The 61,597-nt window shown below is 38.2% G+C and overlaps 1 long non-coding RNA gene across 1 annotated transcript; it reads left to right on the plus strand.

Moving 5' to 3' along the window:
• The first annotated feature begins 18,466 nt into the window (after positions 1-18,466).
• LOC135329217 (uncharacterized) lies at positions 18,467-38,222 on the plus strand. Its single transcript, XR_010390586.1, has 4 exons — positions 18,467-18,566; positions 22,761-22,866; positions 32,046-32,205; positions 38,121-38,222. It is a non-coding gene; the product is annotated as an uncharacterized LOC135329217 (long non-coding RNA).
• The last annotated feature ends 23,375 nt before the right edge of the window (positions 38,223-61,597 follow it).

The raw sequence follows: 61,597 nt of genomic DNA on the forward strand, positions 1-61,597 counted from the left end.
GGTACTTAATAAAAGAGGCAACAGTTCAAAGGTAGGATTTCCCTCAACTTAGTTACAACCTCTGGTGTCAGTGCAAATTTGGAAGGCACAGAGTTGAAAGTCAGGTCTGCGTGATGGGTGTCAGTCATGCCAGAGGCAGCGCTTCAGAGCAATGCTGTGCCAGGTAGGTAGTGGAGAAAACTTTCCTTTAAAGTCTGTCTTGTGTTCTGAGCCTTGAGTATTGTCCCCTCTGTGCCTGTGCTGCCTGCTGCTAGTCTGCAATTGTTGAATGTCTCTGTGTATGAAGTCACATAGTAACAAATTTGTTCAGGAATTAGTCTGCTGGCTTGAAACCAGAACATCTTAATTTCTGAGAATTTTACTCGTGCGTGAAAAGAGCTGCTCAAATACTAATGGCTTTGCACCACTTTATTTCCTCCTTTTTTGATGGGGAGGAGAAGGAAGGGAAAGAGAGAGAAGAGGAAGGAAGCAGATCATACGGTATAAGCTACTTTCTCATCCTAACAGCTGATTTAGAAAACACATGAGATGTTTTACAATGCTGTAAGGCATCAGGACCTACTCTTCAAAGTAGGCACAGTTATTATTTCAGATTAAGCTTTCTCTTGACTTAAGTTGCTATTCTCTCACAGTATACATTCCTCCATTGGTGGTATGGTTTGCAACTTTACTTTTTCCTTTAAAAAAAGTCTTTGTTTTTAGAGTAGTAATTTTCTTTTTTAAATCAGAAAAGCATTTTCTTCCAATCATGTAAGCTAAATAGCCCTTTCCATGTAATACAGCAGCAGGACGAGAAGAATTACTGCTTAGGTCTTGGTTGCTTAAAGTGCCTTGGTGTCTGGTAACAGTAGTATGTGGTTATTCTGCAAGAGAAAAGTGTGTCCAACATGTTAATATTGGAAGATGTCTTTCTCCATCATCTTAGGGTAGCAGAATGGATGGAGAGATGGAGTCAGTGAGGTTACCTGAGAGAGACAGTTTTATGCTGTTATAGGCCCTGGTTGGACTCAGCACAATAATTACAGAGCAATTATTTTTTGCCTGAGTAGTTGGATCTGGCTTAGTTGCTCCCTGGGGACCTGATGCATATAAAGAGCTTGGAGAAAACTGATTGTGCTTTGTAAGGAGGAAATCTCTGGGTATTTTAGCTCTTGAATTCTAGGAAGTCTCTCGGCTTACAGATGTGATTTTCGCCCTACCTGGAGACTTCTAACTACTTGGGCACAGCAGTAACCAACGGCATTTCTGTAAGAGATGTTATCCCTTGCCAAGTTTTAAGTGCCAAAAGCACAAGGACATTACAGCTTTTTAAAGGAGGGTTCACCAGCACGACGTAGGCACAATGCATGAAAATTTTAGGCATAAAGAATTAGGTACAGGCAACTAAAACACAATTTTTGTCTTCTGGAATACCGGGTAATCTTAATTGTATGTGGGCTGGTGCACAACAGAACAATAAACTGCTGGCACAGATGAATTTAGAGACTGGTCTTCCCTGAATCGCTTTTGTATACTCTGATTCACCAGAGAACATGAGCTGTTTGAAATGTTTGGTCATTATTTAAAACACACCACATAAAGCATGGCAGGCATCCAAGGTCTTGGTACAGTAAAACAGTGTTTTGCCTTAAAGTTTTATGCTCTTTCAGAGCTCTCTTTACTGTGCTGCCATGAATTAGAGTGGAGATTTTTATAGCGTCACTTGCAATGAGAGAAGTCTCTTAATTCTTGTACTTCAGTCATGTGCATTAATCAGCCTGAGAGCACTTTGGCCATTTGAGGTGTAAATATTTTTGTTCTCTTAGGCTGCTTTGTCCATCCCATCATTACCCAGGCACATGAGCGCATGTCGCTTTCTGTCCAAACCATATTCCCTTCGCGTTTCTCATGTTTGCCAGATGCCAGCTTTCCAATTGGGAGGAAAAAAGTAGTGTGGGTGGCAGCCTATTTTTGCATATACTCAGGCAGGACCAAAGGAGGGCAGAGACGGGACTCTTCTTTTAAAATGTTCTTGAAATATAAAATTTAACTGTGTTTTATGCAGTAATGAAAGATGTCTTAGCATCAGAACCAGTGAGTTATTATGTATCAAGGGTATGACTGACGTATGCCTCTATACAGAATATAGAGGTTATTTTCTGATAAGTTCATCATAGTTTATATGGTCGCTGGGGAGGCGGATGCAGCCGCTCACTGATCCTCCAGAAGAGCCTTTCATTAGTACCCGCAGAGTCGCTGGCAGCCTTTGGAGCAGGTAACCACTGAGTCGTTGGACTGTTATGGCATCTATTTGGTGAGGTTTATTCATCTTTCTCCATCTCCTCACCCACCTTTGTGTGTGTGTGTGCATATGTGTGTACACACAACACATGCTTGATCTTTTCCATAGCCTGATTTTATCTTGGCCTTGTTCTGCAAAGAGGACTTTTCTCATTGTACTATTCAGCCTTGAGAAAAGGGTAAGGTTTGATTTTTCTCTAAATGTCACTGACGGAAAGGGAATAGGAACATTTCATGAATTATCAATATTAGAAGCTCAAATGACAGAGGCAGGAGAATGAGATTGTCTTTAGTTGAGCAAGAAGGTAAGATAAATGCTGTATATTTTTCATCATTAGGTAGACATCATTTACCTGTAATTCTTCCATGTAGACGTGGAAGATTGAATAGAGATATGTGTGTTTTAAAAACAAATATGCAGGTGTTCTTGAAATGTTGTTTGAGCAAATAAATGGAGCTGTTCTTGGCAAGTTGGTCCCATTCTTATTTACTTCCTGTCTGAAAGGAACAAAAACACATTATGGAGCTATAGCACCATTCAAATGCCGGGAAGCAGAAGCTTATATAAAAAAAAATGGCTCTACTGCAGAGAAGAAGAACATTTTGCAGCCATTAAGACATCAGAACTACTCCCTACATGAAATATTTTATGACCAGAACCCTGTGGAAGCACTTTAGGAATGTCGTCAAAATACCACAGCCTATTTTTATGTTTGCCAAATTTAACTTTCTTTAAAAATAATTCTAAAAAATGAATGGGAAGGGCTCCTGACTGTAGACATTCTTCTTGAAAGGTTCTTTTTATGCACATGCCCAACCAAAATTATGTGTGATATCATAAAGCACAGCTATTCAAAAATAAGGCCAGGCTTCAAACCTATTCATCACTTCTTAGCTGAGAAGTCCCGCTGCATACAATACTGCATGTAGCTCTAATGTCTAACAGGTCTTGTACCTGGCATAAAAGTCTACAGCAAATAAGTTATTTTCTATTACTAGAAAAAAATAGACAAATATAGAGACAAACATTCTTTGAAGAATTTCATATGGTAATTTAAACTGACTGCTTTTGTTCCTGCAGGTCATTGACATAAGTGCTAATTTCACTGACTTCAGCTAGAGCAATTTTCCTGTGCAGTTTGTGTCCTTTGCCTATAAGTACCTAGAAGTTTATATCAAGTTTGCAAAAGATTTATACCTAAAGTGCTAATATATTTACTTCCTGCAAAACTGATGGCACTATTTCATATTGAGGACAAGGGGTTGAAGGGATATGCTGGAGCCGGTTAAAGCTCGGAGGGAGAGGAGGGGAGTAGGGTAGTTCTTTTCACTGGAAGAGCCATTGAACAAGTAGGCTGCAGATGAAATGAGTGGGAGACAGGTTGAGAGCAGGGGTCCTTTCCCACACAACGCGGAGTTAAGGTGCAGATGCTCAAAGTTTACTGGAGCAGATTGGCAAAGTTCATGGAGAGAAGTCCACTGAGGGTAGTCAACCCCCATCCTTGAACTGCTGGTGTTTGGGGGGCTGCCTGGGCACGGTTTTGTTGTATTATGCCTTGTGGCTGTACTCTTGCCCAAGCAACTACTTCTGACCATTGCTGGCGACGGGATCCTGATGCCACATGACCGCTCCTGTGGTCTGTTCTGCAATTCCAAAGTCTGGGCAGTGTTTGCAAGGAAACAGGAGCTGGTGCGCTGTTCTTTCTCTTAGGTTTGGGAAAGTGTGGAACACTTCCGAATTAGCAATCCAGTCAGTTCTCTCTTTGTATCTGCAATGCATCCAAAGATGAAAGCCCTGACTGCTCTTTATCCATGCAAACGTGATGGAGCGAGCTGGAATGAGAACAATCTGCTCCCGAGGTTTCCACATGTGCCAGTTTGTGGCCAACATTGTTGTCCTTCAGGTCTTAGGCCAAAAAAAATAATAGCGCAGCCTCTACGTAGCGCAGTATGGAGGCTTTGTCTACTGAAAATCCTTTCACTCGGGCCACCTTTTGCTTCATTAAACTTCCATAAATCCTTGTGGATGGCAAAGTCCTCTTTCACCAACACTTGCAAGACTGGATGCTTAGTGGAAAAGTATTTTTATTGAAAACCTTCTATACAATTTGAGTGAAGATTTAATAAAAATTCTGAAGATCTGGGTGGATTTCCTAAAAATATTAAATAAAAACTTGCTTTTCTTGGATGTGGGGATGAAGTTTAAGATGGATCTAAAATGGAAGATAGGTTGGAATATATAGCAGTGTTTGGAGTTAAACTTGAAAATCATTTTATAGTTTAAAGAGCTGGGAAAAGGAAAATATTCTTAAATTTGTGTTGCTTTTAATGATAGCTTAATATATAAACTATGTCCTATTATGATGTCCTATTAATATTTTATTGGCAAAAATTCATTTTATATAAATACATTTTTCAAAGCTTTTTTTTTTTCTGGGCTGTTTTAGTCTCTTCTCAGACAAAAGGAAAAAGGTTTTCTCTAAGATTTTTAAATCAACTTTGATTTAGATAAAGATGTTTGGTTTTCAGTTTTGGGGGAAAATATCTCATAATGATTTTATTTATGAAGCTTTATTTCCATTGTTTAAGTAAAAAATGTTTTCAAGATGTGCCAAAAAATCTGTTTTATTTGAACTTTTTTCTAATTAAAAAAAGACTGAGAACAGTTCTAAGTTTGTCTGGACTCTTTCCATCTGCTGATGGAAACCCTTCTGTTGCTTTTCCTGACCAAACTACATCTTCAGGACCAATAATGCAGTTGCTGAACAGAGGATTATTATCTCAAAAGATGCAGAAACTTCTCGTGGCTGTTACGGTTTAGGCTTCAAGACTGCCTTCTCAGTGTGCGTGGGAGACTGAAGCTTTTCTTCTCTTAACACCTTGGAAGTCAAGCTAGAGCTGTTTGTTTCTGATACATTTCTTTCTGATACATTTCTTTCTCTTGTCAACCCGTAAGAGCAATTGTAGGGTAGCACCAAGGCTTGGCGGACATCCCCGCAGAGGCACTGAGACCTGAGGAAGCAAGGCCCTTGGAAGAGAGCAGGTCGGTAATTTACTTTGCGTGTTTTTTTTAATTGCACTGATTTGGGTTGTTTTACTAAACTGAATTTTTTTACTTGGGGAATGAAGTAAGGAAGACCACGTAGTTTTTGAGTGATGTAAATCACTACTAGAACTGTAGAAATGAATGTGTTAACACATAAGGTGTGAAAACTTAGTGCTTTGAGGTAAGTAGGTAAAATACATAATTTGGGAGTGAACATATAAAGAAATTCTGTTTGACAAAGTATAGCCAACACGTAAAAGACTGAGGATGAAAGAGGTCTGCAGTGAGAAAAGCTTATGTTCTGGGCTGGAAATGCCTGTACATAATTATTTGATTTCATTAGAGAACAGAGCACAATATGTGCAAAGTAACACAGCAGCTCTTTACTCACACAAAAGGGACTGATCTCATAAGGGTGAAAAGTGTTTCCTGTCTTCATTTTCGCAAAGAAACTTTAGGGAAGGGTACCCATGTGCTTTTTTTTCGTGTCCTTTCTCATAGCAGTAAGTTGGGTAAATATGAGCAAACCTGTGGCAGGTCAGCAAACTGATGCTGTCTATTGCAGAAATTTAGCAAAACGGTAAAGATTGGAAATACCATAAAATTTGAAGGTGGCAGAAATGAAGGTATTTTACTAACTTAAGCATCTGTCCATTACACTTTTGTACCTGCTAGTCTCCTGTGATACAAATTGTCCAGTTTTCCTTGGGGAGAGGAGTGGAGAGGGGAAGGGGGAGAATCCTGTAAGTTGTTTTTAACTCTTTCTAAATCTAATAGTTTGGAAAAAGTGCTAAGACCCTGGTTTATCCATCCTTCTCCAGCTCAGTAATTAGCAAATGAATCATAAGATTGTGATGGACTCTACCTAGGGATACTGGCATAGAGATTTCTCTTGTTCCTGAACGTGTATTTTTATATATTAAATTTGCCTCTCATTTGGGCATTTTTTTCCCTTTCAGTCCAAGAAAGAAATCTTATATAGCACGATGATCAGAGCAGAGAATATAACAGTATATGCTGGAGCAATGTGGATTCCATATTTTAATACAGGCTAAGAAAGAGCACAAACTATTACTAGGAACTCTGTAATTGGAAAATGATAGCTTAATAGAAATGACAAAAAAAGGCTTCCTGAAAGCAAGGCATGTTTAGCTAGTGATTTCACTTGGGCTAAGGCTTCCTCTTAAGATTTAGTACATGCAGCCCAAAGTGGGAAGAAAAGATAAGATAGCTCTTATTTGTACATAATACTACTGTATAGTTACTTATATTTATAAAATATAGGTTGGATTTTTTCTTTCCCACGTGTAAAAGTGCAGTTTCTGCTGTTTCTCTTCTGAAGTGTTCATCTCTGAACTGATGATTTTGTGTGTAGTATGCTATCTTGGAGTGCTACTTGTTTACTTTAAAGACAAAAACAAAGGAAGCTTTCTTGTGCTTGAATGTCTTCCACAGAATATTTGCGCATGAAAACTTTTCATAGCAAGCTTTACTGGACTTTTATCTTGTCATTTTTAAATCTCTGAGAAGAGATAAAGAGTGTTTATTGCTGATCATAAGAGTGTTTTCGTTTTGCTAATGAAGCTTGCAGATTCAAAAAAAACTACTGAAGAAGATTAGTTTGGGTTTCAGTTTTGCTTCTTCACAAGGGAAGAAACAACTTTTTTTTTTTCCTTTGACAATGGTGCCAACTGATCAAGTAAAAATTTCTGCACACATAAGAAATTAGTCCCATACCAGTGGAAAAAGTGTAAGGCAATGGAACAGAGGAAGCCAGTGACCAACCCTGCATAACATGTTCTACCATTAATGAACCAAAAATAACATTAAGTATGATGCCTTTTTTCAATCCACTTGGCAGGTTATAATGAACAGTGTTTCTGCTGTCATTTGCCACTTCATCAGTGATTCAGCTGACAAACAACAATTATTCGTAAGACAACTAATAGGAACTCTTAGAGCATTTTCCTTTTTAGCTGACTTATATTTACTTCTTGTTATGCTTTCTTGCCATCTGCATTTAAATGAATTTAGTACATTACTTTTTGACTTCACTGTGTTACTGTGTGCATTGCATGGTGGAATGTTTCATGGTGCAAATGGAATATTAAGATATGGCATTTTTCCATAATTTGTGCCAATTTCTTTCTTGAATCTAGTATTTTCTGAAATGCCTGGTAAAGCAATTACAGAAATGCCTGCAGTCCTTCCTTTACCACTCTATTAAACCATTCACTTTTTTCCAAATTCCTGGAGATTGGTTGTAGATAAAGAACTTCTTTTTGCATTCCCACCTGGCTTTAGTACAACACGTTGGTAGCCCTCTGTGTATAGTGAGCCTTGATAAAGAGAATATTCATCCTTTTCAGCTAGCTTCCCAGCCTCTTAAGTTTTGAATTATGAATGTTTTTCTTTGTAGTAAAGCGTTATAGAAATGGAGAAAACACTCCGAAGACGCAGCCAATACCATTGGCAATATAAATAGTACTTAAATATGAAGCATAGTTTGTGTGGTATGCTTCTCCAGACTCTAGTTCCTCTCATTGTTTCCATCTCTCCTTCAATTCAGAAATAAATGTATTCAAACCAAAAGCCAAATAAAACTTCCCTTTACCTTTTTAAAATGTAAATAGGTTCAGGACTCTAGAAAGACTTGCACAGACACTGAACTGCCTGGTTTGCACAATGTCAGGTTTGTATTTATCTGTTGGCCAGGAAATTATATGAAGAAGCATCATAACTGAACTAAGCTACTGCCCTCTTTGAATTGAAGTACACTGTGCTTTGGTAAAGTCCAAACACATGAAGCTCAAAGAAAGCCGTTTGCAGTATTTAATGGTGCTTATTACTCATTTTCTCTATAAGTTGGGGCAGAAGGCTATTAAAAATCTCATAAATTCACTAAACTTGAAGCAAGAACAATAATAGTAAGAAGAAATGTTTATAATTTGGTAATAAATCTTAGGTATTCCCATGATAACCTTATGGCTGCTAAGCTTCTTGCTATTTATTCTGCTAGCCTGGGTATATATATTGAATAAATATATCACAACAACATAATATTTTAATTCATTTGATAGCTATGTCTTGCAAGTAGCTTTAAAAGCTCTGTTAAATAAATAAAAAAAAGGTAATGGTAATTTTAATTTTCATGCAATGAAAGTAGCACTGTGTATAGACAGTAAAATAATGAGATCTATTTTTGGACCATGCCTGCAAATTGCACATCTGCACATCTGATTTTTGTTTCTTCTCAAAAATTACCTTTCTCAATTTAATTCCATGGCATGTCTGTTCTATAAACTCCCTTCTGTAATGTGCTGGGGAAGCCAAAGTATTTAACCTGGTTAATAAAAGCATGAGCAGACAGACAGTGAAAGAAAAAATGCTTTGCCTAATGTATATACGTTTTCCCTGAAAAGTAGGTGAAGATAAAATAGTGCCATCATACTCTGTCTGCCATCCTGTGGTCAAAATAGAACTTTACAGATGCTTATTAGGGAGGAAATGGTCTTAGTATTAAAAATTAGGGCAGAGATAATAGCTGCAAAAATACTTAAGCATAACAATTAAGATACAGTTTTAGAATTCAAGTCTAGATTTTCTTAGTATGTGCACTTTCTGGATAACGTGTTTATACATGCACATGGAAAATGCATGCCTACCCACATTTTACATAGTAGCTGCAAAGTATGACTCAAGAGGATAAAATAGCATCTGCTAATACAGTAGTACTTATATAGCCTTTCATCTAAATGCGTCAAAATATTTTGTAAGTAGACAGGAAAACTGAAGCTCAGAAATACTGATTTGTTCATACTGTTTGGCAATGAATCTGGGAAGAGACTGCAGGAGTCTGGGTTTGCAGTCTTGGCCTGGACCTGCAGAGGAATGAATCAGTAGCCAGGAGAGCGTCAGTGATTCACCCGTTGTCCTCCCCAGCAGCCTGCAGAAAGTGGCCTTCGGCGAGTCTGGGGGCGGCGGGACGGGAGGCGAGAGCATGGGGAGGGACATACCTCAAATACCAGACAGAGCTCTCAGCCAGCTTGACTTGCAAAGCAAAAAAGTAAGAGAAATTTTCCCAAAAAGCTGATGCCTAGTGTGGGATCTCTCCCCAGTCCTATTCTGCTCCTTTCTAAAAATGTCTTCTGGTATGAAACCAAAATCTCCTGGACTAGCAGCCAAGAGCAACTCTAGTCGGTCCAATGCCACTGGAGGACTTCTTCCCTTCTCTCGTCTTGCCCACAGGGAGTGTTTCGCCCCCCTAAGTGATGCAAAATTGCTTGTACACATGGGATTTATGCTCTTGTTTGGTGTTCTGATGAAATGTGTGCAGTTCAGACTTTTATACTGTTGTTTGAATATTAACATATAGGACTATGCTAATACATGATGAAGGAAATAACTTGACTGGTTTCCTAGTTGTTAGTTGCCTTTTCAGTGTGGTGGATGTGGTAGGCTTGAAGTGTCTGGGAGATGGGGCCCCTTTTCCAAGCCTTTTTGCTAATTATTTATACATGAGGGATTAACTGTCATTTTCTGGAACTGAGAGTAAAATTTATTACAGTTTCTTTGAAATCACTTACTGTTCCAAAAGTTGAAACCCCGATGGTTTTGTTTTGATATCTCCAGGTCTTGTCAAACCAAAGCCAAATATTTTGACTACTGACATATATAGTTCCTTGTCAGAGCTAAGTAAAAGCAGAGTATAGAACTTTAAAAATATTTATACCAAAAACCATTTCTTTAATAAAATTTTAATATAAATGTTTTTGATAGACAGTATCATTTTTTATCAGCTCTAATATGATGGATTTGCCTACTTATTTTACTCAAGTAAGAAAAAGTTAAATGGAGACACGTGTGCTTTAGTGAGTGGCTTAGCTAAGTGTGTGATCTGTAGGCTACAGAGAGAAAGTGAAAATGGAAAAATGATTTGCATTTGATTCTTAAAACTGTAAAATGCCTGGGCCATTATGTTTTATAAATATTCATTGTTAACAATAGCAGGACCCTGGAGTAAATCTTGAGCCATTGACTGTGATAGGGCCAAGATTTCACACTCTAGCTCACAAATTTTCTGTTGGCTAAGTTCATTTGCTCCAATGTAATGTTGTTAAAGGAAGTCATTATCAGGAGAAGAGAAAATTTCTTAGTGGCTAAAGCCAGATTGATTTCTTTTTTTGGGCTGGAATTTCAGTTTACTGGTGAGATGGATCAGAGAACATAACTGTAGAATTGTTTTCTTATTAGAGTTAACTTTCTCATCAGTATGAACTGAGGACTTAAGGTTTTGAACCACACATGCTGCAGGATTTCCTTTTTAGATCTAGTGAGTAGGAATAGCACTCTTAAAATATTAACTAGAAAATAAAGAAATTCCTAATCACCCTATCTAGGTAAGTCTTTATTTTGCTTGGTTGCTAATTAGGGTTTTGCTCCTTCTAAAGACTTAATGCACTAGAAACCAAAGGGCTATAAAGGATTAAGAACCTCCTTTCCTGTAAGAATGCAATATGTAGCAAGTATCTGTTAATAACCCAGGGACTTATGTGGCTGCTTATACTGAGTCAAGTTAAAACACACATTGAAATATGGGAAAGAATAGCTTTCTTTAAAAAGAAAGCAGCTTACCAGAAATATGAAGGTATATCTGGCTGCATTTGTGTCACATATCAGCACTCTTACACAAATATCACTGTTGTTATCTTCACCAAATGAAACACTGGACTCCCTGTTTATCCTACAGTACTCTTCTGTCATGGCCAGGCTTTCAGCATGGTAAATCATGCTGTGTTTATCTTAAGAGATCATTCTTGGCCAGGAGGACTGATAATGGACAGTTTTGAAAGTATGGAGCAGTTTTGGAGAGAACAGGATTTCATCATGTTGGTGGAAAGTTTAGAAATCCAAAGCAGACTCCGTGTACACACGCCCCTGGTGGAAAGTCACCAGGGATACAGGTTTGTTTTCATGGCTTGGCTTTCCCTGACAACCATCTCTGCTAAAAGAGCAAAGCAACAGGTCAGGATGTGAGGGACTGCTACCCCACTGCAAGAGGAGCGGCTTCCTATATCACTTGTTCAGCTCCATTGGTCTCAGATGGGAAGCAACAATGAAAATGTCGTGTTTTTAGTCATTGCCAACATTTATAGCATCATGCAGAAAAGATGTTCCCTAGCCCTGAGTGAGTGAAAACTCTAAATCAAGAGCTGCACACCTGCTAATAAAGCAGCTGCTTACTCATCAGATCTAGCCTCGCAAATTCTTCACATCTTTGCTCAGTTTTCATTTCCTTAGATGTATAGAAACCATATATCCATCGAGGAAGGTGTTATTAAGGACAAATAAATGTCTACACATAGTATATTTTATTTGAATTGTCATTTGGATGAAGACGCTTTCAGAAATGGCTTTTAACTGGAAAAATGAGCTAGAGCTGAAGTAATTCACGGGAAAAAGCCTGTGAGACTCGGTTCAAGCAGGGCTGGAAAGAGGCAGCAATTTGTCCCCTACTCCATTATATAATTTGACAGTAGGTTAGAAGTGCTGTCAGCAGTAGAACTAGCTCTTCTAAAATCCGTTCATACGGACAAGAGATTTCACTGTATCCTAACTTTTGTGAGGTATGTTGGCTTCCGTGTGCTATATTTGCAGCCCTTGAGGAAGCCCTTGAGGAAGAACCTCAGCTCAAAGGCATGTACCAAACCTTATCCCTGAGGACAGAGACCACACGCACTCTGTCTGCAATGACAGAGGTGGAGGGAGGGCCCGCAGTGAGCCAGTGGGCTCCTGACCCAGGACAGGGGGGAGTGAGCTTAGTGGGGAAACAGGAACGATGCCATGGGCACTCCTGACAATGTGTGGCTGCTCTTATAAGACAAAACAAATCTGCACTTTGCTGTCCATCACTTTCTGCCTGGTGGAACAGCACAAATATTTGTGGTGCATCTCTGTCCACTTCTTGATGGCTGGAGTCTGCCTTTAAGGGATGCTTGTATAAGAATCTGATGTGGTATAAGCAGCAGTGTTTCTGTTGAAGGTAAAGAAGCTGCATGGGAGTGGACTTTTTTTTTTAAACAGAGTTTTACAAACAAGCACTAGAGAAATTACCTTTTCAGGAAGTGCAAGGACTTGCTTTAAAAATTTGCCTCCTCTTCAGCATTTTTTTCCTCTGTCAGACAGTCTCTGGAATTCATTTAAATACCATTCTTCAGCAGCCACTGTATGCTACGTGTTGATGTAAAAGTTTCCAGTGGCTTTCATTAATTTGGCTCCTTGCATTATCTTGATGCTTAATCAACAGATTCATTGTGGCAGTCGAGATCTCAGAAATTAGACTTTGTTTGCCAGTGCATGGTAATTTGTGCTTTCAATATATACTTGGTGACTGTTAAGGAAAAATGATGGCTCTTACAAGCTTTATTGGACAGAAGTATATAAATGTTGATTATGCTATTTATTGGGAAGCTCTTAACTGACTGCTTGCCAAGCAGCTGCCTTCTCCCTAGCTACTGCATAGCTGCTTTTCTAGCAGTTTCTTCTTCTTTCTTCATTCACTAGCCACGTATGTACTTTCTCTTTTCTCCTAGTGCTTTATTCTACACAGATGCTCTGTTGATGATCTTTGAATGTAGAAAGGGAAAAGCCCCTGTAATTAATATTGTATTTCCTCTTTGGCAGTTAAGCACTTGGCCACGTCTCTGTGTTCTCTTCCTACCGATATAGTTACCAGATGTTTTCTTGATGCTTCTTTCTTGTTTGCATTTGGATTGTCACTTGAACATTAGTGCTCTGTTTTCTAGAGGAAAGCCTTTGACTTGGTAGACTCGGACCCAAGCCGCAATTGTCTGACCTCAGCTTCCTCAGTTTGAGGTTATGTTTGGATCTGAGATTTTGGTTTGGCCTATCATACTGGTAGGGGCCAGCCACAAAGTTCGTTTTTTAATTCAGAGATGACTTTTTACCGATTTCAAGATTACACAACTTATTGCTTCACTTTGACTACATGTAGAGACAAACTCAATTCCTAAAGATTTAACTCTTGTTTGCAACAATGCTATGGATTTATTCCATCTGTGGTGAAAATAAGACCTAAAGATCTGAACTTGACATGGGTTTGCTCCAGAGTGCCGTGAATATGATCTTAAGAAAGAGGATAGTCTCTGCTCATAAGCTGGAAGTGAGAATATTTCTTACTGAGGTTGGTAACGACCCCGGCTTAGACCTGAGATGTGCTGCTCCGATAAGAGGAAGTGAAGCACAGTTTCTGCCTACTACCTCAAGTGCTTGGTCTTAGTGGAGTCTGAGAGTCAGTCTTGCCAATAGTAGCAAGCATGTTCTGGAAGAGAAGTGCATCCAGCGCTATGAATAATTCACTAGCGGTTTTGATGCAGGAAGAGTTAATTAGCAGCTTCAGTAACAAAAAATGCTTTAGGTACCCTCTGTTTCTCACAGCTCTCGCTACTCGCTGTGCATCACATGCAAGACAAGTACAGTCTTTTCTTACCAGGTGTTCTCATCTCTGCTTCTGGCTACTGCTTCAGGCCTGAAGAGATCAATTACTGTCTTCCCAGTCCTGAAGTGTTGTCTTTGTTTCCCAAGTCACCATTTTTACCTCCTGCTGGTGGGAAATCTGGCCCTTTATCCTATGCTTGGGTAGTGAAAGGTAAAAAAGGAAGACTAACTGCAGTTAGGCCTTTCAAGCAAATAACTAGATAATAAATATGAGGCTTTTGCTAACCTAATTATGCATGCTATCCCGAAACCAATTCATCCATGGTTCACAATTCACATCTATTCCAAATTCACTCCTGGTACAGAAGCGGGGACCTACAGCCCCAATTGCACGAATGCCCAATATGTTAAATATTATAGCAGGGCTTTTCCAGGCAGTTTCATTACAGCATAGGCAAGAGGGCTTCATGGAATTAGAAGCAAAAACATTTTTATACTGTGGGTCCTCAAGACTGTGGATCCTATTTTAGGGCACCCTATACTATCAGGAGGCGAAGGACAAAACAAATTCACTCTGCCATTCAGACTTGCTGAAAAAGAAGAAAGAGTAGTTTGGTGTTGCAGCAGACTTCAGGTATCACCTCCCTTCCCTCAGCCAGAAGAAAATCAGCATAAATACCGTATTATAAACTATGGTTAATTTGACAAGATACCAATGTTTATTCCTATGGCTGGTCTGGATCAGCCATAGGAATCCAGAAGTGACTAAATCTGGGAAACTGGTCTAAATCTAGCAGTCATGTGCAATGACATGATTCACGGGTACTCATCGTCTGCAGTTACTCTGCCACAGACAGAAAGGAACGGGCCACTTTTCTGATTTCTCTTAAAATGGAGAACACTTGAAGGAACACAAAAGCCTCACCTTTTTTCAGCCCACAGGAGGGCAACGTTGAGCTGCAGCTGAAACTAACAGGCTTTGCCAAAACAGGTATACAGTTTATTAATTTAAGAATGAATTGAAACGAATTGGTTAATTTAGAGATACTATAGACTGTAGATATTTGGTGGTGTGCTGGCCTGCATTCACATTGACTTCATGTTAGGTTGTATTTGTGGTTAATCTGTAATTGTCCTAAATTGCATTTGTCATCTGTGGCCAATGAAAATACGTGTTGTGAACAATAAGGCAAACTTGTGTGTTAGGTGGTTCTGTTTTTCTTTGTAGTTCTCTTTCCAGACTGTATTTTGTAATTAACTATTGTGTTGAGAAAATGGATTACTAGATTTCTGGTTTGAAACTGTGGAATTGTCTAAAACTGCATGAATAATGAGGACTATGTTAGAAGGATTGTAGGCTGAGTACATGAATTGCACAACACTAATTTGAAATTCAGTTATTTAGGAAGCGTGGGCTATAATGGGTTTAATACAGGTGGTTTTCAGTAGTTGAAGTAGTATATCAAATGTAGCTGCACAAAGGATTCCCATTCTGCAATAATTTGTAGACTCCATGGATTCTAATCACAGCCTGGAGCTAGATCCTGAGGGAGGCTGAGAAGCCTGATTCAGGAGGTGGTGAAAAATGAGGTGGCTAAGCCAGATCCTAGGAGGCTGGAAAGGCAGCTCAGTGGGAGTGAGGCACTCCAATACCTTCTGAGATCTTGGCTATATGATGTTTTCAAGGTTTCTGTCAACTACTAAAATAAAGCATTTCTCTCTGTGCAGAGAGCAAAATACGCCGAGGCAGGGAGCGGGTAAATGCCCAGCAGCAGCAGTGGTGGCACGTGTGTACCCCACGGCAGCAAAGGTGTGTTGTGAGCAGGCTGGGAGCTGGAGTGTGGAAGATCAGCGCAAAGCGCATGAGCACTGGACACACCTCGCAGCTCTGGGCCAAGCGAACGGGCTGTGGGCAGCGAGCACCAGTTACGCGCCGGTAGGCAAACGGCACGGGGCTCCTCCAGATGCACAGGGCACAGCCGTGGCCTCCCAGATGGGGTGAAGTGGGGAGGACTGAGGTGCTCTTTGTTCTTGTTTTGTGTTGTGAGTGTAGAGAGCTCTCTGTCACTATTGCAACAGACACATCGTGTAGGTGGAACAGGGACAAGCAAAGAATCAGTGGCTAAATACTTAGCAAGGAGAAGCTGAACAGGCTGTTTGCAGAGGAGGTGCAGTTGGCAAGGGCTTAGTTTGCAATATGGTCTCTGCTTCTGGTGGATAGTAATGAGCCTCAGGTGATGGCCAAGCTGACCCAGAGAGCAACGTAAGTCCTGATATTGGTACCAGTCTTCAGCACCCCGGACTGGGAAAGGGAAAGAAGGAGAGCTACAGTAGGCTATGACAGGGAAACCAGCACAAACTGCTCTTCTCCCCTCACCTCTGCTGTATCCCTTCAGCAAAGCCGTTCGTGCCAGGGGAATCACTTTGGTGCCAGAGGTTTCAGGCTACCTGTGTGCTACGTGAGAGGAGGAGAGACTGGTTGTGGTTCTGGTGCACCATGCGCTAGTAACGGGGTATTATTGACCAAAATGATCCAGAGAGAGGCTTGGGGCGGGGGAGGGTTGTTTTGGGGTTTGTTTTATTTAGATGCGATGTCTTTTATCGGACTTAACTCATTCTCAGTCAGTTTGAGAGAGCTTTCTGGTTTTATGTCCATGCTCCACGGACTTCAACGGTATGGTTAAGAGATCTTGATTCAGGCGCTTTGTGGCCTCGTGGAGACCACATGTTGCCAAATCAAACAAAATTTATAATTTGGAAGCTTTCTTCCCCCAGCCATATAAGCTAAAAGCATTTTTGAAAGTGAAAACTTAGTCTGTAACAAGGCACGGATTCTGTGCCAAATTCCATGGTTCCTTAAGCAGGGAATATCTGTAGTCCCTTCTTCATGTTCAAAGCAGGAATAAGTGAGCTTTTTTTCCCAAAGGCTTCCAAACTCTATTGGCATATACTAGGAAAGCTTTGACAGGACACACTAGATGATGGATTGATACATAAAGGATATCTTCTAGTATTTTATTAGAAAAGTAATTGTTTGGGTGTGTATCACTACTAGTTTTGCCAGAGGCAGGTACACAGTTTCATATAGCTGGTAAAATTAACTCTCTGTGGATTGACATTTTTGGGAAACTAGCAATCTGCAAAGACCCCCCCATTTCATTCTTTATCCACAAATGCCCTTTTTTGGGGTCCTTGGGAGTCAGACTCATATTTGAAAACAATTTCAAAGCATTACACTTCTATGAAAAAAACAATTCATCTGGAAATGGTCTGACTCCCAGACCTACTCAGTTGGGCTGTTGCATCCAGTCCTTAACAGTTTTGTTCTTTGTGTGTGATGTGCTGTCCTGGCCCTGCCAGAAAAAAAGTACAGCTTTTTTTCAGGTGTGCTTACTCTATTTGTTATCAACTGTATAAGTACAGACACTGAGACGTTAATCAGAATGGTTTATTAAAGGTGAAGAATAAAAATACTTTTAAGTGCTTTTATGGAAAGTTGAAATATGCTAATAAATTAACTCTTTAAAAAAATACAACCCTAGTTAGCTGAGAAAGTGAGTTAAAAGTAATTTTAGACTCTACATGTGATTTTGACTTTCCTTGATGGCTTATATGGAACAGTGTACATGGTTTATTCCCCCCCACACTAATATTTTTCCTTCTCATTGCAAGATGATCCATGTGTCTTTATTGGTGAAAGAAAGATGTATCAAATACAAAAAGGATATATAGCAGGTAAGGTTGATGTGAACGCGTGTAATTACACAGGTGTGATTGCATTGAGGATGGGGCAGAAGGAGAGTTAGGGCTTGTGCACAACACTGCACCATATCTTACCCTCATGATCCCTGCACCACAAGAAGCTACGTGCAGGCAGCCAGCTGTATCTGGGATGGAGGAGCTGGAGGGAAGTGCTAAAATGATGGATGAAGTGATGCCAGTCCTGCTAAAATCCCCCCTTTCTCTCCTTCCTTGCAACAACTAGGAGGCCTAGGTTATCCTACCAAGGGTAGATAAGAAGTATATCAGATGAGAACAATCTGCAGTGACTTGCCTCAAATTGAGGTTCCAGGTGTTCGCTCAATTTTCTTCTCCATCTAGGAAATGCCCTTCTTGTGCTACCTCTGATCCCTGATCTCCAGCCCCTCTCCTCCTTTCCCGGAGTACTCTACTAAACCCTTCTGACAACGAGCAGTTTCACAAGCTGTTCCAGGAGGCAGCAGCTCCTCCTGACCTCCAGCACCACTGTCTCACTTGTGTCAGTGCCAGGTCAGTAGTGCACAAACAGGGAAGAGAAACTTCTTGAAGTCATCACTGCTGCTGTAAGAAATGTTTATGAAACTGGAGTTTTAAATGCTCACTGTTTGGCTGTTGGTTTAAAGTAAATGGGATGATACAGTAGGAAAATATGATATTTAAAAAACCATAGCCAGCCAATCCAAAACTCCTACTTTTCTTATCCCCTGCCTCCCTAGAGCATGAAGAGTTTGGACTAGATCCAGCTATAGCCCAGATTCCTACAAGAAAGTGTGAAATGAAAAAACCTGGAGGTAAATGTGCAGCTGGGGGGGAAATGGGATAGAACTTTATTACAGGGATTAGTGTTGTTTCGGATAAATACGTAAGACCTCTGTGTTTTTATTCCATAGTCTTGCAAAAATCAAATCTTCAGATATCTCTCAACAGAGAACAACGATGACAAGCTCTTGGACAAAGTTGTACGTATCGAAGTTACCAGTTAGGACAGTATCCAGTCTTAGTAGTTCTCAGCTAGCAACCACTTGTGAGTATTTTTTGGCTTGGTTTGATTTTCGGTTGAAAAGTGCTGATGCATTTCAACGTGAAGTGGTTTTTGTATGCTTGTATGTGTGCTTGTGCATATGTATTTACTGATTTCATTAGTTCCTTGGCTTCCAGGCCCTTGGTATGTATGCCAGGATGATGCTATGATTCACTGTTACAGCCTTCAGGAGTAACTAAGAACATGGCTGAAATGCATGCAGCCATAGAGATGTCTTGTTCAGGCTGTGCAGAGTCTCTGTCTAGGTCAATGAAGGAGTTCAGGATTAGAAAAGTTAACTGATGTTTCCAGGTTCTGTTACTGAGGAACAAGAAACGTTGTTCAAGAACACAAACACATACAAAAAAGAAATTGTCCTCTGTAGAAATGAAGTACTGAGCACTCACAGCACCTTCCATGCCTAATCTCCTAGCAACCCAACTTCCTGGCCCTTGAGCATTAATAAAACACACAAACAATTTGATATTCATTTCTCAGCAGAGACTTTCCACTGTGGAGGAGGAGTTAAGGACTCTACAAAGTGTTCTGGGACCAGTACTGAGTGACTGTGCAAAAATCTCAGGTATATCTTAAAGGCTGGGAAATTGAAACGACCTTGGTGAAGCTGTGCTGTAGGAGATCTGGGAGCACAGATGAGTCAGCAGGAGGCTGCACATGGGGGCTGTAAAGAGCCTTGTGCCAGCAATAAGGGTAACGAGCAGAGTTTATGCATCTGGAAAGCACAGGCTCCAGTACTGAAACTAAGGGAAATCACCATTAGTTTCTGATGGCACAGAGATTAGCATTGCTCAGCTGTGTCCCATAAATCTCTCCATGACCTAGCTGTGATTCACAGACCAGTGAACCAGCTCCTTATATGGATACGTCTACATGGTATATTGCAGAAACAAGTTCGCTGCGTTGGTGCTCTGAGCTAGCTGATAGCTACACCACCGTATTAGCGTGGCACTGCTTCGGAGCTAATAAGCCCTGCAGAGAAACAAGTATATCAGTGTGGGCTCTGTGCCATGCTCACACTGTCAGATGGCTTTTCGATCAGAATTGGCTTGTGTCCTGCCACTCCGGAGCACAGGCAGAGTGAACACAAGTTGCATCTGAATGTCATACGTAGGTAAAGGACAATTTGTTTATCCACTTGATAAGGAAGATCTTAAGCTGGTACAAATACATTAATTCTCCTGAAGTGACTGATTATGCAGCTCCAAAGAACCTCTTGTGGGGATTTGACATTTGGGTTGTCACAATGCATTGAAGACAAGGAATTTTAAAATCTTTAATGGCATTAAGGAATTAAAATCCAAAGCTCTGGATGATCTGTACAAAGAGAGCACTGTACCGCTTAAACATCTTCAGAGAGTTCAGAGTTTTTATTCCCTTCTGCAATTGTAGAAACTTTTCCAAGCAGAAGAAGTAGTATCCATTTTAGGTAGTTTAAATAATATCTCAGAAGAGGAGAGGAGTATGCACAGAATAGGCACATGATTGATTGAGGGGGTGCAGAATAACTATTATGCTGATGTTCAATATTACAGGCTAGCAGAAACCAGAGATGGATGTTTTCATTAGATTTTCTGTCTTCAAAAGATGCTAAATTAAGGGTGGTCCTAGGTAGCAAGGTGCCTCTCAGAAAAAGGAAGGAAACAGCCCTGAAATTGATGTATTAGTCATTTTTCTTTGTCCTCTGAAGTATGAAAATGTATCACGCTAGACTATGGAACTCTGATTATGGTGTAATTTCTCATGGAAAAACTGTGCTTTCCTTCTTCACCATCTTTGCTAATAATTGATACCTATTCCAGGATCTAAATGCTTAGCATTTGTGTAGTGACAGAAAATAAAACCTTAAGTAGAGATGCACAGGTAATAGAATAACCATTTATTATGCTATTTTCTACTTGTATTTTGAGCAGAAATGTCATTTTTGGAGAAATCACTTATCAAAACATTTTAGAATCAACAAAATCTGAAAGCATCACAGTCAAGGAGCCAAATATATTTGGAAACAGTGACTGCAAAAACCACATGCTGCCCCCTTTTGAGGGGGCAACAGTGTAAATGGTCCTATATATTTGCTTTATCATGTTAGTTCAAAGTATTAGCATCGTTGAGGGGGGGAAACAAAGGTTTTCAAGAATAAATATAACGAAAAGAAAGTAAACAAACTACTTTGTTCAAAGCTTCAGATGATCGAAGTTTTGAGGATTTGTCAGTCTAATTGCAAGAATCATTCTCTCCTTAGAAAATAGATTTCTCTACCTTCTCCACTGCAAAATTTTAGTTAGAAACCATTAGAAGTGTTGGTGGAAATCAGCAATACTTTAAAGCTGTCTCAAGGAGCAGAGACTCAAGCCAGGGTTCCCATCTCCTTTGGTGACCTGGCAATCACTAGGAGCAGTGACCAGAGATCAGGACTTGACCGCAGGATCAGATATTTAGTGCCAAACTCCATTATTGAACAAGGGATCCGCAAGACTTTAAGCTGTAGTTTCCCTTTCAGCTAAACACAGCTAACACCACTAATCTACAAAGCCAGTACATTTAAACCTGATAATAGAGAAATTCTGACTACTTGAACTGGACTGGACCCCCTGTCCTTCAGAACTTTGTAAACAGAAATATCTGACTTCACAAGGTTGTGCTAGGCTCTTTTTTTTTTTTTTTTTTTTTTTTTTTTTTCTATTTGAAAAGCTGCTCTTTCACATAGTACAACAAAATAAGGATTTCTTGTGCATTTCTTCCTAAGAGAAATTCTGCCAGATGTCAGCAGTGATGGAAACTGAGCTCAGCATGCGAAGCAATACCAGCACTGGCACTGTGTGTTGGTGATGATGCTCAGCTGTGTTTTGAAAGGGCCGCCTCCAGCAGCAAAAAGACTAGTTCAGTAACACTGCTAATATAATATTTTCCAGGGTTTGCTGTGAGTGTTGATTTTGTCATACTTTCAAGACTTATTCCATCAAGCCATAGAAGGCAAGCATAAATGTCACAACGTGCTGTTAGTTTGCATTCGGCTGTCCTAGGGAATGGCTTTTTCTTTTCTTCCCCCCCCCCCCCCCCCCATTAATGCATAATGGTTAAAGCAAAGCATTCTGACTATCAGAACAATGGAACTGTTTTTAGAAAATGCTTTTAAAGACCCTAGAAAAGGTCAAGAAAAGTGGTAATTTTTCTGGGTAAATTATTGGCAGTTTTGCATGCATGTTGGGAGAATTTATTTTAAAAGTCTAATAACATGTACTAGGATGTAGGAAAAAATTAATAGTACTATCTAGTAAAAAGTACTGCATGCTAATTGCAGTAACTGTGCTAGGAACCTGAATCTTCCTGAAAGGAAAAGTTATTTTAATGTACATACAAGAAAGACCTGCTAATCCTGGTTCTTCATTAAAGTGAACAAGGGAGGGACAAACATTTCCTGAAATTTAAGAATTAACAATTTTGTCCCACGCGTTTCACTGGTCTTCATACATTCATTGATGAGTTTTCTCTGTCCTTGCTCTCTCCTCCATAGATTTATATGGCATATAGTTAGCAAGGAATATGTTTTGGGTAGTCTCACTATCTCACTATAATAAAATCATGTGAACACTACCTTTTTTTTTTTTTTTTTTTTTTTTTTCTCTCCAAGAAGTGATTTATCCACCTACCTCCTCAGCCCCTTTTTAATAACTAAAAATTAACTGCACAAACCTGACTCATTAAAAATAATTGCATAGTTGATTTCACTCCATTATTTCTTTTACAATGGAATGCTAGGCTTTCTCACGTGTATATCATTTACATAATTAAGATACTGAATGAGCTTTTGTGGAGATGTAAAGGTATTTTTTGCACTGGGCATCTTAATTAAGGTCAATCCTTGCTCCCTCATTAAAAGAAATGTTGGCTAGTTGGTACTGCCTGCTGTTAAACAGTCTTTGGCTTTCCCTTTATAGATACTGTCTTGCAAGTTAAGAGTTTGACTCGTGATCGTTGACCATCAATGAACTTCCCTATAACTGCTTAGGCAGTCTTGGTTTGGTATGATGAGCTCTTAGGGGGAGCTCTGTAAATCATGGACTAGTCACTAATAGGGCCTGCAGTGTAGCAAGCAGAAAGCTTTCATCCTTGTCCCCACTTTCTAATGGAACTGCGATATCACTGCTCGCTGTGACTTCATGTTCATCCATCTTTCAGATTCAGACCATGTCAGTATACATATGAAGCAACAGTGAAAATAAAAGCAGAACCCAGGAGCGAGAAGCACTCATACCAGGATATAGTTGGAGAATTGCCACTTCAGGTAAAATGAGTCAAAATCCAGTTTGTTGCAGCCTTAATTCACTATAAAACCTAACACAGTGTCAGGCCTTGTTTGGAAGGAGATGCAATAATATTGATTGGAAAATAAAGTAAATGAAGTGGAAAACCAAACACCAGTTACAAAACCAAAACACTGGCATATTTCTTCTTCCAATTCTTGTTTCAAGCCTTGTGCCAGTACAGGTCACGAGTATTTAGCCTGTGTCTGCACACACAGTTTTAGCATTAGAGGCTGATAAGACTCAGGGGAGTTCTCCTTCTGCCTCCCAACGCCCCTGCCCCAAAAAACCCTGAAAATATTATTTTGGTTCAGCTGAATGCTCCAGTTAACAAACCTGAAATGTCGATCCAGGTTTAAAATGTTATGAACACAACATTTTATTAAATTGCAGATGGAAACTATGTTAACAGAAACATTTTGTTTTGAAAACACAAAGTCAGATGTTTTGACATTTTTGAACAAACAAAAATTATCTTTTGGAATATTTTGTGCATTTGTAGGTACATATCTGATTTTGTGGGCCTGTTTTGTGATTTCCTGTGTAGATCTATATGTACATATATGTATCTGTGCATTGCTAATTCCATATAAATGAAATGGAAGCCTCTCCCATAGAAGAAATAAGATTCCCTGGACATGGAATAAATATAGTAATGCTTATCTTAACACAAAAGGCAGAAGGGTAAAGGGTCTTAACCTTCAAAATTTTTATACCTGTATTACTATTGCCTGTTCTACTTTTTGGTGAAGATAAATAGCTTCAGGCCCTGGACAGAGTATTTAGACACCTTCCTTGAGAGTACACTTGCCAGATGACATTCAGCAACCCTGAGTCTGCTTGAAAAAAACTTTAGTAGTATTCAGTAATTAGAATAATATCCATGTTTAAGACATCAAATTTAAAATGTTTAACTGAATCATATATTTATTCCATGTGCTCTGGAGGTCTTCTGACATTTTTCAAGTCTTGATTACTTAAAAGTCCGAGTATAACAGTACATTAATATTCAGAAGGAATGTTTGAATCTTCATGCGTTATTTGATCAGGCTAAGTATGCATCCCACTTTGATTAAGACTTCGCTGATCCTGGAGTAAAATCATTAAACATTCATAAATGACCATTGCTTTTTCTCCTGCTCAAGAATGTACTGACACATTTTATGCAATTATTTGTCACAAGTATCTTCCTGAACTTTTAACCCCCCTTACTTTCTCTTATGCCTGCTTACATTAAATCCAAAAATCTTCATTTCAAAGCATTTTTAGAAGCTAATATACAATTCATTTGAGTTCAGAGGAGGTAAAATTACAAAACAGTGCACTGTCGTGATAGGCTTCTTTCTTAATTATCTACATGGGTGGTTTCCTTTGAGGAATAACTCCTCTGAATTCTTTAATTCCCAGGTTAAAATGCCTTTGAGTCTAGGCTCATCCTTTAGAAAGATATTTCTAAAAGCGATAGCAGGATAATGTTGGCCCCCAAGTTATAGTCTGATATGTGCTTCTCCTGCTCGCTCATCTCAGCTTAATGGCTTGAGGGCAGACATGGGTTTTAATCTATCAGTGATTTGGGTTTTTTTTTTTAGTTTTTTTTGTTTGCTTGTTTGTTTGTTTGTTTGTTTTCCTTTCACCCTCCCAGCATGGGAGGCAAGAGCCCAGAAGAAACGCCTCTAAGCCACTCTGGGCAAAGGCTGCCGCATTCCAATGCTGAAAAGCTTGCAAAGCAGTTTCAGTTGGTAGGTATGCAAAGCTAGGGGAGTAACCAGCCTTTTTACATTATTTGTTTCAAGTTTAATATTTCCATTTTGTAAATACATACAAAAATTCTTTTAAAAAGACAATCTTTTTATTAAAACAACACCATTCAACGTGTTTAAAAAATTCAAGAATGTTCTTACCATGATTAAGATCGATGATAAAACCTCCATTGACTTCAAGGGTAAGGATTAATTAAAATTCTTAATTATTCATTACAGGAACTATGCCTGCACAGAATTTTAGGTTAACAAAAATGTTTGCTTTTAGTGGTTTCATTTGACTTCAACATATACTGAGGCCTAAGTCAGATTTTGGTATAAAATAGGAAGAATATATCTGCAGTTGTAGAAGGAAGGCATCCGGCTTATATTCTCAGTAAAAGCTAGATCTGCTTCTTTTAAAGGTGGACTACAAATCTTTTATGTTTTTGATTTCTATAATATGTTTGAGAAAGATGCCTCTTTTTCTTAGAGAGAGATTCTTTCCCTCTCTTTTTCTACTGTTTGCTTTAATTAGAGAGCTAGGGAATTAGGAACATCACTGAGACACCAGAAATTAAAATTTTAGTCATTAAGAACAAATGAAACTTGTAGTTAGATCATTAAAAACATTTCAATATGTAGCTTATTTTTTAAATATCTTTTGTATCATGGAATAATTTCTTATGTGTTAGTGCATTCAGAGCAGCAGGTAGGATTTGGAGTTGTAGTAAACATCCTTGATTCCTTGATGCTGAAAAATGAAAAAATCAGCATTTCTGAATATCAGTGAAATTGCTAGTCCTGGTAATTCTCTTTATAACTCTTTAAAAAGAAAAATAATTGCAAAAAGTGACCTTCTCCAGTCCTCCTCTAGACATGGTAAGACTATAAATCAAATTTTTAAGTGACTAGTTTGCATATATGTATTAAAGACTTGCAGTTTATCCAAGGCAATATGAGAATTTCCTCCTACTCCTCTGATTATATTGCTCACACTGACATATAATTTAAATATATTAGGTATTAGCGGAGTAAGTGAGTAAAAGGATCCTAATTTCTGTCTCAGCAGGAAAAGGGAAGTACGTTCTCCAACAGTCAATCACTGATACTTATTTTCCAGTGTTTTGCAATGTTTTTAGCCATCCGTTGTTTTGGTACCTACAGGACATGTTTTGTACCTCATATTTGGCAAGGTTTTTATCAGAACTAGGTGATCAAGTAGTCATCTTCATGTACAAAGTTTCTAGAAACTACATATATTATTTGACTTTCAGATAAATGTTTGATGGGCAACTCTTTGTCATTTCACCAATAAATTTTCTCCTGGATGACTTAGTATTACAGGTGAAACAAATTTATACTTTATAGAACTCATAAAACATTACCATTCTTGATACATTTGTGAAATTTGTACAAAAAGCTGTCAGGTCATCTGACTCCCTTCACTCTACTCAATGTTATCCAAGGACTAATTCAGGAAGAAGTAGAAAAGTTGGGATAATCTTGGTTTGGAGGAAAAAAAAAAAAAAAAAACTTGAATAGGATTTCAAGGTCTCTTTTATAGATGAAAATAAAACCTGCTAAATGCAGTGCTACTCTTCCAGACTTTCCTCATTTGAACCACAAGATTTTCTGACATTGTCATTTATAACTAATGCTGTCAGCTAGAATATTTCTATGTTTATTTTGGAATAAATATCTGCAAGTCTAACATTCAAAAATATATTTAAACCTTAATTACCCTATTAATATTTCAAACCATTCTTTCACATCTTTTTTTTTCCAGTGTGTTACAAAGAACTTGTCTATAACTTATCCCTTGATGTAAACAAATTCCCAATAAGTAAACCTTTTACCTTATTAATCTTCAGGGACTGTACAGCAAGAATAGACTAGAGAACTGCAGGGGATGATGCTTGTAAAACCTCTTTTCACTGCTAATAACATACAAAATTCTATTAAGAGCTGTAAAGTTCAGTTTCTCCTGCTGACTAGCAATGAAAGTGGTGGTGCTGCAAGAAAAGACAGATGTTGGGTAGTGTCACCTTTAGAAATCACTCCCTGATCTTTGACGGTTTATAGATTATCGCTTTGCTGAGACATTGTGTCGGGCTTCCCTGTTTGCTTAGCAACTGGTCTGAGGGATGTTCAGTGGCAAAACAAAAAAAAGCTGTAGGCCTTGAAAAGTTCAAGGTGTCAAGAAGTCTGCATCATCTCTCACATTGCTCCACTTGTCTTTCGGGGTTGTTTTGTTCTCACCATAGCTCCAGAGCAGACCTTGAATTACCACTTGATAGGGAAATGTTCTCCCTAGGAAAATCAATCCCTAGTATTTATAGTAAGAATAATGTGTATCCATTTGAGTATTAGACAGAAATATTAGGTGGAAATACTGTTATTTTCAGACATTATAAAGTCTTCCTTGCAGACTAAAATGATCCTCTATATTTTTAAACCTAGCTCAGAAGAGGTGAGCCATGACTTGCACTGGGGTCATGGTCAGGCCCGGAGCACTGACCACAGGGCTTGTGCTCCCAGGTCACCTGCAGTGCCAGTTCCAGGGCTGGATCTGACCCTCAGCAGGCTGTAGAAGGGCCATAGGATCAGGGTGATCTGTTTCTCTAAAACTGTTTTGGCTCTTTCACACTGGATTTGCAGAAAGACAATAGGATAGAATGGCTCTAATTTCTTTTTTCTTTTTTAATTGAAAAAAAATAAGTCACTCTCTCAGTCACTTTTCTCCTATGTCCCTGTGTGTGTCCTGTTTTTTCACACTCCTGACTCAATCTCTTCCTGTCAACTTCTATGCATATTCTTTCCGGTGAGGCAGTCTCTCTGGAAAAATGACTGAGGTGAGACAGAATAAATTACCACTGGGTTCAAGTCTTTGCTCTTACTGCCTTCCTTACGCAGGACTTCTCCTTAGCTGCTTGACCCTAGTTTATACAGGACCTGTCCGTGTAAAGAGACCAGCTCAGGTTCTGAAAGTAGCTCAGCTGTGTAGGTACAGTATTGCAGTAGACGCATTTACTGCAAAACAGCGCTTTGCTGTTGTGGCTGTAACAACAGTGATAACTAGTGCAAAGTGTTTGTTTAAAAAAAAAAAAAAAATTGCAGTGGGTCATAACCATCCACTGATGATGTGTGTTCCTCTGTCTCCCACTCCCACTTTCTTATTACTTCAGTACCAGAACTGCCTTCCTGAAGGCAGGAAAAAAATTCTTTCTTCCAAAACGGTCTTCATACTTGGATTAAACAAAAGACATATTTTTGTGAGGACAACCTATAGTCCACTGAAAACAATTTCTTCTTTCTTGAATAAAGCTTTCTAGGAAGGTTAGGATTAGATGGAAACTGGTGTTGGCAGTATTAGACACTTTATTGCCTTCACTCCCCACCCCATCCCTGCTTGTTATTGCTCCTGTTGATACACACGTGGAGTGACGCTGTGGCTATGCAAATTGCTCCCTCATTGTTTCCATGGCAGTGAAAAGGGTCAATAAAATGTCTGTCTGTGGATGTGGGCTGGTTTTCATTCAGCAGTATCTGCGGTCATACACCCCATGCTGCTTGGGTGGCTTCTGCTGCAGACAAATCTCTAATCACTTACGAAAGATGAACTAGGATCAAGGCACAGATTCTTTAACGTGTTGAAAAACTTAATGCTTAGGTACCAAATGTGCACTGCAGAGGGCAGCGACTTCAAATTGCCTAATGTAACCATTTCAGTATCTCGTGCATATATTAAATATATGGCACATATAAGATCAAACTTCGTTGTATGAAAAAGTTCACTTAAATGCTTTGGAAAGGTTACGATTAGAAGGCTTTAGAAAAGTATAGCTATATTTCAGAGCCAATATTCGAAGTGAACCAGTTCAAACCAAACTATTTGTCTTACTGCTGCGGTGTGCTAGAAGAGGCAGGCTTTGTTTTACTCTGCATTAGGTGACATTATGGACTATTACACTGATTATGTAAAGCTCCATCACTACGACATAACATTTGCACAGCAGTGGAGAAAGGCCCTGTAGTAGCTTGCATCTTTTAGATCCTGCCACTTGAGTGAAGTAAAGCATCCACAGCGGCAAGGAAGATTCTACTGCTGACTCTGAAAATCCTCAGGCAGGAGACATTCTGGGTTGTGTACAATGTCTAGCAAAGCCCTTCATTCTCTAAAGCACTTACTTGCTCAAATAGAAACATTACTCTTTTCTTCCTGAGGAACTGCCTGGTTTTCAGCATGGGAAAATACAGATTAAAAGAAGCTCTGATGTTTAAAAAAGTAACAAATGCAAAAGACCTGCTTATCTGTGTTATTTCATTAAGTGAAAGAATTTTCTCCTAGCTGACCCAGCTGTTACTACTTGGGCTGTGCTTGTTTGCTAGGCAGACAGGCTATGGCTTAAAATCTGTTGGTCAGCTCTTCTGTGGTTTTAGAGACTTTTATTGTCTTCAATTTGAAATATAAGGTGGACCCAGAAGGGAGGAGGGTTATGTTCTTCTATAGATGTCAAAATGTTTGCTTTCTCTCTGGGCCTTGAAGAAGTCGGATGCAGATGTAAAATCTTCTGATTCCATGTGTTAATGTTTGAATTGGGACAGTCATGCCAAATGCATGTGTGTGGATGCGGGTAAGAAGGCTGTGCCTTGTCCCCACCTCGCCCTCCTGCCGTGGTGAGAGCCTGGGGATGCACTGAGCGTGGTGCCTGCTGCTGCTGAGTCTGCTGGCCTCATTCTTCTTATTTTCCCATAGTTTAAAAGACACTCTACTCCACCCACGTGGTAATGCAATTTTTAGCTGCAAATATAACAGGAAGTGTCTGATTGCAAGTAGTTCAACACAAGAAAACAATTCTTTAAGTCTGTTTTTTAAAATTACCTGTAGAAATCTACTAGGGGACAGAAAACCTGGATTTGGGGCCTAAATATCTTACAGTTGCAGTCATTATATTTACTAAATAGCACCATTGTTGCTGGAGCTCTTGCTAGTGTTGCAGAGTCTGCTAGAGGTCTTCCAGGAAAATCAGGGTGGAGGGAAATGGAGGGAAGAATTAAGTGCTCAGTTTATGTCTGTTGGTCTGTAAGCATGTCAGCTACGTGGCCCCTGTGCACTTAAGGGATTAACAATAATAACATACCAAAGCAGCATTTAACTCCTTGTGATTCAGAGCTCCATGGATAACTTCAACTTCCTGTCATACAGTTGCATTTTTCTGCTGTTCCACCCTCTTTATGTTTTTAAGTGATCTGTTTTTCAGTGGGGTTTTGTGTTGTTTGTATTAGCATTTCTTAAAGCCCCAGTTACAGGCCAGCAATGATAAGCAACTCAGTTGCTGAATTGTTCACAGCTTGAATATTTTGTTATGATAAGGATAAGAGTAGGGAGGGAGCAAAGACAGATGGGAAACTGGGGAGTTCTCTACTTTGGCACTGTATTGCAAAGATCAGATCTTGGTATCAAAATTAAATCCAAATGTTCTCTTTTACTTTTTTGCACATCATTTTTCTAATAGTAAAACCTAATAGCTATGGCTCAGAATTAATTTAGTTAGCCAGATCTTAATAGGGTATCTTAAAATATTCATCTGTATCATCCAGATACCACCTAAATTAAGCTGATTGGAAAGTGCTCATAGATTGAAAATGTATATTGATGCTTTCTGTCCATCTTTGGGTTTTGAACAGAATTCATGTTCAGAGAACATTCCTTCACTTAAAGCCAATCTATATATTGGAACAGGTTGTCCATACATTGATAATACATACCATTTGTAAACAGATGAGAATAATGACAACAAGTCAAATTTGTTTTCAGGAAAAATACAAACTACCCTAGTTTATAGATCACCGTTACTATGCTCCTACTTTAGCAGAACCCAGTTCATTTTCTCACAAATTCAGTCACATCCCTGTTTTCAGTAATACCAACCAAAAATTTTAGCACTGGAGTAAGCAGAATATGTAGATGCAGTCCTGCTGCCAAACACATCAGTAACAACATTTAGTCTTCTTTGGGAGGGGCATAAGAGCCTAGAATATGTCCTATCCCACAGCAACATATCTTTTTTTTTAAGATTCCTGAACCAGTTCAATATATGAATATTCTTAAGTGCCCTTATAAAGACAGTAAACTGCTTAGATTGGATCACCTATGAATTGAAAGTTGTCATAGTAGAGCTTGCTCAGATACTGTTGCCCATGATAGCAAAGGACCAGACTTGGTTAGACTGAGATCTCTTTCAGTCTTCTCTCCTATGAGAGATTGAGGGAGGCAGTGAGCTCGTAAAGCTACCAGAGAATTAGGACTTCTTAGGAAGAGGGTTGCAACACTGGCCCTTTGTGTAAATGCCAGACTTAGCAGATGTCACAGTAATTTCCTGGGGTCCCAAGGTTAGGAGGACTAAACTCTGGGCTAGCCGCCAAAAGAAAAGGAAATTCCAGCCTGCTAGGCAATTGCTGCAATGAGCAGCAGGGGTGTGGAAGTGTCAGCCGTGGGCTCCTTAGCTAACATGGATTTCCTCTTTTCTATTAGACCACAGAACGGCTCTCAGCACTTTGACTAGCATTAACTCCTTCATGCTGCCTGAAAAAATACAAATAGTTCATCAAGAGTATTTAGGGGGAAAGATCCCTTACATAATATTAATGCAGGACCAAGACACATGAAGCAATATTTTCAGTGTTGAGGTCATTCAAATATTTCCAGCTCTTTCTCGTTTATTTATTCTAGGGAACCATTCCTGCTCTGCCATTGTTGCTGTCAATGGGAGATCAGTTCTTAGTGTATTTTATATTCTTTAACTTTTCCTCTTGATTTAACCATTTGGAGTCATATTGCCTCACAGAAATTAAGTGAAAATCCTATAAACCATCAAAGTTACAAGTCTGGAGGCACATGGTTTTCAGAGACAGTATTTCTGATGAAATAAAGCTGCAGTGCACATTTGCTCTATTTTTACTTGCTCGCAGTGGGTTTCCAAGCTACTGACATTCAGTGTGATGAATAATATACCAACTGTTTGTCCTGTGAAGTCAAAAGGCCTATATTTTATCAATTTATTTCTAACAGATTTTTTTTTTTAAATTCATGCATCCAAGGAATAAGCAAGTTCGATCTCTGTACTCCAGAGTTGTTTTTACATTATCAGAAATCAAACAATATTCATTCTCCAAATGTCAAATGTTCAAAATCCAGATCTAGAGTTGTTATGATTATCGGGCACTTTGGACTTCTTTGAGCTTATGATCCAGGGGCCTTAGAGAAGAACAATAAGCAGATAATAATAATTCCCTATTTCTATTTCAGTGTTTACTGTACTTGAAAATGGAGGATAAATGTCAATGTCATTTTCAGATTGAAAAATCCAAAGAAAAAGAGGAAATACAATTCCTTCTTATCTTCTTTTTTTGGCTAGCTCTAAAGAATATATGTTCTACAGAGATATTGAATGACTCCTTCACAGCAAGACAGTACCAGAGAACTCAAAACTGCTGATGTGCAGTGCCATCCAGCTCATATGCCCTTTCTTGACACAGCCGAAGAACTAGAAGTTTTCCTTCTGCACTGCAAACAAGGTAAGGTAGGGTTCATATTCACTTGGCCAGAGCTTATGGGCTTTAGTGGACTCGATATTTGCCTTCACTTCCCATTTACTAATGTTGCAGGAGGCTAGTCTGTTGTTTGAGCAATATTCTTGTTCCTCCTACAGAATTTGGCAACAACAGTGACAGAAAATATGGCTTTTTCTATATAATTCTTCCTGTGATGGTGGATAAAGAACCAAAATGGGAGTTGCAAGATCAGATTTTCTTTCATGTCTATTAATTCCTTTAAGAAAAAGACAGTGTGATGCATATAGACTTTACTTAGGTTTCCCTTTCAGGGAGACAGTTAGGGAGATGTCACAGAGGTAAAATCTAAAGGAAATGTTGGTTAGGTTCAGCAACGTATTAAAGAAGTCTTTATATAAAGACATAAAGCTGGTGTAAAAAACCCTGCATCTTCCATCATCCTCAGAAATACCTGAGAACACCTTTTTTTTCCTCTAGGTAGTTTAAGATGTGTTCATCTAAATGCATTGTATCAGGTATGTATCACCACTGGGAGAAGTAGTAAATAGATTTCTGAACAATGTATCACTTTATTTTTTTTTTTTTCTTCCCAGTTCTTAGCGGGAATAAACGGGTCAAATATGCACTCAGTAAAGTGTCCAGAATTCAACAAAATATTTTAAAATAGTCAGAGAATATACCCAGATATCAATCATATATGCTAGTAAGAATGAAAAGTAGCTAGGGAGTTCAGTTAGTAAACTGATTTTTTTTTTTTGAATATCTAATCGAGAGTCCACGTAATAAGGTACTAGATGAATCTCTTAAGATGCTAGTCATTTCTCCATCATTGAGATAACCCTAACCACTATTAACAGACTTAGTAAGTGGCTGCAGGAACACCAACGCAGCACACTGAATATGTATTTATGTACTCATGCATATTCCTTTTCAGAAACTCAATTTTTTTTAAAAAAAGTCTCCTAGAGCAGAAGATCTACCACAAAAGAGGTTTTGTGAGAGATCCAGAGAATTTATTAAAAATAAAAAAAGTCTAAAAGACTACTAGTTTTAAAAACATGTTATAAAACCCTATGAAATCATTTCCTACTTATCATGCTGATTAGCTGCATGGATTGCATTACTGGTCTCTTGAACAGATGAGCTATACTTATATACTATATGCACATATATATATATACACACACTTATATACATATGTATACTTTACACACACACACACACACACACACACACACACACACTTATATTTTATACTGTTGTCCAGTAATTTTCAGAGTTCCTGGACTACAAAAGTATTTAATTTTGAGGTCCTTTAAAAAAAAAAATCATTCAGCTTTAGATTTGTTTCTTGATGAAGATGCACATATTTTTTACTGCAGAGTAATAATTGTCCAAAGCTTAGAGCCCTACCACTTTCCTGTATTTCTGGAATGGTTTCCCACTTTTGCTTCATTATATTGGTTTGGCTGCCAGCTCTGAATGTTTTGTTTTATCGTCTGTCCAGTGACTGCTACACTCCACCCATCTCCCTCAGTGTTTGAAAAGAAGGCAGCATTAGGCAAGCTTTGTTACAACAGCGTGTTACAGGAGAGCGCTCATACTTCCAATCTCTCTGTGCTTGTTTTTTTAGGTAAAAAAGTAATTATTGGTTCACTGAATATCTTGAGAACTTCCAGGTAACGAATAGTTACAGATACCATCTTTATGACTCTGACCTTTGTGGTTAAACGACAGAATACATAGATCATTCATCTTTATGCTCATAGTCTTCATGTAGCACAGTTTTGTCAGGCAGGGAGGATCATGCATATGTATTTAAGTACATTTACATATTTCCTGGCAGTGTAAGACAGGACTGAAAACTATCAACACTGCAAATGCAGTGCAGTCTCATGGGGTGTCACTAAACGTAGACTCAGAATTTATGTTGCTGTTTAGTTTTGTTTTGCTTTTCTGCCATGTGTTTTCTTAGAAAGGCCTTGAGCTGACGATATATCAAGTGAGTTCTCAGTTAACAAGTTTACAGCCTGATGTTATATTTTTAAAAGTTATGTTGGAGAATATAGCACCTGTGAAACTCTAGTAGCTTCAGGGCTAAATTCAGTATAAGGACTATAGCAGCACAGCTAGCACATGCTATGGCAGATGTATAAAGAAGCTGCAACTCCATTTGCTCTGAAGGAGTTGCATAGGTCAAACCTAAGCTCAAAAGCAGGGAGGTCCTGGTGAAGATGGAGACAGTCCTATATGGAGCTTGCTCATCCAAGCTCTCTTCCAACAGCGCCTACTCATGGGGAGCTATGTCTTCTTACGCCCTCCCAGAGAAAATGCAGAGAAGCTTTCTGAACGTAGGGACCCTGGCTGATACAAAGTAGCATAGCTAATATCTCTCTCCAGAGGACTGTATAAATTGGCTATAGCCTAACTCTAGGCCATAGTGTTTCCTCACATCTCACCTGCGTGTTGAGTGGCAGCTTTACTGCTTTTCTAGCTGCGTTTATCTCAAGCATGCAACCAAAATGAGTGGCAGACTTGTATGTACCCATGTAACAGGATAATCCCATATTATTTGTACATTTGAGAAAATCCATCCTTCAGCTATAGACCTGTCATAATGAAAGATTAATACATTCACTACCAAATTATTCTTCATAGTTAACATTGTTCATTATCTATGCAAAAGTTCTGGCAGGTCAGATACAGAAAGCAAAGGCTTAGTCATGTAGATTGATCCTGAGTGTCTATCTACACGTGCTTAAAGGGCTTATAGTTTTACACTGAAATAGTCTTCTTGCTGAGCACGTAATGGGACATAAATTCCCTGATTAACCATACAGGAAAATGGCTTATACAGAAGGTTCTCTCTTTCTTTCTCTCTCATTTATTTTAACAAAGCTGGATCTCTGAGTGTGAACTGTTTTACTGCCCCTCTGGCCCAGGAGAACAGAGACCAGGGAAGGTATCTTTCATTAAGAGCTAGCTTCTTAGTATCCTTTCTGTTTTTAATTTTTGGCTGATAGGGCATAGTCATGTGAGGAGATAGATCCCATGACAAATTCCTACAAGTGATAACTAACCCCAGAGCCGAGGAAGTCCTTTATGGAAATTCTTGAACTTCATATTCCACAGAAGTACCATCTTTCTTGCTTTGTTGCCTTGTAGACACCTCTCTCAAGGAAGGGTGCCTAGAGGCAGAAATTACGAGTTGTACATTGTCTGATGTATTTTTTCACAGAAAGAAATGACATGGCTCTATTGCCTTCCTTTTCCGCTTTGTTACTATTCTATTTAGACTTTTCTTACAAATTGGTAAACCTTTCTTAGGTAAACTGAGATGTCTATTTAGCAGCAGAGAATCTGTCTGTGCTTGTAATCTGTGAGACATTATATTTCAGCATCCAAATAATTTATCCTTTTTTGTAGGAAGAGAAGCTCAGGGAATAGATATGCATGCTCATTATATTTACAGTGGCTTTAGTGTGCTCTTTCACATCACTGCTTCACTCTGCTTTTCTCCATAGGGAGAGAGTTTCAATTGTAGAAAAGTGACCTCGTGTATTATTATTAATTAACACTTTCACGCAGGACTTAGTATAGCTATCAGGCATACGGAGAGCCTGCTACTCAAGATGCGATGCAGGCAAGCAAGTTACCAAGAACCCTGTCCTAGTGTGTGCAGTTCCTTCCTATAGCTTCTGCCAGGGCAGGTGGAAATATGCATATACCTCAACATCTGGGAGAAAGGCATATTCCCAAGGAAGTTAATGGGAAGGTAGGATGTATGGCTAGAAGGTGTGATCTTTAACACAAGTCACATTTACTAGTCCTCTCAGAATAAGAGTAAGGTACCGAGAGTGCAAGGAGATACAGGAGTTCTCAAATGCAGCAAGCATGTGTGGTAGTAAACAGAGTGATTGTCAGCACTGCTGGGATAAGTAGATACAGCAAGTTCAGCTGTTTATATTAGCCAGAAGAATTCCTTTTTTTCTTTTACTTTTTCTTTCGTTTCCTCCATTGAATTATGTGACTTTCTTTCAACATTAGAAAATTTAGAAATCTATGAATTCATTTTACAATATTTCTTGAGTCAGACTCTAAATAGACTGGTTAGCTTAGAAATGATCTTGAGGCTATAGCAAGAATATAACTACTTATTTTTCAGTGCAGCTGTTCCTTGAACCTTCAGTTTAATTGCATACAGTGGATTTATAACCTCCTCGGTGCTAAACCAGAATTTTCAATATCCTCTGGAGGAGGGCCATGGATCTGCCTGCTATGGGATTGATCAAATTAGTTTTCTGAGAAATAGTGCACAGTTAGATTGCCAATACTCTAAAGTAATACTCAGGGAACAAAATAAACTGTCTCTAGAAAAAGCTTTATCCATTATCCTATTAAAATAAATAACGAAAAAATATTTGTGTTGAATAGCAACACTTCTGATAGTAAGGCCTTATGCATAAAGATGAAAAGGTTTCTGGCGTAAGGAAAAAAAACCCCTCACTAGTTCAAATGCTGGCGCTTTCCCCATAGATGTCACTGGTAGCACAGCAAAGAACGCTGGGTGATCTGCTGAAGTTGGTGTGACTAGCTAGCACATGAGTGGCTAGATCAAATTTTCTCTTTCTCTCTCTAGAGAACCATTGAAGCTTTCTGACATACTTTGTGGTGGACAATTCATTTTTCTCCAACCTTCTCTCACCCAGGGCTGCTAAGAGGAGGCCTTGCTTATAAAGGCTTGGGTTTCTTAGCAGTGAAGGCTAGACAACACAGGTCAGATCCAGACCCTCAAATATGTGAACTTAAGGACCAAAAAGGAAACCATGTTAATGCAGCCTTCATCTCGTTGAGTCTATTGGACCTGGATGGCCTCTATGTCTGTACTGTGGTTGTAGGGGGCTTCTGGAGAAGAAGCTTCCAATGTTGTATTGGAACGTGACAGACTAAATCTATTTTTCTACGGTGTCTTCCAGACCTCAGTGTGTTCCAGTATTGTGGGCTGAACTTTGGATCCATTTCTCAATCAATGCTTGTGCAATTTTAAAGTTTAGCTGCATTTTTTTTTAAGTTAATAGATATTTACACCAGGGAATAATGTGATTTTTCATATAGAAAGAATCCTACTGAATGAGAGTAAATGGTATCTATAAGGACAGCCTTCCTGACTCTCAAAATATATCACAAATGAGTAGAAAAATGTTTCCAGCAATCTGCTTTTTGATTCCTTCAGATGAGAGACAAGTTTGTGGTTAACATATATATGATCTCAAGTCCCTTGAGTTTGGCACTTACTAGCTTTTTGCGAATGGTAGAACCACAAATATACATGTAGTAACTCTTCTTAGGGAAATGTCATCTCCTTCATCTTCCAGGAGCCAGAAATGTTTCCATTTATGAAAAACAGACCATCAAGTGGTATTGTGGAACTTACTACCACAAAAGCAGATCTTTGATGAAATTACATGGACAGGTTTGTTCAAACTGTACAGTATATAATTTGCATGCTCCACAAATGGAAACAAAAGAAATCAGTGACAGATGGCTCTCATAGTTTGTTGTGTGTCATGTTGTTTGTTTAAACAGGTCAATGACTCTTGGGATCTACTGAACAAAGAGAACAAAGTTAAATTAATGCTGGAAATAGAAAATAGAAGATAAATAATTAAGCAGTTGAAGAGTAAAAAACATTTTTTTTCTTTTTTTCATGGCTTGAGGGATATAGTTATGAATAAATATTTCCACAGGGAGCTAATGACTGTAACTGAAGTGTAAATCATTTGAACTGTTAGTGCTAAGTCCCAGTCTAGAACTGATCTATTTAATGTCTTAGTCTAGTTTGCTTAAAAAGACATTTCTCATGTCTTCTTATTTTAAATCAATTCTTTAAATTAACGTTACTGTGCTCTTTTCCACAGACCCTGTCAGAAGTAAAGCCATATAATTTTCCTTCAGGAAAACCTGTGTAAGATTTTCCACCTCCACCGCTCCAATGTGTGCAACTTACAGTCAGGTAGACTGTGAAGATTACTGTGGGCTCAGTATCATGTGGTGAGAAGAAATCTGCAAAATCTCACTAATTCTAAAAAATTTAGAATTCCCTGCATTTATTATTATGATACCTGTTGCATAGTTTAACCCTACAGGTTCATTTTTGCAACTTGATCTTTCTATACCATTGGTTGTCACTTTGTACCTGATCTTCAAATGTATGCCATTCAAGATAGGCAAAATTATAAGACTCTAATCTATTTTAGAAGAAATCTTGTAGAGAATCATGCATAAGAGTTATTAGAGACTAAACTCAATGCAGAACAGATTCTAATGAAACTTAGTTAAACCAGCAGTATAAATTAGCAACACAAGCTTTTTGGGGGAAGCAGGTGATGAACAAAAATAACAAAAGTCATTCAGAAAAAGAATGGAAGATTTTAAGTAATGACCAAGGTGTTATCCTGCTGTGGCTGTCAGAAATTATTACATAGTCTAGAAGAAAAAAATCATAAAGGACTCTGCAAACAGTGCATTAAGTTCTATTAAGTAAACGTGGGAAATGCTCCCCTGATTTTAGTAGAAATTTTCATTGCAGATACCAGCATGATCATAAACATATTTAATTCCTTTTTAAAGTGTCCTTGCTACTTATTTCTTTGTGTCAGTGAATAGGACTAAATGCAACAACTTATCTGCACTCTTCTTTCCAAATGTTGATGAGAAAACTTTAGAAAGCCTTAGGAAACAATGACTCTTTAAAAGTCCTTTGGGAATTATCCTATGTTAGGAGTTCAGTTTATGGAACTTTTCTGCTTCTGTTGTTATTATGAAAATGACAGACATGAAATGTGGGTCACTTGGATAAATGTGAGCTATTCAAAATACAAAAAGCTAATAACTGATTTTCTAACACTAACTTGACGTGTTTCTTATCCTTAGTGTGGCTTTGTTAGGAAAATAATCTCTCGTTATATAAACATCAAAAACAGTGAAACAGTGAAAGCAAGTTAATTACAGCTTCTGTCCAAAAATGAACTGAATGAGTTCAGATCAAAGTTATCTCAGGCTAAACAAAGATAGCAGGCAGTATGAATGTGATATTCCTGTTAAAACAAAACAAACAAACAAACAAAAACTCATTAAAAGTTTTTTTTTTTTTTTTTTTTTTTTTTTTTAATTTATAAGCATTGAATCCATAAGGACAGGTGAATTCAGGTAGTATCAGTTATGGCTTGTCTCTGTATTTAAAATATGAATTGTGTATAAGATGAATAAACTACAGTATAAAAGGGAAAAGAAATGGGTGTTGGAGTGAAATAAGAGAACTTCTTGAGACTGCAGCTGTATGATGATAAACTCATAGGTGTAGATTCCATATGCAGTTACGGAAAAGCATCTCTACTCCACGTGAAATACAATAATTAAAGCAAAGCACCAATATCTAACAAATACCAGGTGCGAAGGCCAAAGGTGCGCCCTGCCGAGAGTACTTGTGCAGACTCATAGAGCTTCTACACCTTAGCAATCCAGAGACTTCTTTAAGCCCAGATATGATGTGAGGGAGAAAAAGGGGGTTAATATTACTTTTGTCTCCAACATTTTCTGATCCTATCACAACCTGAACAGCATAACCACAGCCAGCCTTTCTCTCTCTTTTCCTAGAAGGCTGAGTGAGGACTGTCACATCTGCAGCCAAGTTGCCGGCCCACACCTGGAGAAGAAGGAGGAAAAAGCTGCTGAAGCCTCTCAGCTGGCAAAGCCCGTGAAGGTAGGGCTCTGTGCTTAGCCATGTAGTTCGACTCCCCCACTGTACTCGGGGAGCTGTGTGTAGCTGGCTTTTGCCTTTATTAATGTGAGTTTTCTCCATGGAGATGCTGAATGGCAAATCTTGAAACAGGAATAACTGCTTGTCTTTTAAATGGAAATCTGCTGCAAGATAACATGTCTGGGGAAAATATAGTGAGAGCCATTCCTAGAGGATACATACTTGGAAATACAATAAAGAAGAAACATAGAAAACTGAAGGAAAAGCAAAAAAGAAAGCCCTCTGTGTACACTAAAACAGAGAGCTACTTTATTATGATAAACTGGTGATGTAGCAGAGCTGTGAACTCTGTCAAATAAAGCACCTCACAAAGCCTGAGATTTCACCACTGTTTTCCAGTATACCTTGCTTCAATCAAGTGAATAGAGGCGTAAACGGAGGCTGCATCAAAGCCAGAGCCATGACAGCAACAGTGAGCGCTGTGCCCCACCGAGCCAGCAGGAGATACAAACTCCTAAAGGGCAGAAATCCTGGGAGTGCTGTCATGAACAAATGCTCCGATATAATTTTGAGCCTGAATGTCTCTGATGGATGTCTTAGAAAGCTGGCTGCTACTAACATTATCGAACGTATTTCTGTACAGACACAGAAAACTGAAATAGTTTATTTCTTTTAAGATGGCCATGATTAGTGTATTCCTGTTCATATTAGTAAAGCCACTGCTAATTTAGAAAAGTGTGTCTAGTATACTTTTTCACATAAACCCTGCCTCTGAAGTGATAGCTAAGATGCAGAACATTTTACTGTGATAACTATGGCACCCTGCCTAACGTCCTCCCCTTGCATTAACTAAAAGATGTGGACCATCTCCAAACACCAAACATAATAACACAGGCAAAGCAGCTGACGCTGCACCTCTAGCTAAATGTACAGGTATTTGGACATTTATGCTATATTAGTAAAGCCAGAAGTCTCTCATTAGACTAACTTAAAATTGTTTTTAATCTTTTCTAATGGAAATCTTCAATTAAGCATCCTAACTCTTATTCCCATTTCCCCAATAATTCTGCAGTTTTGGGTTCAATCCAATAGCCATTGATTTGTTGACTTAAAAGCAAAAATATAACCACCAGAATTCCACTTCTGTTGACACTTCTGTACCTATGCCCAGAAACTGCCTAACACTAGAGGAGTTTAAAACTCAACAGAGGCTTCCCAGATCAACCTACCCATTCCCACTATATCCGCATTAGGGCTCCTGCATATGGTCAGTAACGTTGTAGAGTCAGCAGGCACTTTACATTAAGGTCCAACAGGGGACCAGGTGTCTGCAGTGTTGCCTCTGTACCAGGCGATGAGCACTGCTGTCACAGCTCAAGTGATCAGGCAGGTAACTATTTCTCCGAAAGTCATTTTGAGGCCTTTGCACAACCAGAGCCCCAGGATCTAGTTTTTATAGAAGCAGAAACTGTACATTCGTGGGCTGAAGAAAGATTGATCTGATTTGTCATGTTTTCACTCTTCTGCTTAGTCAGAAGTGGAGATGAGCCTCCAAGAAAAATAATCTACACCCTCAAGGGACCTTTGGATTTGACAATGAACTACATTCCATAAGCACATCTTTTGACAGTGTGTCTGAGCTAGAAATAGCAAACCAGAACATGACAGATGCAAAAAATAAGAGCAGGTTAGGAAGTATTAATGACTGCAATTCACTTTTAAACTCCCTCCATACCTGAGAGAACTGAGTGACTAATTTTGTCCAGATCTGAGTAGCGACAAAACCACTGCAGCTTTCTGTAGCCCAAGAGCTCTTCTGCAGCCTGTGAGGGGAGAGGGCACCTGATGAGCTGCCGTGACGCTGTCAAGCCCAGTGGTGGGGTAGGGGCATGAAGCTGGCTCTGCAGGAGTTGTGCAGTTCATGTCATTTCCCTTATGTCAGGAAGGTGTCAGTGCAATTTGTTAAGTAAGCTTTAAAGCTGCTTAGTGCTGCAGAGAGGAACAGAGTAGCCTCAGGAGGGCCAGAATCTGGCTCAGGGACTGTCGCTGTGCAGTGAAGTCATTATGCACGCAGGAATGAGTGCAGAATGGCCTTGAATGCTAGAATTTAGCCTCTTCAGAGAAAATATCGACCAGGTCACTGAGTTAGATCTATTTTCATTAAGGTGTCATTGGATTCTTATGTTGCACCTCAAGAGGCAGTGACAAGCAGGAAACCTAGCTTTAAAATTCTTCAAAAGGAGACCACCTCCACTAGTGAGACAGAGCTCTAGTTTGTGCATCAAAGTGCTGTCCTAGGGTATCTGCCCAAATCCTGGAGTAACATTTCAACAGGCCAAAATAAGCCTATTTAATGAGGTCCAGAGGGCATTGTGCCTCTTGCCAGCTCCTCATTAGTGAAGAGACTGCAATGCAAATAGGCACAACTGATCAGCTTAGTACAGTCAGATAATGCTGCTGGGTTTGTTGCTGATTTGAGAAGATCAGCTGGTCTGGGTTAAGCAATCACATATGGCAACTTGTTGGGAACTTCCTTGAAGTAAGCCTTAAAGTAAGTTACATCTTTACGAGAGAATGTTTAAAAATAAAACCATATGAAGAAGCATCCAGAAATGGAAATGGAATGCCAGCTCTGTTTCTATTTTGATATATCTCCCTGTGAGCATCTACTGAACAAAAAAATATTAAGAAGCAAACAGATCACTAAAATCGAAGCTACTATTTTAGGAGCAAAAGAAATGGAGGTCACCCCAAACTCAGCATCAAAGATTATTGTTGCTATTAAGACACTGATCTTAAGATTATTTCTTCTTCTTCTTCTTCTTCTCTGTCTCTCTCTCTCTCTCTCTGGGTACCAGAACTTTGTTTTCTTTCATTATTTCTATTTCTCCAATTGTTACAAATTGGGCAGGGAGTGGAAGGAGCCATGTAGTCATCTCTCATAGTATTTCAGTATTATGTTTGTATTTGTACAAGATCAGAGTAAGTCCTTCATGCAGGACAGTGACTCCGACGCGGTCAAAATGGGTAGGTTTCAGTGAAAGTACAATCATATCTTCGAGCATAAGAAAAATATTGCATAGAACAACTCTACCACAACTACAGTGTCAGTAAACTCAAGCAGAAGAGAAAATGTGATCCCAGGCCCATAGTAAAACCTGTCTTATGTAAATCGTATATGAAAGACGTCAACTCAGACAGTTTGTTCTTATCCCGGTGGTAAGGGTACAGGCGTTTTGATTTTTGCTGAGTCTTTAATTGGGAAATGCATTTACAGTTTACAAGGAAATCAGTAGAAGCCTCTTCAGGATGATGGGCTTGTGGTCCCTGGAAAACTGTTTAATTCATGGTGGCAGATCAGGTGGGGAAGGAGTGGACTTGCTGGACAGGCCCAGACTTTCATTTCCTGAAATGAGATTTCCTTTCACACCTCAAGGAAAGGAGATCCATGTATATCAATCTCACAATGAATTGCTAGCCACTTTTAACCTGTATTCTACATCAGTTTCTTTCACCTCAAGATTTGATTTATTCTTTTTTCACAATTAACAAAGATGAATGAAAAAAATTTGAGAAGTAGACAGAAACATGCTGAGAATTAAACAGGAAGCTAAACACTATTTCCGTAAAAGCGTATGAACCAAGATGCTTTTATAAGGAGGAGGAAATGAAGCTTATGTTTTGTGGGTTTTAAAATAATTTGCTGCATCTCCTGCACATTACGTTCAAATAAAAGGTCAAGAGAGCTTGCTTTCTCACAGATGCATGCACTGTTACACACAATTCGGTTTATGAATGTCTAGAATTAATACATTCATTTATAGCTGAAAGGTATCTGTGTCCTCTTAGGCTTTGTATAGCTTAGTACACCTATTTTTTTTTTTTTTTTTTTTAAACTCCTCTCTTCTAATTCTAATGAAGGTTCAGCAACCACAGATTTGCAAATCTGCTAGAGTGGAACCAAATGATGGTGTGATATGATGGCGGGCTGAAGCAGGTGATTTGGCCAACACGAGCTGCCTATCTAGGGCATCTCTGGATGCCGTACGTATTCTCAGCAGCCCTGTGAGACTCCTGCAGAATCAAGTAAACACAGTAGCCACAAAACTCGGAGAGAATATAGCAAGGTATTTATAGAACTTTTCCCAAAAACGTGAATGTGCCTCGATTTAACATTCCTGAACTTTTACTCCTCTCTTCACTATGTTATTGTGACTTTATATCTACTATATTCTGCATGAAATCTTGTCCTTATGTGTCACACTGAAAATTTAGCATTGATAGTTAATATAAGAATACCAGATCCGGGCCCTAACTAAAAAAAACAGCTGTGTTATTTAATCCCGTTGATGAAATACAATTTTAATTATGTTTTAAGTAAATTTCCCACTACATAAATTGTTCCACGGAAATGTTCAAACCCATCTTTAAGTCTTGAGTCCCCCCCCTGTTCATGTCACACTCACTCAGCCTTTACCAAGCCTTGCTCCCAGTCCTTATTGCAAGTAGGCTTTCTCATATGAGGCATCCTGCCCTGGGCACCTTGAACTCTTCCCATGTTCTCACTGAACATGTCCGTAAGTCCTGACTTTTTTATCAGTAAACCTTTTTAGTCCCTAAATATAATTTCTGCAATTATACTTTCTTCTGTCATACTCAATCCAATTCTTCATGTTGAGTTGCTTCAGGATACTCCTATTCTTCTCCATATTGTCCATTCTTCCAGCTTTGCATCATCAGCACACTTGAGTCGTGAGGTCTTCTTTATGTACAGTCTTCACTGACAGGAAATAATGAATGGGATGGTGCCCATTACTCTTCCTAAAGGCACACTGCACTGTAATTTTCCTTCAGTCTGATGCTTCTTATTTCAGCACAGCTTCTATTAACCAATTCTTTCCTTACACCACTACCACTGGTTACTTCCAGATTAATTCTTTCCTATATATTTATTGAAGTCCAGGAACACTGCTAACTATTAACACTATTGCATTTCTCCATTTTTTGAAAGATAAAACATATCAAAAACCCCTTATATATTATTCAAGAATGAATGCAATTAGTTGACACAACTGATCATTACTAATTGCATGCTATATTTTAATCTCATTTTCTTCACACTTCCTGTTGTTTCATTATTTTATGGTAAACTTATCCTCGTCTTGATGGTAATGACCCACCCATCAGTGACTGGAGTTGTTCTTTTTTTTTTTCCTTTTTGTAACTGGAAATTCTGCTTTTTTCTTTTCTTCTGTCATGAGACATCCCAGATTTGATACCCTGCCAATTCTTTCAGCATTCTGGATGGAGATTCCTTTTCTGAACACATAAATTTCAGCCTTGGATGAACCTTGGATGTGGTAATTTTCATTACTATAGTTTCAGATCATTAGCAAACCTAGTTTTGTCCCCATATTCTACTTTATCATCTTTACTGAAAATGTAGGCACATGTTTCATTTCATTTTTGGTCCTAAAATTCTTCAAACTTTGTCATCCCTACTGAATAATGGCCATGCTTCATTTTTTCCTGGGCTTTCTTTCCATTTCCTTGGCTAATGATCCTTTTCATGTGTGTGTTTTAAACTTAATTTGCAAGTCTACCTGAGTTTGAATTTTCGCAAATTTTACTTTACTTCACCTTATTAATTAGTTTCCTTGAAGTTTTTGTCCATTGAACTTCTTTTCCAGGCTGTCTCTATTTATTTAGTATCTAATTTACATAGGACTCATAAGTGGAGCAAGGCTATCATCCTGCATATATTTGTATAGAATATGCACTTACTATACAGAAGCATCTAAATATATTCATTTTGAAAATTAATATCAATAGATTATTAATAGGATCATGAAGCTCTGCAAAATACACATAAGAACTAAGATTTTTACATGCGGTTGGTGAATACCATTTCTTTGATGTTAACAACAAATAGAAGAAAACAGGAAGAATCTTAATTTTTTAATCTCATTGAGGGACAAGCATTTATAATTTTTGCTGTTCAGAAAAAAGCAAAACACATTGGTCCTATCTTAAAAAGGAGGGTTTTCAGAATGCAAATTTAAAACTCTTGTAGATAGGGTATAGTGTTTCAACAATTTCTTCCAGAATTCCTGCCTTTCAGTCCACAAATGAGTTAAACTTTTAATTAATTTTTTTGCATTTTCCAAAGCTTTTGTGAAAGATGAAAAGAATTGCTGGCATCACATTTTTAATGGAAACAAACAGAAGTACAAGCCATATTATTTAAGCTGATGTTCTGTTAATTTTACTTAGGTACCATTGATAAAATTTTCTAAAAAAAATTAGTACTAAAAAATAGCCTATCTAGAGCTTTGCATAAAAATGCTAAAGGGGAAATTATTTTGTTTCTCAGAGGACTAATACTGGTCATAAAAATAAATTATTAATAATAAAAAACCTATAATAAATATTTAATTCCTAAGAAAATGGACTCAAGGATTTAGGTGCCAAGTGACTCATGCCACAATCCTGCCAGCTGTAAAGGTATTGCTAATTTTTACACCTTCAAAAGTCCTATAAAAGCCTGAAGATGAACAGAGAAGCAAAGTTTGAGGCTTGTTAATTCACTGATGAGTCAGATGCTTGTAAACAGAGACACCGAAACCAGTCTCCTTTCATTGAAAATATGGTTTACTGTCTTCGGTATTTGCTTACAGCGAATGGATGTTGGCAAAGGAAGTTACTCTTATCCTTGCATGACTTTTTAGGGATTCTGCTGGGCTTTGCCAGTGTCCTCTGTCCAGTGGACAGTGCATAACAAAATAAGTGGCACAGTACTCAATCACCAGCACACAGCAGAAGGGTATATGTCAGTGAAATTCCTATTGAGAAAGAAAAAGGGGATCTGCTTTTGATCCTACATCCTTAGAAACACTTTTTCTTTCTGATTCAATAGCCCGTGTCCTGACTGCTTGTTATTTCTTACAATATATCTGAGAAAATGGGACATTCTTCTTGTCTGAGGCCTCTGAAGGTTACTGTAGTATTAACAGTTGGGCTTTGTTCCCGGCTCTGCCATTCACTTTCTGCGAGCTTGAGTAAAGCAATTTTAATGTCTCTGCATCAGCGTTCAGCAGTCTATAACCTGGTGGATATGACCTTTATTGGCATTGCAGAGTGCTTTTAGCAGTTTTAGCTTTGTGTAAAAGATGATATAGAAATATTGTCATATTTATACTGAAGACTTAAGAACCATAGGTAGATGGGATGATTATAGAGTAGGTAAGCATAAACTTAATCTTACTGCTTTGTTTGGCAAATTTTCATTACCCATCTTGCATACTGAACCCTTTCCCTGCTCTTTTGCTTAATATCATATCAGTAATTTTCCTTGCCCATTCAATCAAAAGCACCTGAGAGCATCTGTTTCACTTTTAGTATTAACATTTTCACTGATGCATACAGTTTTACTTAAAGGTTCATATTTAAGTGTCTTTATTTGAAGTCTGATCTGCCAAATTCTTTTCCTTATTTATTTGTTTGCCTCCAATCTGCTGACCTGTGCTTCAACATGTATTTTTTCTGCACCACTGAGCGTGTTGGACTCAGGAGCCTGTGCACCAGCTTTTACGCAAATATCTTTACTCCATCTTAGCCCTTTCATATTTTGGCATTATCACAGAGTAGTGCAGCTCTGAAAGTAATGGAAGGTTAATTGCTTATGACAATACAGTTATCAAGCAAAAATATTAACTGGCTTATTGTCTGTGCATGCATACATTAATTATATATAACATGACTTTTTACATAACAGTTATGCTTCGCTGATGCCTATTCAATATTGCAAAGAGAGCAGAGAGAAAATCCTTTACAGAGAAATGGATTTTTTATGACATATTTTAGGCTCTGGTGCACTCAGTCGTAACTCCTCAAAGGCTTAAGGGAGATCATTCATCCTTTAGAGATCCAGGGACAGAGATGATAGATTTTGAAACTTTTAAAACATTTTTTGTGCTCCAAAACTGACTGGGATGCATTCATTCTGTTCTGGAGTTACTGAGAGCTGTTCACATGTGCTGGCAGCATGGCCATGACAAGGCATACGCAGGAGACAACAACTCATGCAATGTGTGTTTCAGGAAAATGGCTTGAATACCTTTGTTCAGGCACAGACAATCAAGGTAATGGATTTGAACCTGATCAGATTTGTGGACTTAAGGTCAGATTGGCTTAATGGTGATTTTAATGAATTGGAATACCAGGGTGATGGGGGATCCATCTTTGAGAAAAACTGATGTAGGAACAGATTGTAAATAAACAAAGATAAAAATTTAATTTTGAAGCAAGAAACTACCGGCAAGTATCTTGAGAGTTCACTGTAACATAGATGCCTGAAGCAGGGATGGTGTTGTGGAAGAACAAAAGCTGCAGCCTGTCGGTTTCTGTACAGGTTACCTAGGTCAGGTAGCTGCAGAAGTTTCTGATCCATCGAGGAGAAAAAAGAACCTAAAGAAGAAAGCTTGGATTATCAAGTCATGCGATCAAAGGAAGAAGCTGAAGACTTACAGGAAAACAGATGAAACTGAAAAGAAGAACAGTGCTATACAGCTTTCAAAGTGTATGCAATGATGAAAATGAGCACAGAAAATTTGTCTGACTGACACTGCCTGATATACAGAATTTGTCTGTCACTGAGCAGCCCAACCAATCGGCTCTCTGAAAGCTTTCTCCAGCATAAATATTACCATCTTATTGGAGCAGGAATTGCCAGGGACTTTAAGATGCAAGTAAAATGACTTGTTCAGGTACGAAAGAAGCACAAGCCTGTTTTTTTGAGATGGAGTGCTGAAACTTATGAAATGGAGGGGAGCTCTGCACCCCTGTGGCTGCTTATTTGTTATGCGGCTAAGAGTGTGTGTGATGCTGGGAATGCAAACGGGGCTGCAGCTCGCCTCGTCCTCCGGGGGAATCCCTGTCGGGCCCAGATTCTTAGATCTGAAGAAATAGTGCACACTTGCTGGCTTGATATGCTCTGGACAAGTATTACAGTGCAATGCCTGAAGGGGATTCTACTCAAGAGGGACAACTTTGTGGTTAAAAAAAGGAATTTGGTTTAATGCAAAAAAGTAAATATTCAGTACATGTACAAAGAAGCGCTGGAAGACAAAGGAAAAGTAAGCTGGGTCTTTCATCATGAAATTCTCTGGGCAATCCTCCCTCTGCTGTGACTTGGTGAAAGTTTTGTAAATGTCTTTGTAGCCATTTCAAGTACCCAGAATTCTAAAATAATAGTAGCAACAGTAGTAATAGTAGCTGTTAACTGCTTGGAAATCTTTGTCTAATCTATGTTTTGGAAGTAGATAGTGCAGTAATATTGTCAGTATTTCCTTATCTTTAAATTTTGATCTAATTTTCACACTAAAAGAATTCCTCCTGGCACTAATGAAGTTGCCAATCATATATATTTAATATTATCTTCTAGACTTAACTTGCCCAGAATTGTAAACCTTTCACAATGAGCCTAAATGAGGCTTTAGCTTCTAAAGCTTTAGCTTTAGATCTCTACCAAACACATTAAAATAATAACCTCTCTGCCAAGCCTCTGTAATTCTTCTCTGTCACATCTGTTATCTCCTTCTCCACCTTGCTTTCTATTTCTTTAAGAGAAACACTTTTATATTTTATAAGACTTTCTTGATTCTTCTGTTTCCTTTACTTAATGATTATTATGGTGTTCTTCAGTAGCTTATGTGTCTATTAAAATACTGTAGAGATACTTGGAATTCTTACTATTTGTTGAGCTATTTAAACAAACAGACTGATTTTTTTTCAAGTGTAATCTTACTGAAATTGCTAAAGATGTATTATTCTCAAAATCTTATACGATTTGTTTGTCTCATCACTCGATTCAGGTCTAAAACATTCTAAAGCTGGGCTGAGCTGTGTGAATTAGGTTTTTTTTCTCATATTTTGGAAGCTTTATAATCTTAGGGTGCTCTGAACCATCACTGAACTAGAGTGACAAGGAATTGATTTTGCTAAAACATTACAGAGATCGAAACAATAGTGGAACAACAAAGATGAGCCTATACGGTGTATGTTAGTGTCTATACATTACGTTTATAAACAAAAGCTTCTTACAACATTCCATGTTAGATATTAGAAATCAGTTGAAAAGAATTATGTTCAATATACTTCTCAAAGACACTTGTTACTTTAGATGTTACGTCAGTGTGGGTCTATCTACTACAGAAGCCTTTTCAGAAAGCAGTTATAACCCTAATATGTCTTTATTTTGATATTTACTTTCTTTTTTTTTTTTTTTTAAACAAAGTTGTTTAGGCACTCAAGTAAGGGAAAATGTATTTAAATATATGTATAATTTATGTATTTAAATATATTGGTGGTGTTTGTTTTTAAAGTACTTGCCAAGATACTTATTTTCCTTTAAAATACTTTGTTGGTCTAAACAGTTGGAGTAACTATTCAGTTGTAACATCTTTTCATATTGGTGACTCAAAAGGCATCAAAACATATTTTTTGATTTGAAGTGCTTTTAATCAGGCTGCAGGGTAAACTGTTTTGCCTTCTTGTGTATGCTCATCTATAGCAGCAACGGTATATTTCACAGTACTAGAAAAAGTAGGATTTGGAGTGGCATAATTAATGATGGACAAACAAGTTTTCTCTGTAAACTCTCTCGGTGTCATGGGACTGGGACTGAACAGGACTGTAAGGAGTAGTGCAGATGTGACTAGGCCAGCTAAGATTATGGGGGAATAGTAGCTGACTGGAGTGGCTCCAAGTGATGCAGGGACTATTTAATGTGTGATTTTCTTAAGGTGATTTTCTTCCTCATTCTCCTTTAAGTCAACAGACTGTTATATGGAAAGACGAGGATTTACTTTCAAAGGAAAATATTGTGGTTCTATTTTCCTTTTATGGAATATGTTTCTCATTTATTTCAAAATATAGAAGACATGGCACACTGTCTCACTCAGATTACCATCTGCTAAACTGCCTTTGAGCCACTATGACTCACAAGCTACAGTGAATGTGCCAGTATTTTAGCACTCCAGCAAAAATTGGTACACTATTACACTTACCAGCACTACTTGTAAGTAGTAACACAGTACCCATGCATTGAAAGTTACGTTATTAGACAGCCAAATTTTTCCTGTATGCCCAACAATCCTTTATGAGGAGAGGGGACCAGGGGGTGTGAAATCTGAGTCCCAAGTGTCCGATAGGGTTTGGGCACATCAAATCCCAAATGAGGGGAAACACCAGACAAGGAATATTCTTTCAGTCTGCAAACTGGTCCCATTTCTTCTAACATATGTTCAGTTTATTAGCAGTTTTTTAGAAGTCTTAAAACTCTTCCATTTCTTTATTATAAAATTAAAATAATCAAGATTTCTTTCAACTGGAGATAGAAGCAGAGTGCGTGATCAGAGAAACTTTTAATCAGGAGTATCGCAGAATCCTGCAGGCTTTGTTTTCCTAATTTTGCCACTGCTCAGTTATATGACACTGGAAAATTTCTTCTTCCCTGGCTGCTTTCTAGGAGGACCATTTGTCCCTCCCTTGTTGGTTCCCCAGTCTATTTAGGCCTTAAAGTGATGAGGCAGTGACTGCCTCCTATTGTATGCTAGGTGCTTTGAGACTTTAATTTCAGCTGTAGCTCTTTGGCCTTAAGATATAGTGTTAACTCTTGTAGTCCTCTGTAACAGAAGCAATAGCTGACCTTGACTGTGAGCTCCTGTTACAGAGAGGAATCCCCAGAAGATATCTATACATGTCACATTGCATCAATCAGAGGTATTTCTGTCTAGATTCTTGTGGCATGTTTAACCATCTGAGGAATATTCACAAGAAATAACAAGGAAATAACAGATCAAAGTTCAATGGGTCTTGCTTTGAAAATTAAACTTTTTTGGGAAAAAATTAGAACTGAAATACATCTTATTTTAATAACAATTTTAGTTAGCCTCTTGTACTTCTAAGAAAAATAAGTTTTTATAATTCAAAAGCTTACTCTTTAAAGACAAATATCAGACAGCCTAAGTTGTAAGCAGCACCATCATATCTGTGCAACACCTCAAAGCTTCCTCTCCATCACCTATTCTTCAGCCTTTTCTTTTACAGAATTCCCAAATCCTGAGATATTTTGCATGATTTTGTACAGGACTTGTTTGTGCAAGGCTTATGATCAGAGAGAATGACTTGAAGTACTTCAAAGCAACCCTATAGTGGACTATAATGGACTATAATATTAGGACACTATGATGGACTATAATGGTAGGAAGGTGTGAGAGTTTGCTTTAGCAACAAAGGGAAGTGATAGGCAGAATAACATCGAGTGAACAAAGCAGAGCTTAGAACTTCATTATCCAATTCATCATTCACTTTGTTTTCAAACACAAATATTTATTGGCTGCACATATGCTCACTGCCTAACTTCTCTTTTAACACATTTTGTAGCTTTATGTCTTATTAACAAGTGTGTTACAGAGACTCTCAAATGAGAGGAGATTTAATGGTGTACAAGAACTGCTTAATGAAAGAAAAAACTGACTTTCCTTTTCCGCCTAAGGAGGTGAGAATTAATGGGCTGGGAATACTTTTGCTGGAACATTTCTGAAATTCTCTTTAAAAGCAAAGTCTTTGGTGAAATTAGTCTCGGAGACAAAGGGCTGGAATACTTCTCTATCTCCATTCGGGATGATAACACTTCAAAGCAGCAAAGTCTGCCAAATCCCTTAATTTCTTAACAAATAATAATGCAGCCTACCACGGGCTATTTTAAGAGCCATGGGGTAAGCATAGATTCCTTTGAATAAAATAGCTTCTGCTTTTGTCAAATAAGGAAAATAATTGCAACTTTAATATGTAAGTGAAGAAGGAGGGATGCATACACTAGGCGTTTAACTGGGCTTCAGAAGACTTAGCTGCTAACTCCATCATTGCCAGAGTCAGGCCTGCTCCCTTTGGGCAGGGTGGAAGTCTGTGTGAACACAGTGCTGACTTTTATAAGGGAATGGTAAAATAAAAGTGACTTTTGTGAGAACATTTTCACATGAGCATTTTATATCAATGTAGCTTGGTAAAACTTAGTATAAAAACACTATTGCCAAAATATCAATACTTCTGTCACCCACATTACAGAGGGTTGGGGATTTGGATTTGCTAGCTAATTGGACTTCACTATCTCTCCTTCATTAGCTCTCAGGAAAATAAATCACTCTGGCAGAGTTAGAAATCACAGATGGCTGCTCGGTTTTGTACCTCATGTGCTTTGCCATGAAATTACATGTAAGGTCTGTCTCAGTTTATTTTATTCACTGTGCATCATATTGGAAGCAGACCTGGCCTGTTATCTTTTCACAATACGGTACCTAATATGAGATGCGCAAAGCGACTTGGTTCCTGAGTGTGAGCACCACAGACAGCTACATTTTTCAAAGGTTGGCAGGGCTATTACACAAGGACATTAGAAAAATTCTGCTAACCGAACTCATTCCTTTGTTGACTGTGAGCTACTCTGCACGAAAAAGAGCACTGTGGAGACACAAAGCTGATTACATACAACGCGTTAAGAAACCCATGACATGCAAAAAAACTACATCTCACAGCTTTGCTAACACTATTAATAATTCAGTGCTAATGCGATGCTAAGGTATGCTCAATTTTTCATGTTCAGTTATTCAGGAAGCTTCACCCTTTACTCAGCAATTTCTGTATATGCCTTTCCTTTTTCCATACATGACTGGTTTGCCACCTCCTAGAAAGCCATGTAAATCAATGAGCTGCAGGTTGCTTCGCCACCTCCATAGTTGTGGGGTGAAGTGTGTGTGGGTGGCTTGAGCACGTGGAGGAAGGTTTCCCTAAGTGCAGCCCTTTCGGGGTAGAATCACGCGGTTCTCCCAGTCTCAGAGAGCCTGCTCTGTAGACCTTTTCTCCCTAAGTGAACTACCTCAGCCTGTCCTATTAATTTTACAAAGATTAGTGTTAACACTTTTTCATCACAAGCATCTGATAACTGCTAATGAAGAAGATTTTAAAACAGCTTCTTCAAAATGAAGATTTTTTTATTAGTAGTAGTATTATGCCCACAGCAAAGGGTTAAAACAAAGAAGAGTAAAGGATTAAAACATAACCACATACATTTAAGTTCTTGTAAACATATGAAAATTTCTTCTGCTTGGAGCCTGGATCCAGACTAGTAAACACAGACCTCTCCGCTGCATTTCTGCCCAGGAAGCTGGTGGAAAACCCCATTCAAACCCTAAGCTAGCCGCTGATCTTAAATGAAACTTAGATGAAGAAGTAATATTTCTAGTCTAGTTGGATGCAAGCCAAGGGTATTTCTGAATTAAACAGGCTTAAACTGTTAATGATCTGCTTTAACTCTGTGAATCCAGACCACATAATATTGCAAGAGTAAGCAAATACTGAGATGCATGTGCTAGTTACTAAAATAAATATCCAAATATACCCTTCTTCTCCTGATCGCCATAATGTCTAAGGAGTGATTGTTCCTCTTCTCCTGAAGAAATTGCTCAGTTTGCATGGCTGCCTCTGGAGAAAAAGGTAGTGAGAGGTCTGAGGATTTGAAGAGTAACAACTGAAATGGTATTTGTCTATATTAAGTAATGAAGAGCTATGAAGAACTAAGATATTTTATTGTTTGGGGGGTTTAAAGGATATAGGAAAGACATTAAAACTTCATCATTAAAAGGATTTTTTTTTTGTTTCTTTTCAAGAAAGAAAAGGAAAGGAGAATCTTAAAGATATAGGGGAACAATCAGGAAGGTGGTAGAGCATTTTGGGGGAACAAATAAATAGAAGTCAGTATGAAAAAGAAAACAAAAGGTAAGAAATAAGGATTGGAAAGCCATTTATGTTCAACTTGTCTCAGATAATTCCAGCAGAAAATCCCAGGAGTAATTCTTCAGCAGATTTATACAAATCCTTGTTTAAAACTGCTTCACTTTTCAGAGTTGCTATGTCACCCATTTTATTCAGCTACCTTTTTGCTGGTTACGCATGAAATATTTTTCCTCTGAAACCCTACAGCCTTTGCTGGAGTAATGGAAGCTGCTAGCAGACAGTGTGATCTTCCTTTTGAATACATGCAATTCTTAATGCGTTAAATATTCAGTGAGAGAAAGGGAGAAAGGCAGTGCAGGCCTGGGTCAGACCCAGCACGGCATCGCAGAGCAAGACAAAAACTAGATTGCAGCTACTGTGATCATATTAGTGCCTAATAATTGTGGCATCACTTAGTATTGTACTGGAATAGAAGTTTGTGGGAAAAATTTTCAAGTTTGACAGTAGCAAATGTTCAATTTTCAAATAGAAATTTATTGAAGCCGTGTTACACAACTCAATCTGTCATCTGTCCCTTAAATAAGGAGCCTGATTTGCAGAAGTGCCTCGGTGGGAAAAAACTGTGATTGGAGTATGGATATCTGGATTTTAAATCAGTGTACTTGATGGAGGGGACGGAGGGGATCTTCATTTTCACTATGATGCAAATCATGAACTTGTAGAATTTTTTAATGGTTGCTGTTTGCTCTGGGATTGCAAAACTTCCTACCCAATAAGAAATATTTAAAGGGCTTAACTAGGAGAGACTGTAACCATTAAGCTAAAACTAAGGCAGCTTTCTTCCAAACCAAGAATTATTTATTGCTAAAGGTTTAAAACACGCAGAGCAAAAAGTTAAAATAAATGAAAGCCCATATTGAGGTCCTTGAAAACATCTGCAAATTTCTTCTTCCTTGCTTGGATCACTAGACTAGGAAATCCTGACCACTCTACTCTAGTTCAGCCCCTCTGGTTGATATTTAAACCTATGCTTGGCATCTCACCACTTCTCAACTGAAGAGCATAAAAGCAAATGTTCCACTAAGTGATATCACTGGTTTTGAGAATATACATTCTAGATTAAAAAACATAACTATCTACTTGCTCTCATATTTACTTTCTTGCACTTTGTCCTCTTTCAGTGATACTTGGAAGCACAGTAAGTGAATACAGAGGCTGGATATCTCACCAAAGCCGTACAAAAGGCCAGGGACAAATGTCCAACATTATAATATATTAATATTATATTAACATAGTATATTTACAGTCCCATAGTTCTCATTTTGATAAAAAACAAAATGATGATATTGGAAATGCTGGTTTTGATCTGCCTGCCTGTGGTTTAGCATTTGGATACAGAATTTTGACCTTTCTATAGTCTTTCTTATAGTAAGGACAGAGGAGAGACTCCAAATGAGCCCATTCCAGGAGCTGTTAATGTTAAAGTCATAAAACTAACAGTCAGCTTTACAGCTGAACACATTGAAAGGTACATCAGAAAGTATTTTATTTTTGCAGAAGAAACAAGTGCAGATTCTGCAGAAATCCATACACTATATTTTGAAACTAGGTTAAGCCTCCATGAAAAAGACTGAATGTCGAAATAATTTAAATGTTGCGTATATGATGATTTTTAATACACAAATGAGATTAAATGAATACATATATAGAAAAAAATACTTGTGAAACCTTCTAAGTTGAAACTAAGAAAGTGGTGACTGTGCCAGTCTCAAATGTGGTGTATGTTTCTACGCAGATATTTCTCTGATATATATCAAAAGCTATTTTTTGACATCTTATTTAAAAGAAAAGATTCCACTCTGTACAAAACTTTTCTGTACTAAGTGGAAGAGAGGTTAACATGTACCCTTGACTTTTCTATTCAAGCAATGATTTTAGCAGATGGCTGAAATCTTGTCACATGTTCCTGTGATTCTCTAACCCAAAGGTAATTCTGGAAGCGTGCCACAGTTCAATAGCCTTTGAAGCTAATATGAGTCCTTCCATTGACTTCAACAGATTTGGGATTACAACCAAAATTTAATTCTAATGTGAACTACATTCACGCCTCATTGGTTTTAGATCCATCCATTTTTTTTCCCAATGCCAATCACAGCTCTCAAACTTTACAGCAGATTTTTCTCACTTCTTCCATTGAGGTATTTCCATCTCTTTTTGGCTTACTGTCAGTATTTTCTGAGATGCATTCAGATACTGTTATAGAGTCCACTGACCTCACCAGGAAAATGCTGAACTCAGCCAGGAGTTCTTTCGCACAGGTGATATAAATGGGGCAGCATATACTTAACATCAGATGAACCCAGTCTTGAAAAAAAGTTTGGAATTTCATTCTCTTTAACTTTGATGTGTGGAAAATCATGGAACTGAATGTATTCTATGCCTCTCGTGAAATTTCCAGCTGTAAAATTACCATATAGCAGAGGAGGTACAATAAATTATTTCCTCTAAATGTATAACATGAGTCTATGATATTATAACATATTATGACTTACTGTGGTGCCCACTATACTCTTTGTTATAAGAAACCATAATGGAAATCCTCCATCTTCCATCCCACAAAGGAGGAAAAGTCATTATTTAGGGTTGTTTTGCCAGCAAGACTTGGACTATGCCACCATACGAAAGTATATGCCGTTTTTACTTTTCTAGAGATTTTCTGATATAAGAATCTCTTCCTTTACTTACAAGAAAAAAAAATCTCTAGCTTTTAGGTTTATTCCAAGAAGTCCAAAATTATGAATACCATGAAAATGTAGATATGTCTGTTCAAGTTTTTTGAACTCCAATAAAAATTACTTTCAAAGATAATGTCTTAGGGAAATGCCCAATGTTACAGCTCATCAACATTTTTTATGAAGTAGCTCTTCTTTTTTATGAAGAATGCTGAGAAAATTGTGGCACCTTTCCATTTTTTTAAACTCTTGCCTTTTTTTTTCAAGGATGAATTTGGAGATGAATTGAAGTTAGAGGAAGTAAAAGAATAATGTCTGTGGAGATATTTTATTGAGCATTTCATTCCTTTTTCATTGGAAATGAATAAATATGAGTGAGTGGTGGAAATGTTTAAACTATAACTTTCCAGGAAGAAAAAAAATATTAAAATTATTTTTAGAGGAAAAAAGGAAGCTTGACACCCCCCCCCCCATTTTTTAATCTACATACATTCTGTTTTCATTTGAAAGTGTCATCTTTCCCATGTTTTTAAATGCTCCTTATTTTTGCTTTCTCCATTCGTAAAAGAAAATCCCTGTGAAAAGTTAAAAGGACAAAATTATAAAATGATTGCATGCGGCATAGTTTCCTATGGATAAAGTCTCCATGTTTTTGCCATGTAGTGAAGGTGTACTGCTGTTCCCCCATGCAGCCCGAAAAGGGCGAAGACCTAAGAGCATAGTAGACACTATTAGCACAGTCAAATCCTACAGAAGAAAGAAAGCTCTGCGACAAAGTCAAGCCTGGAAAAATGCACATAACCACACAACGGGTCACAGCGGTGACATATATGGATCAAGACTGGTTCTTATTCACAGCTCAGAAAAGTATTATCACCTTATTTTCAACCACAGCTCAACTTCTAACTGTTGCTCTCTTTTCCTGCTATGGGCATGGTTAAAACCTGAGCTCTACAGAAAATACTGTGATGGTACTCTGGTGCACTTTCCTTTAATATTTCCTCAATGTTTAGAAGGAGTAACTGGATTTATCTTGCTATAATGGTGAAACCTGCTTGCAAATGCTCTGGCACATATAGAAGGAATTTATTTCTTTCCAGTTAACTTGTGCAGCTATTTGCATTATACTGCATATTCGTTCAGCTGTCATCACTGTGGGTGGGTTGCCATTTTCCATTGTATATCTGAAAAGTGAGTGGCTAGAAGACAGTTTCTTCTGGAATGCAGGAAAAAGTGATCTACAGTAACCATAAAAACACGCTATGGGTGGATGGAAAACCATCTTACCTACAGGTATTACTATTTCATTGCACACTTCAATCCCTATTGATTAAACTGTAGTTAAAAATTAAATGCTCTGCTTGAGCAGGCAGGGACTAGAAATGCCATGTGTATTGCAGACTGTAGTTGTGGCAAAGAAATTCCAGTGCTCAGCTGCAGCCCCTGAGTCCTGCATCTTGCAGACCCTTGAGCGTATTCCTGGCTTGGAAGGTGGGTGTCTGCAAATAGTAAATATCACACTGAAAAAATGTAAAAGAAGAAAGAAGTGAGGAATGTGAGGAGCCCGTGCCCTGAAATGGTAGCAAAGAATATTCCTTGCCTGTGCAAAGTTTTGATTTTTTTTTATATTTTTATATTAACAATGAATAAAAAGTTAAACATATGCATTTAGTTGATCTGCATGGCACTTATATTGCTATTTCTTTTGCTGGACTTGTCAGTTATTGTGTGTACACACCCTGCTTAGTGCACATACAATGCCTATCCCCTCTCCTGCCTGCGTCACTTAGGCACTACCATTACACAAATAAATAGCCATTCTCCCAGAGTGACTTTTCTTGTAGCAATGGTTTGAAATATGACAACAAAAGCACTGAAGCAATTCATTTTTCTGAAGGTTCAGAGGGTTTTCTACTTCAGATTTTATTTTAGCTGTGACATTTTAGAGGCCAAGAAAATTGCAGGACAACGGTTTCTAGTTTTCATGTGGGTTTGGTGTTTCTTTTCTTTTCTTTCTTTTCTTTCTTTTTTTCTTTCTTTCTTTTTTTTTTTCTTTTTTTTTTTTTTTTTTGAATAGGTATTCTGCACAAGACAACACAGTGTTCGCTAAAGCCATATGTGGTCAATAGACCTTTACAGGATATTTGGATGTCTCCCATAATTACTTCATTTTTTGGTAAGCCTTCTATATAAACATCAGTCTGTTTGGAAAAGTATTTATTTTGGTCTTCTGTACTCTTTGCCTGCATGCTACTTGCATCACTGAAAAATCTTTCCTGAACAAAGCAAATTACAAAGTGTCATTGGAATGGGTAAATTCCATGGAAAAGGCCCCCAAATAACAGATTGAGAACAACCACAAAATGTTGACAAAAAATACACAAAAGTAGTGCCTTTTCTATTCCAGAATAAACCCTGCTCTGCTAAGGGAAGAAGGTAGAAAGCAGAGACATGAGACAAATTGTTTCTGTAATGGACAAGCTTCTGTCTTGTTAAACGCTGTTGCATAATTGTATTCTTATGTTAAAAAAAATTTGTTTTCCAGTGTTTGAGATTCCAAGTGCTAAGACGGAGCTGAAGGGTAGGGTTGCTGAGTTAGAGTTGCTCGGTGGGACTGGAGAGTTTGCAGCAGGCGGTCCCGGGGCTCGCAGGAGCTCACGTGGGTGTCTGCTAGTTAAAGCCTGGAGTGCTAGTTCCCATCTGAGATTCCTGCCATAGGTGAAGGGATTCATCATGCAGGGTGGCTTCACGCAACGATGAGGGCGCTTGCAAGCACACCCTGCTTTTATGTCAGCCTAAGGGCTTTCTCCACAGCCCGGAGCTCTCATACAAAACCTTACAGTTCTAGTAAATAGTGAGTACTGAAAGAGATGTATGAGAATAAAAAAGAAAATCTCCTAGAACTCTATTGAAGGGAAAACATTAGGAAAACTTCCATGCGTTAAACTTCATTTAATGAGCATAGTAGAATGACAATCGTGTAAGCAAACAGCATTTTAATTTTTCAGCGAAATATGATGCTCAGAATTCAACTACTTCCTTATTTGTTTAGCTGTGCAGGTTTGAAAAATGCAAGCTACGCATGGAAAAAATATGACATATGAAAAAGCTGTTTGACATTTACTGTGTCTTAGCAAGAGATCAACTTAAGCCAAAATTGCATGGTATGCTAGATACTTGTGACTGGTTTCAGTGATGTCAAAGCTTTCTGCTAAAGACAGTGAATATTTGTGCAAAACCAGCACATAGCTGCATCAGCAGCCATTCACTAGAAATGGAGACGCAGGCAACGTGCAACCACGGTAGCCCCATGCACTTACCTCACCCAACAGAAGATGTTCCTGGGTATAAAGAAATTATAAGTGGGACATACAACACAGGCCTGTGGTTTCCTTGGCAATGCTGAGACTTATTTAACTTATGAGATGGATGGTTTTGATTATGACAGAAGAGAAAAAGAAAATGATCCAAAGACATATCCTGGAATTTGATTCCGAGATATCCAAACAAGTAGTAAAACAAATGTTTTTTATGTTTAAGTTGAAATAGGCTTCATTGGTTTTGGCACAAGCAGGAGTGCCAAAAGGAGACATGATCTTCTTAAGATGCTTCACTAGTCTTCTTCCAGATAAATATCTGAAGCTGTTGTACTTATGAAATAATTTTCTTACACAGAAATTGTATGCAGGTGAAACATGCATTGGCTGCTCTGCTCCAATCTATATATTTTCATCTAAAAAAAAGGAAATTGAGACAAGAAGGATGTAAGATTTTATTTCATGTTCCAATTAAAAAAATGAATAGTTTAACAGGAGGTGTTTTTTTGAACAGTGGTAATATATGGATTTTTGTTAAAATACTGTCTGAGTGGACTGCTTAAAAATTATCAAATTAAAATACTAAATGGTTAAAATTTGTTAAGGGAGTGAGCTGCTCTTTTTTTTTTTTTTTAAGATAAAGGCAATGGAACAGAATGGAATGCTTTTTTCCTGAGACAGAGAGTATTTGAATTCAAGGACAGAGCAAAGCAGCTAATGACTTGTAGAAGTCATTGCCCAAACATATGGATGTGTCATAACAAAATGTGAGTGCATTTTAAAACATTTAAAGT

The sequence above is a fragment of the Dromaius novaehollandiae genome, chromosome 9, assembly GCF_036370855.1.
Source record: "Dromaius novaehollandiae isolate bDroNov1 chromosome 9, bDroNov1.hap1, whole genome shotgun sequence".
Taxonomy (NCBI): Eukaryota; Metazoa; Chordata; class Aves; order Casuariiformes; family Dromaiidae; genus Dromaius; species Dromaius novaehollandiae.